Consider the following 72,089-nt stretch of genomic DNA (forward strand, 5'->3'; position numbering starts at 1 on the left):
AAATTTATATTAAATTTCGTATTTTTTTATGGTTTAAATGTAAAAAATAATTTATTAAAAATTCGTTGTCTAATCTAAAATCTAAAACAAATAGAACAGTTGTAGAAACATAAAAAAAAATAACTAACAAAACAAAGCAAAAAATGAAATCAAATAAATTTTAAAGAAAAATTTCTTGCTGGCAATACCTTTGCAAGAAAAAAAGAGTTGCAAAAAATGAGAACAAATATAAGGGAGAAGAAAAAAAAAAGAGTGCAAATTACTCATTCACTCACTCACTTTTAACACATTTTTGACATTTCACTTCTTTCCTTGCATTTGTCGGCAAATAAAATGAAAACGCAAGCAAAATTTTTTCACAAAACATGAAATTTTTCTTTAAAATATATTAGATTTTAATAAAAAGATTTCATTAAGCATTTGTAAAAAGCGGCCAACAATTTATTTAAAAAAAAACTTTATTTTTCTTAAAAAAATGTTAATTAACTATATGCTTTAAGAAATCTAATTGGAATTTTTTATAGTCTTGTTTTTTTTTCTTTATACACTTTTTATTTTTCCTCTAAAAGGCTTTTGTTAGTTATCAATAGAAATTTATAATAATTTACGCACTTTTTTTTATTTTAAATATTGTAAAAAAATTACAAGTTTTTTTGTTTAAATTGTTTTTCTTTTTTTTATAAAACAAAATAATAATAAATATTTATATATAAAATAAAAATCCCGTAAATCCAATTCAACCGACCGAACTGCCACTCTGTACCTTTAAGACTGAGTGAGTCAAGATTAGAGTACGAGTATTTTTGTAAAAAATTGAGCAAGGCCGAACAAATACAAAAAACTAGTGCTGCAAAAAATGTTTTTTGTTGTCTTTTTTGTTTTTTTGTATTTTTTTGTAAATGTCTGTTTTATCTTTTTTATGTCGCGGCACGTAAATCTTCGTTAAGTGCATAAGTGTGTGTGCATGTGAGCTTCAAGTAGCCGCTTTAAAAAAAATGTTAAAATGCCTTGGCAAATTTTAAATTTGTTGTTTTCTTTTCCATAAATTAACAATAAATTTAAAATTTCATTTATTTTTCAAAGAAATCCTTTATCTCTTTTAACATTTCTTCAATCTATCTTTTTTATCTTCTTTTTTTTGCTTCTTGTTCTTCTTTTTTACATTTTGTTGGCCGCTTTTGTTTGATGATGACTCAAACTCTAATTTTCTTAAGTTTGCAAATTATTTCAAGTTAATTAATTTAAAAGTTTATTGTTTATTTTTTGTTAAATTCACTTTTTTATCTGTTTTTATTATTTATAAATTAAGTTGTAATCTTTTTTTTTTGCAAAAATTTATTCACCTTTAAACACTTCAAAAAATGCACAAAAATTCTTTCACTCGTTACACGTAGGTTCTCCCGACCGACTACTTATATTTGCTGGGCGGGTTTCGTTCAACTGTTTGATTTTTTTCGCTGCCTTCGTTAAAATCTCTATGAAGAAAAATGCAAAGCAAGTGTCAGTTGTATTTGCCGGACAGGGTTGTATTTTTAGCTAGTACTGTATAATTCCCATTTAAGTATTCGAGTGTAGAAATAATCGATTTTGTATTAAAAATATTATGTATTTGTTTTCTTTTCAATAAAAAAATAAAATTAAAAAAATAAATAAAAAGTATTTATTTTTTTTTAATAAATTATCAAAAATAAACAATTTATATACATTTTTTTATTATTATAAAAAGAAATTTATTGTAAAATCTAAAATTTTTCTATAAAATTGGCAATTAATCGATTTATTTTTTATATAGATTTTAATAATATATAGATCTTTATTTTCATTTATTGGCAATACAAAGCCCACAAAGACCAAATAAGACCCTATGGACTCGGGCCAAATATTATGGAAAACTTTCTTTATTAAAAAATCCCATAAAATACAGAATACATCGAATTTTTATATAGAAAATAGAAAATTATATAAAATATAGAATCGAATATTTCTATAAAAACACAATTTTGGATAATGCAGAATATATCGAATATTTTCTATAAAATAGAAAATTTAGCAAAAGATTTATCAAAAATGGAGAATTAATTGAAAATATTGAATTTTTTAAAAAAATTGTATATAAAATAGAACATTTATCAAAAATTTTCTTTAAAGTAGAAAGTTTAGCCAAAATATTCTTTAAAAAGAAAATGTATAGAAAATTTTTTATGAAATGAAAAATTTATAGAATTTTTTTATAAATTTTTTATAATTTCAGAATGGAATTTTTTATAAAAATAGAATTTTTTAATAAAAATAGTTTTTTAAAAAAAATTAAATTTTTTAATAAAAATTGTTGTTTATAAAAATAGAATTTATTAAAAAATAGTTTTTTTTTTATAAAAATAGAATATATTAAAAAAATAATAAAATAGAGAATTTATTACAAATTTTACATAAAAAATTAATATTTTTTAAAAAATGAGAATTTATCAAAAAATTTACTAAGCAGAGAATTTATTGATAAAAATATAAATTTTATCAATAATTAGTTATAAATTTTATCTACAAAATTATCAAATTTATCAAAAATGTTCTTAAAATATAAAATTCATTAAAATTTGTCACGATTTTCAGAAAAGTATATACTTTGACAGTTCCTTAAATTATAATACTTATAGCATTAGAAACAATTTTATATATTTTTTCATTTTAATTATATTTTCCTTTAAAATATATAAAAAATATTTCAAAAAACATACAAAACACATAGCTTAGACCCATGAAACCTTTTTCTCGAATTATCATCGAAGTCTGGCATAGCCGCTCATATGATACCCTACACCAGTAGGTTTAAAATGTGGATTGTTAAAAAATAAAGCATTTGATTTCTTTTTTTTAACTTTATTACAGAATATTTTAACTTATTTTTAACAGAAAATAGACTTTCTTTAGGAGGGCTCATAGGGGAGTAGGGGTAATTATGGGTCTATCCTTATAAATGTTGGTAGAGGAAGTTACGCCCACTTCAAAGTTATTTATACGGAAAAAAGTGTTATTAGTGTTTATAAGTGAATTTTGAGGGGTCAAATTTTTGGCTAGGGTCAAATGAGGCCCGATCATTACAAAAATCGGTAGTGTTATTTAAAGTTCTTTAAAATTAAGTTTTGCCGACTTTTGTTGACTTAACTTAATTATAAGCCAAAAGGCCCTATTCGGAGTGTACGGTTGGATGGGGCTAGTCGAAATAATAGAACGATTTTAACCATTTTAAATAGACTTCGTCATTGGAAATTTCATCGACTCAGAAAACGATTCTAAACCGATTAGTATACTTTAAGGTTGTTTACGCTACGTCACTTTAGTTTTTTTTGTTTTCAATATATCTATTTCCTTATTTCGATATTGTGAAACAGACAGCAAATAATCCCGGCAAAAACTTGAAATGCTCAATTTTGCTTACATAACAGTCATAATTTTTAAACGGTATTGACATTGGTGGCATGTACTTACCACTCTGACTTACAAGTAGGGAGTGAGATAAGTACTTACTACGATCCTCTTTGATTACTATTGAGTTTAACGAAAAACTTTTGGTTTTTATAAAAAAAAAAAACGTTTGAAAACAAAGTGTCAAGGCTAAAATGTAGGTTCTTGAGTAAGTAAAAGTCATTACCGTAATCAATTAAAAAAACATAAATTTTAATAATTTTTTTACGTCCTGTTTAATTTTTGCAAAAAAAAAATACATAAAAGCATTTTATTTGCTAAATGCAAAAACGATCAAAAATAATAAATAACTTTGTCTTCTTGTCTTCCTGTTTTTTTTTTTAATTTTATTATTAACAACACACAACATTCTTTATTTTCTTCTTTCTTTAAGGTTTTAATTACAATAATTCAATTATTTAATGGGAAAAAATTGTATTATAGACTTAATTCTTCTTAGAAGGGCATTATTAAAATCAGTTTCCACATCTTGAGACACATCCATAATGGAGCATAATTTCTTCGAAAAGGTTTCGTTGAAAACCGAAATAAGAGTTTTCTTTAAATTCACCATTTCCTCATTTGTAAAATTGAAAGCATTACCAGCGCCAATGCCATGCATATTGTCAGCATAAAGTAGAATAACGTCACGATTGTTGGACGATATGTAACGCATATAATAGTCGAGATGACTCCAGAGTAGATATAAACATTGTTCGATGATAAAAACGCATAGGGATAGTTGTATTTGTTTGTCTTCATGTTGTTTTATAATGTGTAAGTACTTCTCATTGGCCGACGAATCGAAACTCGAATGAATAAGAACAGATCTTTGACGATATAAGCCGTCTAATATGGTTTTCTGCGAATGATAATATTCAACGGATCCCTTTAATTGATTTATTATAATGCCCAGATTATACTGATGATATATAGTACTGTTGCGATTATCTTCCATGTGAACGCCTTCACTTATGGTGGGAGAAAACAAGAGACCATTGGTTCTATGATCGACCGAATTGTTGGCGACAATGTTGCGACAGAACAGATTCAAATTGGCGGCTATTTCCAAGAAATATGTTATATGAACAGATGAGGTATTTTCTGTCGATTCATCGTATAGAGCATGTCCAGATTTCTGTATCTCCTTAAAGTTGGCATCGTTGACAGTGAAACGTAGATATAGTGATAACATTAGTTTTTTTATTCTATAAACGTTGACACCAATATCACCCATCAAATCGGAATTTCTAGCTGCAAAGGCTTCCTGGCTAAAGGTTCTTGCTATGATGCCGATGATAAAGGAGACTTCTTGCAATAAGCCTACATCTGAAAATGGTGAACCTGATCTCAAAACAATTTCAATCATATCGCAATGCGAGAGTAAAAAGTGCATTACTTGTGAGATAACAGAATAGTTTTCTGTTCCCAGAGTGGTTACCAAACAATCACATAGATTTAAAGCTGGGAAGAGTATTTGTCTATAACGAGTGTCTACCCGGGGCACAAATTCCTGCAAGTCATTTTGATGCCATTCTTGTCTGCGTTTAAAATCGGGATGCATATCAAAGACTCGCATGCTGGACAAGACATCTAAAACTTTATTTGATAGTAAAAGTTCAGCACCAGCATGAGTGTTGGCCAAACGCAATAACATGGACATTTTCGATTCATAAACATACAAGTATTTCATATTCTCTGGAATATTGGATAAAGTGTTGCAGAGTTCTTCATCAGATTTAGCTAAGCTCTCAACGATGTGCGATAAATAGCCATGATGTGATATGAAATTCATAATGCCGGACATAGTGTCTATGTCCAATAAAACATCTATACAGGCCAGGGCAGACATTTTGCAGATTTCATGACCGGCCACACAATCATGGCATATTATTTCAATTAGCTTTTCTCCAAACTGCAAAATAACTTCAACAGCCATTCGTATATAGGTGGAATCGGATGACATGTAATCATTACCACTAGATTTATCCAAACGAGTGATGTAGTTTTGATTCGTTTGATTTGGGGTCTTCTTGGTACTTTGATCTCTGATGATGCGCAGACAGTTAAGCAAAGATGCATACAGATTAATACGCAACTTTTGGGAAGCCACACCGCTCACTATTATCCATTCCAAAATATATTTTAAAATACATTTAAGATTTAGCGTATTGGATTTAGACGATTGAGTTTGATTCATTTCCGAGTCATTGGCTTCCACTGATTTCAAATCACTTTCTGGAACGTTATTAAAACAACAGCGTAAATTCACTAGCAGCAATAGTATAGTGCCAGAAATGATGACAGACATTTCCAAAATAATCTGATTGGGTGCAACTTTCATTAGAATGCGCTGTAAGATTTCAATTATCAATTCTTGTTTCTTTTCCACAGGAAAAGCACAACTGGTGACACAGCTAAAAAGTATTTCGGTAACATAGCCCCAGGACTCCACAAATTTAACAGTGGCAAAACGTTTATTTCTCTGCTCATTAACTTTAAGTGCATGCAGTAAAACTGATTCGATTTCCTGTAAGATAAGTCTTCTCTGACCACTGGCTATAGTACTTTGCACCATTTTCAATTCACTGTGTAAGATATGATGCATTTTCTTTAAATCCACCAACATATGACCTTCTTCGGTTTTGTATTCACACTCTTTAAGAATTTGTTCTATCAAACCTCTATCGAAAAATTCCCATTGTGGTGTCGACAAGAGTTGTAGATCCAAATCAATTCTATTGAAAAGTTCACATAATATATTATTTTTCTGGCCGGAAGAAAGATGTTTGCTAGTATCGAAATTTGCATTCGTATAGAAATGTGTTAATTCTATGGTGGATTCTTGTTTATTTTTTGAATTAATACCCAAAAATATTTCCGATATATGCTGGAATCTACTTAGCTGACAATTTGAAGCGGTTATCTTCAATTCAATGGCTATACATTTTAATAAATTACTTATTTGATTGATGACATGGGAATTGTCCACTTTCAGCGAAGGCACCAGCATTAAATAACGGCATAGAAAATCGTTTCTGGTGCGTAAATAACGCAAAACTTGATCAGAAGTTTTTGGGTTGGCGCATACAGTATGCAGCAGCTCAAATGAACGTTCTATCACTCTCTCGACATCCACATCAAAACTTAGATTATTGCTTTTCATCTCTAGGTGATTTTCCAACAACGATACTATAGATTTAGTGCAATTAATGCCCATTTCGAGTATACCATGCCTTTGACCCTTGTGCATTTGCATATCTTTTAAGTGCTCGAATCCCATTAGGAATTGTCCCAGATTGGGAGTATGTTGACACAGGCAACTTTGTATCAAACGTATAATGGCTTCTTTGATTTCTAGTTTAATTTTGGGTATTTCATTGGAATCCTCAAATACCATTTCATTGACCTCCGCTTCAGTTTTGAGTGGTATATATTCGCTTTCCAAACACTCAACAAAACCTTGACGTAATATAGTTTTGGTAGTTTCATTTTGTGTAAAAATGCCCACAATTTGTGAATTAGCGCTCGGCTGATTGGATATCATATGTAGTATTTTAATGGCTTCCAAGGTGTGGAAGGGTAACCAATTGAAAAATGTCAAAAAGTAGGTAGAATTTAGTATATGATCAGGTTTCTTGCTGCGAGGATTAACATCTAAAAGGATTTTATTTAAACCCGAAAGCATAATAGCACTATTGGCATTTGAATGGGCATCAAAGTAAATATCCTGATACTTCAAGCCCAACTTAACTATTTTCAAACAATACAAAGCACATTCCTCTAATTGACTTTTGCCCTTAAACTTTTTGCAATCATCTAATTGTAAACGTGAATCATCTATGATTTGTAAAATCAAACGTAACATATCCGACTTAGTGTGCAACTGCAGCATTATATAAAAACCTGGAGGAGTGGGATTGTCAAAGGTTTCAGCAAAATCTTTGGGATTTATAGCATAAATATCAAGTAAATAGTGAATAATTTTAAGACATTTTGAACCAATATTCCATTTTTCGGCGGCATCCTTATAGGTTCTATTGTAGAATTTTAAAAATATGCCATTAATTAAGAATTTCAAATAAGGTTCAAAGCCCGGTTTACGTGGTCCATTTCCCAAATGTTTGGGTATAACTGTGGTAATTAGAGAATAAAGTAAATCTAATATACCCTCAGATAGAGGATATTTCTCTAGGCGGCATTCATTCTGTTCAATTTCAACTTCTAAATTACAAATTTCATATTGTACATTAGTGGGTATGGTGGCTATAATCTGCGAAGCTTCTAAATTGTCCCACAGTAAGGTGGCAGTTTCCTTAGATTGCGCCAAGGCAGCCAAGGTTTGCAAAATATCCGCTTTTAAGTGCAAGGGCACCGAACAGCCTAATAGACCTATCAAGGTATATAAAGGATTCCAGTTGGGATGTTCACAAATAGCAATGCGTGCCACATCATCATAGGTGGTAACAGCTTTTATTACCTCCAAAACTGCTCTTAAGCCTTCAATTTCATCGGGATTAATATTGCGGCTGGAAATGCGGCTTCGGTAAATCGTATCACTTGCTGTATGATATTCCTGCTTCAAGTTGGTATAATATCTATTCAAACAGGAGAAAAAGTGTTCCCACGACAAAGCAGTACTTCCAGTTAAACCTGAAGCCTGCTTTAAAAGATTAAATGTGCATCTAGCAGATCTATCACAGCTTGCTAAACCAGCTATCATTTTCAAATACGGCACAAACAGTGTTGAGGGCAATAGTTCTCCGGCTAAGCGTATAAACTTGAACAGAGAAACTGAACGTGTAGTAGTAACACAATTGGCAGAAGTTTCGAGGGGTCCCCAATACTCAACACACAAACCAAGACCAGCTTTATTGCCTTTATAAAATTTACCTATACACAGCAATAACATTTCGAAATTATGATCCAAGTTACTGGGAGGCTCCAGGCCTTCTTTCGCAAAACTAATAAGAGTTTTTGCCGTCTCATCTGCTCTACCACGTAATTCGGTTACTTTTGAATGCATAAAATCAATAAAATCGGTGAAAATCATATGGATACGTCTATAAAAGAATTGATTTTTATATATAATATCCTTTTCAATTATGGAATTGTGTATAAATTTAAAAATGTTGCTGCATATAGCATCGTCCACCAGCTGCTCATCATAATCGGTTACAATGGAGGAAGAATTTTGTAAATACTGTGAAGCATGACGTAAACCCGAAATAGCTAAACCAAATGAAAATTTAATGAAATTTTTAATGCCATTATTGTTGTTGTTATCCAAACTTTTATCATTCATTAAAGCCATATACAACTGTTGTATGAATTCATTGTCTTTGATAATATTTAAATTATTAATTAAACGATTATCATCCTGCTTTTGTAAAATATTAGTATCGTATGAATAAATCACCGACATAAGCATAGTTAAAGTAGTGTCATCAATCATCCCAGTGGATTCACTGGATTTATATTTCGAAAGATTTTTCAAGAGTTTGATGACTATGTTCTTAGGCAAACTTCTTTGGGCCGACCAATTGAACAAAGCCATGGCCAGAGACATGCGTATTTCTTCAAAAAGCTCTGATATTTGATTACGATGTTTATTGGAGCCAAGAGCTCGATTTTTAGTCAACAGCACCATTTCACTCGTTATATCCAACTCATCTAAAAGATCTACAATTCTTTCCAATATATTAGAGTCATCCACCAAAGACTGTGAGAATGATGAGGCCATTGATATCAACTCTTTGGGTACTTCGGAAACCCATGATACTCCACTTATAATTTGAAATAAATCACGTACAGAATTTGCCACCGCTTTGCGTCCATCATAATATAAAAGGACTGCAATTAGTCCACGTGGTAGTTCGGGGTATTGATTTATCTGACGCTGAGCAGTGCATAACAGCTCCAAAGCCAAATACTCATCTAAATCAAACATATCGGAAATGATGAAGCACTCATCCACCAGATCCTTAGACAAAATTAGGGTTCTTCTATTGGCCGTAACCGGTATACCCTGGGCAATGTGTTTTTGTAACTCTTTACGATTGCGCTCATTTTTTGGAGGATTTTTTAAAAGATTGGCAAAAACTTGTCTATTCCTCTTCAAACACATTTCCAAGTTTGCCATTAAATCTTCGGTGGGACTGAGAATAGTCTGCTCGATGATTTTATACATTTGTTTAAATGGAGACCACATATCATCGGGAATAACTTCCATCTTGAAGAAATTTTATATTTATTTTCACAAATTTCAAAAACAAAACTCAAAAAATTCGCAGCACAATACAAAAAAATTTACAAAAAATGCCGACAATTTAATTTAATATAAGAAGTTGAACAAGATGCTAGTTGAAGGCCGTCTGATTTAAAATATTCATCAGGTTTATGAAAAACTGTCAAATTTTCTTGTGTTTGTTGTGCCAACAACAATATGAGTTTGTCACTTTACAACAACAAAATACCGGTTGTTTTTGTAGTTGATGTCCTCTTATACCATACTCTTTAAACACGCTGGTGAAACCGCCAACTACTAAAATTAACAACTACGTGAAAAGAGTTGTCAAGTATTTCGTTTTAAAAATCGCTAAGATTGAAATATAATTTAAATTTTGTTGTAAATTAAATAAATTTTAAATTATTTTTTTAACAAGCGCTAATAATACAATTAAACAATTAAAAATTGTAATTTGTTTTCACTGTAAGTAAAAAAAGGAACTTAACTTATAAAAAGTAAATAAATACATTGAAATAGAGTTAATTTAAACTAATTGCATATATATTTAGTTTTTCATAATTATTTTGTATGTCTGCGCAAAAAATTTTTTAAACTTTTTTTAACGCAAATTTTTGAAGTACAAATATAATGTTAATTAAAGACGAAGTGACGTTTTGTCCCTAAATTTATATGTAAATGAATTATATTTTATGTGTTTTTATACCTTTTCTCAATTCCGTAATAATTCTAAAGATATTTGAAATTTCATTAAAATTGAATCAAATATTTGAAAATGAACAAAATTGTAATATATTTAAAAGAATTTGTGTAATTTTTGTGAAAAATAATATATATCAGAGTTTTTAATAATGTTAAATTATTATCAAAGTAAATCAGAATGTAATATAGCTCTAAAGATATAGTATTTGAAATACTAATAAATAAGTCATAATAATAAAAAAATTGTTTTACTATACATATATCACACATCACATAAAAATCGCTTTATTTTGAAATAATTTTTTTCAGTGTAATTGAAATACAATTGTAAATATGCAACACTGTTCGTTAATGACAGCTGCTGTCATCGCTACTGTGTTTTGGTAAGAATGAAAGCAACAAAAGAAAACTAACAACACAAAATGAAGTTGTAAAAATAATTCATCAGATATAAAAAACCAGTCGTGCAAAGTGGATGTTTACGTTCAGATAAAGTAACTTAAAGACACAAGAAAGAGGAATTATAAATACATAGTTATTTTCATTAAAGTTTAAAACACGTACTTTAAATAATAAACAAGAGCTTGTCAATGCAAGAAATATCTTTTCCATGTAAAAAGGATTCTCAGAAAATAAAGTGCATGTTTTTTGTGTCTAAATCTTGGTAAATTAACAAGAAAAAAACCAGGGAACGCCCACTGAAAAATCAAAAAAACGAAGGCGTAAAAATATTTAATTTCTTGAAAACTCTTTGAATGTTAAACATTAAATGCAATAAGTTAAGGTAACTTTCGTATAAAATTAAAATAACTATAGTTGTATATAAAATTTTGCTTAAAAAACACAATTTTTGTTAAATTACAGTTAATTGAAATGGCTACCTTAAGTGACACGCCCACACCAACAATGTTAACGTCAGAGGCTGGTGGCGTTTCAATAAAAATAGAACAGGGTGTGTTACGTACAAATAGTGATGATGATGAATATGAAGAAGGGAGTGGATATAATGCTGAGAGGCGGGGTATTCCGTCTGCACAAAATGAGTCAAACCACCCAAACGACGTGGACATGAATGGTTATGACAAATTTAATATGTACAGTATTTCCCATAGTATTTTCCATTCGGATGTTCATATCAAATCAGAACCACCGGTAGATATTGATGATAGGCATCCCGATGAGGAGGGGGAGGAAAACCACAGTTCTCATATGACATCTCCAAATAATCTTGATAAAACACCAAAAATAAGACTCACACCTACCAGTAAGCTAATAGCTTCACCCAATGGGGTGACCATCGAAAACAAACGACGTTACGCCTGTCCCTATGAGAATTGCACAAAAAGCTATGGCAAAAGTTCACATTTAAGATCTCATTTAACATGGCATACGGGGATCAAGCCATTCGTGTGCAAAGAGCCCGGCTGTGGCAAAGGATTTACACGCTCCGACGAACTTAATCGTCACATTAGAACGCACACGGGTGAAAAGCCTTTTGAATGTGCACAATGTACTAAGAAATTTTCGCGTAGTGATCATTTAACCAAGCATTTGGCAACACATTCTAAACAATTAGCAGCCAATAATAGTGCGAAAAGAATCAAATTGGACAAAACTACTCAAAGATCCCCTGCTAACACAACTGGACCTAAAGATAAAACACCAGAGTCAATTGTAAAACCTGTTACAATTACAGCAAAACCTGTAGAAGTTCCCCAATTAGGTATATTGAAAATTAAACTAGAGAAACCCGAAAATAGTGAGGAATACAAAATAGCCTTGCCGACACAGGAAATAAATAAAAACCCCGCTCGAACACAACCTCCAGCGCAGCCTTTAGAGTTGAAAACGGAAAAGAAAGCTGAAATAGTAGTTAAACAAGAACCATTAGACGAAACACAGACTAGTGCAATAACAACAAGTTTTTCACATGCTAATGATGAACCTGATGATGATGCCATTATGCCAGAAGCCAATTTACCACCATTATCGCAAAATACCTCCACAGTAGAAGTAGCAGCAGCAGAATCACCAGCTGTAAAAGCAACAACATCTCTTGTTAAACCCACAGTAGCCAATCGTTTGTCGGATAGTGTTTATGATCCGACAAGACCATTTCCTTGCTGTCATTGTACAAAAAATTTCAAACGCCAAGATGATCTCAATCGCCATATGCGTACACATACCGGCGAGAAACCATTTGCTTGTAACGAATGTGACAAACGTTTTATGCGTAGTGATCATTTGAAAAAACACATGAACACACATTTTCGCGTAAGATGATTGGCTAAGAAGCATCACTAATCGAGAGACACAAATTGTAAGATTTCACACTTAAATATGAGATTTAGAGATTCCGAAATTTTTCTTAAGACTAAAGGCATGGAAACTTTACTGAATTTCATTCAATTTAAAATTCAAAGCTCTGTTTCAAAAGTTTAAAGTTTAAGTTTATTTGAGTCTGTTTCAAATACGCATTTTTTAACTTGAAAACAGCAGTATCCCAATAAACATTTTGATTTGAATTCAGAATAGAAACCAGCCTTTAAAGCAGTGTCTACTAAACTTGAATCTTATAATTTTATTGAAAATAAAATTAAAAAAACTCAGGTTTACCTATTAACATAATAAATTTAAAAAGTCTTAAGATTTCAAAATTTGTTCTAAACAATTGTATAAATTTGCGGTAACAGAAAAAATAAACATAAATTGGGTTTTTAACTATTTTAGAAGAGTAAAGTTTAAAACAATAATGGTATCTTTTAAAGTTGTAGACCGATTTTACTAAAAAAGGATACAACTTGTTGCCTAAGCGATGTTTCTTAAAAGTTTTAAAGAAAATTTATTATTTTAATAAAATTAAATAATTTATTGGAATGTAATGTATATTTTAAAACATAAATTTTAATGTGTATATATGATATTAATATGTATCAATAAATATCTGTTGTAAATATATAAATATTAAAACGAAAAAATTATAATTAAAGTATTTCACATGGTTTTTGATTAAGGTTGTAAGCTTCAACATACACGGAAAGTATTTAACTTTTAATATAAAAAAAACTTGGGGTTTAATTATAATAAACACATACTTTAAACAAGAAATAAATGTATATTTCTGTTAAGCCAAACAAAAAGAACAAATATGTACATATCTATATATAAACTTTAACAAACTATGACATTCTCAATGTTATCGCGTGTGGGTGGGAGTGGCAAAAGCAGCAAAAAGGTAATAATAGTAGTGAATAAAGCCTACTAGCATAATACATTCCACTGTGATAATCAAGTTTTATTTCTTAACAACAATTTGTTTAAAGTATGAGGCAGTTACCAGTAGGTTTTAACCAAAAAAAAAACAATATTTTACTTTATTGGAATTTTTGGGCCAAATTTATCAAGAACGTAACAATACGTTACGCCTATTTTTTCTTATTTTCCCTTAATATTTAATACTACTCTTTGTTGTTTCTTTTTGCATTCGGTAACTCACTAATAGACATACATACAAACATATATATTTGTTCTTTTTGAACTCCCCATCATTCAAAGCATTCTAAACTGGATTACTAACAGCCGCTACTGCCTATCGACCACAGCAACATTTATGTTATTAAGAAAACATTCAGGGTTTAGTTTTGTGTGTAGAGAAGGGTAGTTTGCTAGTCGGTTTGTTTGGCCAGTTCTGCTAACAGCGCTGCCTGCCACACCTTTTTCCTGTTTATTTTATGTTTGTATGTTATTTCCATATAATTTTTATTTTGTTTTCAGTGCCATAGTGCTGCTTTATGAACTGCTGTTACTGTTGGGCGTTGTTGAAATTTCTTTTAAAGATAGGAGTGGCTGTTTTCGTTTTCTATTTCTTAAATTTATTTGATTTATTACAAATAAGAAATATGTACATAGGAATGTTTCATAAACTGGAAACGACCCTTAATAACATAGATAACTCATACGTTCACCATAGATAGATAGATAGATAGATAGATAGATAGATAGATAGATAGATAGATAGATAGATAGATAGATAGATAGATAGATAGATAGATAGATAGATAGATAGATAGATAGATAGATAGATAGATAGATAGATAGATAGATAGATAGATAGATAGATAGATGGATAGATAGATAGATAAATAGAAAAATATGATGAATAGATAGATAGCTGAAGAGATACATGTTGATATTATTATATTCATTTCAGTAGATAAAGTTTGTTCAAAGATAGAGGCCATCGTATTTTTTTATAGGCGTGGGATATATAATCGGCAATATTAGCTCTTTCCTTCTGACTATTTCCTCTATGTAGTATATATGATAGAATCTTGATTTCTCGATTAAAAAAAATCTCGATGTTAAGAAATTCAAAATATTGCAAAATCTGTTTTATACTTATTAAAGTTGTTGAGGTCAGTTGTTGGTTCCACAACCTAAGTTAAACAGCTTTTGAATTTCTGCGTTAGGTAGTCTACCATGTTAATTGTCTCGTTTATGAAAGTAAACTTTCTCTTTGTTGTCCTTTAAGAAATTTTAGAAGTTGTTAATAACATTCTCAAAATCAGACGTAAGCAAATTATCACCTCTATTCTGCATTTCGATTACGTTTCCGCATTCAGTTACACAACGATCGAAAATTAGTATTTCAACAAAAAACGGAATCGTAAGAAAAATAAGAAACAAATACACTTTATTTCAATGCTTTTCGATTGTGTGTATTCTGCCTGACGATCGTAACTTCGTTTTGGTAAGTTTTTATTTTTGTGACGGAGCTTCGAATCGAAATGCAGAATACCAAAGTTGTCAAACTGAGATCGGGTTGAAATGCAGAATAGGGCTGTATATATTGTGTCGACCCAATCTGCACGCTTTCTATTATTTTAAAAGTTCATTCCTAGTAAATTCCAAATTCAGAATAACAACGTCACAAACTTCACTAATTAATCAAACATTTCTGATAACTAACTGAGAGTTTCTATAATCATCCATAAATTCTTGTAGTAAACTTAATAGACGATTTTTATTTTTTTAGAATAAAAATATACATTTCTTTAAAATAGATAATAAGTAGAGTTTATAGGACGTTTTTTAAACTAAATTGTAAACTGTGAGGACCACAATATCGGCATTTTGTTTCTTAACATTTCATTTTGTATGCGGTTGGTTTTTAATTATTCAATGATTACTATAACGTTTAGATCTTTTATGTTTTTTCTTTGCATCCGTATCTAAAGGTTGTCTGGCGGCATCCAAGTCAAAAGATTCTCGAAACAATTTCATGCTTTGTTCGTGGGCTTCGGCGACATCGGCTAAATTTTTGGCAACACTTTTCTCCTGCTGATACAACACGCTATTAGATTCGAAAGAATTGCAGGTTTCGGGATCCATGCAAGTTTGAGACTGATAATAGTCATAATTGAAAGCAGAAACAATCGTCTCAGCATTGGGAAATGTTGTGGAAATATGTGGAGAATAGTTGTCATCCTCTATGGGTTCATAGATACTTTGATTGAGAAATTGAGATACGGAGGAGGCATAAACATTTTTGTTGTTTAGTGTTAAAGAGTTGTGATTATGACCGCTGCCCGAGTTATTGAAGGCATACGCCGCAAAAGAACTAAAAGCCGATGTGGGATTTATGGTTGAGGGAGAAGTGAGACGTTGTAACACAAAATTATCTACAATGGCTGAATTCGAGCTTTGCCCTGGTCAGAACTTTAAGTCTTTAATGGCTTGTGGCAAATCGGGCAGTTTAATATCTTTAATCTGTTGTGGAATGTTCATGCTTTTCACCGCACTCACAGCTCTAGCTGGTGCAGCCGAAATACCCGCTTCCTGTTTGACAAGTTTATTTTGTTCTTCGATACGTGCCATAATATCAGCCATATTTGTCTGTAGAACCATACCACCCATTACCAGTTCTGAGAGTATGTGATGCACTGCATCAGCATGGAAGATCAAATCTAGTTCACATACATTTTCAAAACACTTATCTAATGTCTCTACAAAAACTTGTATCAAATCCAATATACCCAATTCACTTTCTGAGGAATCCACACAAAACACGAAATACAAAGTGGCATAATGTCGATAGATGAGTTTGTAATCCGAACCACCAATTAAACTACAATAAAGAAATATTAGTACAAATATGTTTCATTAAATTCATTTCATGGTGATTCCACTCACCTTCCGCCCTCTAGAAAATTACAAACATTATCATCACGCTTGGATACCAATTGGAATGTTTCCTTAATTATCTGCTGTTGCATATCTTCATTCTGTGGAGAAAACCAAAAACGGAAATTCAAATCATGATCAAAGAAAATCAATAAAATTAATGAAAAATTTCACTTACAAAATATTGATAGAACTTGGAAAGGCGTGGTTTGCCATGATTATTAAACACTAGAATAGCTTTAATCATTATTATAATATATTTATTTTGGTTTTTTTATTGTTATCTATGCTTTGTTGGCTAAATATTTAAGTAGCATTTAAATTTTCTTCGTGTTTTTCTTTTACAAATCAGAAATAAATAACAAAATTTTAAGCAAGGCTAATCATAAGAGGTGACAGCAAAGACGAATTTATGTTGGGATTTATGTGGAGTTTGACATTAAAGCGTTGAGATGAATCTTTTTTTATATTAACAATTTGACATTTTACCGTTCTAGTTCAATAATCAACTGTGCGGCAGTAAGCACCTTTTGCAAATTCGCTTTGAGTTTTATATTCGTGCAGTGGAGATAATTTTGCGATTTTTATATAGTAATGAGCGATTAAAAAAAACACTTAAAAGCGGAAATATTTTTGAGTTGGAATTAAGACACAAAATTGGAATTAATATTTTTTTAATTTTTCACATATATGTACAAAAATTAATTGTTTAAAATTAAAAATTTTAAACAATAAGTAAACTGTACTATAACATTAAATCATGCTTAAATTTCTCCAAGTGTATTTTGTGCAGCCTATCTGGTAACTTTATCTCCTTCTTGACACAAACAGCTGAACGGACACATGCGTCGATACGATTAAAAGCTGTGTTAGCCGCTTAAAATTTTTCATTTTAAAATGGGCTGAAAGTTTTCTTTAATTCACTTAAGTTTTACTTAGGGCCATATTTATAATAATTTATCAAAGGTTTATAAGACAATTTTTTATACAAAATTTATTTATTTCAAGCTGCCGTTTTAACTTTTGTTTCAGCCGCCAACGACGTTAAGTTTGGTCGGCGCAGATCTCTGCAGCTGAGTGTAATTTATGGGAAAAAGCAAAAATGATGTTTTTGTAAAAAACAAGAAATTTTGCCTTATTTTAGTGGAAAAAGAAATAAATTAACTTAAAGCAAAAAAATAATAAAACTTGAGCACATTAAGGGGAGCATTAAATAATACAGTGATTACAAATATAGAAAATAATACTTAAACAAAATATTAAATATATATTAAGGCGTAACTTTTGAGTGTCAAATTGAATTAAAAAAAATACAATTTAGCTAATTTACAATAAGAATAATAATAAAAATCTAATTGGAAACACAAAAGCAATATCAACACAAATTAAAACGAACACGAATTAAGAAAACAAAATATGTTGCATATAAAATGCCAAACGATAAATAAATTAAGAACAAACTGAGGGTATGTATGCTTCGCTCAATAAAGTCGCAACTTTTTTAAATATTTTTTTCCTTTGTTTCATTTTGCAGATCTTTCCAATAATGCAAATGTCAATTTGTAAGATTCAGATGTTTCAGCGTCTATGGGAACATACTGCCGCTTATCAAAACTACAATAATACTAAAGAACATTTCACAAAAAATAATAGAACGTTGCACTATTACACACACCTTAGCAGAAGACTAGAAATTTGATTTGAAAATCACTGCTAGAGAACAGGAAACTGATTTAGCTGAAAGTAAAACTTAAACATATTGTAAATTGTGATAACCCGTAGAAAACAGGTCAACTCAAAAATAATATAAAAAAGCAACAACAACAACATCCAAGCCAGCATCAACATTCTACGTCAACTTTTAAAAGCTCCCACACTTAGTCTTATAGCTGTTACATCTCTCACCTCGTCCCCGTCCTCCTCGTCATCACCCCTAACCGCCAAACTGTTGTCACTATTTTTCTCTTCTGCCTCCACTTCAGGCCAATCGCATACATTTGCCTCTTTTGTAATGTCGTCCGACGATAGCGAAGAACTGGACACCATTGCCGATGTTATGGGTCTACGTTCACAAAGTAGACTGGACAATTTTAGGGAAATGTGGTATCATATATTTCTGTGGGCCTTGTTTTCCTCGATATTCATACACACCTGTGCCGCACTGGTAGCATTTGTAACGCTACGCAAGCATAAATTTGGACGTTTCTTTTCTATATTGATCTTAGTCATGGGGTTCTTGTCTCCGGCTCTAAGCGGTATTATTAGTAGTGCAGTTATTGCTTTTGTACATCGTGCCTCCAGTTTACCCATGTCTCCAATATATGCCATGGTTTGGGGTGTAGGACAAACCATTGTATCGGCGTGTTTGGGCTTTACACGCATTCTGGCCACATTGTAAAGTTGTCTACACACACCTACTCAATTTTTAAATGACTGTGTAAATGCTAAAGTTATTTTTTTAAATTAATTCTTTTGTTATTTTTTTTATTATTTCAAATGTTATTTCGTAGTATTCATTGTAAATTATAAATTTATTCTTAAATTTTCTTATATATACTGTATGTATAAAAAATATATTTTTTCTATTATTTTTAAGTAGTATGTAAACATTAGCTTAATAATTTGCATCTAATTATCATATACAAAATTATAAAAATAATAACAATAATTATAATAATAAAATAATACATATTTAATCAATTCAAGATATTTGAGGAACTTACCTTGATAACAAGTAACTACGAATCCTTTTTTTGCAATTAGAAACACCAACATAACATATTGCTATAGAGTACAATTTATTGAAAATTCTTAGGAAACCGAAATGATGTTACAATATATAAAATAGTATAAACTTTTGAATAAATTAAATTAACGTATTCGGATCCTTGGAATTATAAAGCATATACAGTTTATAGGACAATACATTACCAATACGTCGATCGGTTTGCAAAGCTACTGGACCGGAACGTTTAATTTTCAAATCGGATATTTCCTTAACAGCATCTGGATTATTTTTGAGATCATCTAAAAGTTTTTTCGGACAAGAATACTTTTCTATAATAGTTTCGGCCACTTCGAGCGTGACCAGAGGTAAACGATTTAAATGTTGCTGCCATAAACGACCAAAACCATTAGTGCCCTCTACGCGAACACACTGTTTCTTGTCATTGGCAAGAAATTTCTTAAAGGTGGACAATATTTCCGACTTTTGTTTTTTATACGGAACCTCAGCTATGGATTTTGTTAAACGTTTTAGCTGTAGCAATAATTCCCTGATAGGCGGTTGAACTTGTAATACTTTTAACTGATGCAATATTTGCAGTTCTATTAAAGCCGTAGAGATGGCTGTGGTCTGTTTTTCAGCCGAACGTAAAAACAAGACAATATGTTGTTTTTTCTCATAATGTTTTTTAAAACTTTCGGCTAATGTGTGCAAAGTAGAGGTGTTTATCATTTGCACCAATTCGCTCTGAGTTAAGATTTTCACAACTTGATCTTCTTTTTGCCATACCTCACTTAAGGCATTAACTTCACTGGGCTTTAGTGCTAATTGACCCATGCTGCGTTCCCATATTATAGACTCCTTAATGGGTAATGTTCTAATGTCATATTTAAGTTCTCCCGCGGCACGATTAAGTTCAGCTATAAACTCACGTCCATATGGTGCCGATAATATGTGGGAATCTACCACAAGGCGTACATATTTTTGACACTCTCCTGGTTTAATACGTTTTTGCTGGTCTCGTATGGTTTTTTTCCATAATTTATCGGTTGGTTTGTCCATTGCAAATCTTTTTCAAAAACAGGGACAAATTTTAAAATTTAAATCATGTAATTTCAAGTTTAGTTGTTCTTCTCTTCTTCTTGTTAAGTTTTTGTTTGTAAACAATGAACAAAATATTGCCATATTGCTCATAGTGGCCATGATGTTTGAATTATTTTTTTAATAATTTAGGAGATTTATGTCAATTGTAAAATATTAAAAACACGATAATTTAGTTATGTTACTATTTTCAAACATTTCAGAAAATTTTTTTCAATTAATTTAAATTATATTTAGTTAGGCGCAATTTTCTACTACTTACGTATACAACTACGTGCTATTTTTCCTTCTAAAGTATTGGTAACTCTATGTTTATAGCATATAGCTGAACATAACGGGACAGCTGTTACTTAAAGGTTATGTTTAAAATATTAATAATATAAAAACAACAGAATGAGCAATTTACTAAGATTACTTGCAAATCCAAGTAAAAATGTTTGCAATAAAACAACACCTGTACGACTTTTAAGCCGCCAACCACTAGCCCAAACTTTAAAGGAGGCCTTGACTTTGAATACTAGAGTGTTTAGATACAAACAACCAGTCACCAAATCTTTTAGCGGTCTACAGCGTTCCAACTTATGCACTAGAGCATATGACATAAACACAAATGTTACCAAAGATGTAATATTATACAAATATGAAAATCCGGGATTTTTTAAAACATTAAATATATTTGGTATATGTCAATTTGTGTTTTGGACTTATTTGTCTCATTTTGCTTTTACCACACTGAGAGATGCGCCGGTCGAGCAAAAAGAAGGCGTTGAGTTGAGATGGTTTGAACGCATAAATTTAGGGGAAAATAAATATCGTAATGGCATTACGGCCATGAGTTTTCTTATAGGTAAATAAAACAACACAATTACAAATCTCCTTACTTATCAAGTCAGTTTTGTTTTAGGCTATGGTATTTTGGCAGCCGTTTGGATGTTCACTTTGCGCTCTGTGCGTTTCTTAATTCTACGTAAAGGTGGTCGAGATGTTACTCTAGTTACTTATGGCCCTTTTGGTCATAATCGCATAATGACAGTACCCCTAAAGAGTATATCCGCCCAGCAGCCCAGAGAAATGGCCGAAGTGCTTTTACCTTTAAAGGTGCGAAATCGTTCACTGTTCTATGTGCTTGATATGAAAGGAGAGTTTAAGAATACCCAACTTTACGATTATACTGCCGGTCTTAATAGACGTTTTTAAGGTTTAAATAAAATAGTCTATTTAATTTGTTAGTTAATTAATAAATCATTGTAATTTATTGTTGAAAAGTACTATAAAAAGCCTTACATGTTAAGAACTACAAACTATAGGAAAATCACACTCATGGTGGGAAAATTTAATAAACGGGTTCGGGTTTTTGTGTTAGAAGTAATCCGAAACGTTTCTTGATGGTAAGGCGTTGTCTGGAATATTTATCTTCTGGCGAAAAGTGGGCAGGATGAGCTGATATTGTGGGACGGCCATCCTCAGTGCGTTTCTGGAAAAGGTAAAACAATTTTGTATGCTTTGGAAGTTTTTACGCTTTATTATAAAAAAATTACCTTCAAAGTGTAGACACGTTCGCCATTTTCATTTAAAGTATACATTAAATACATGTTTATAAAGTTTTTATTGAAATATTCACACAAGAAAATAATATATTACTGCGTCTTAACACGTGCACTTTTTATTTATAATAATAAATGAACAGGGTGTTTTGTATATTAGGAAAAAAGGTATTGCCAGCTTAAAATGTTTATGGCGGAAACAGGGTGTAATGCATATCTATATAAATGTTTACAATAATGCCAGATTTCTTTATGATACTCCTCTAATTTCTAGACTTAAGATTAGAGATTAAAATAGAATAGAATATTTAAAATATTGTCATGAAAGTTTAGTTTTAGAAATTTTCTTTAATGATATATGATCGAATACAAACTGTTATATTTTGCATTTATATATCAGTCAGAATTGTATTTTTACAGTGGCATCACTTTATTTAATTTGACAACCTGACAACAGAGAACTACTTCAATTATCTAAAAGCCGTCTAAGTTAAGCCGCTGATATATTTAAAAAATTCGACGCTTTTAACAAACTGTTAGCTTAAATTAACTAAAATTAACAAAATGGCCTTGTTTTATGTACTTTTCTTAATATTTCCATTATAATCTTACAATTTTCAAGATTTCAAAATATTTTTTTTTTTCAATTTGAGTAATTTATTTTATATTAAAGTAAATTTTTAAACTGCAGTTGTAAACTTTAGTGTTCGACGCCGTTGTTGGGAATTTTGCTTGCCACAGTTTTCTGTTTGACATTTTCAGTTGTTTCAGATGTCATTAAATTGTTTGTGTGTGCGAAACACGGCATTTTCGTTTACGGATGAATTTGTTTCACATTTTTTCTAACAAATCCAATACGATATTTAATTTCAAAATAAATAACTTTAAAGTGTTCTAATTACAATAAGCGTATTTTAATTAAAATATATAATATTTTGTATTTTATGTGTTTTAGAGGTGAGTAAAAGTTTGCTATTTATTTCGGTGTTTTTTATATCGCGTAAACTAAATTTATTTCCCTAAACAAATGTGCTATAACATTTTTTGTTTATGTTCATTATTGGGGTTGCCAAGTTTAATGTTTTGATGAAAAATACAGGTTTGTGCAAAGTGATCAGTTTGAGAAAATTTTCAATAATAAATAAATATTTTATAAATTATATAATAAAATTGATAGCAAAATTAATCAATAAATAAATATGGCCTTATTAAGGCAATATTATGGTAATATAATAAATAAATTAAAAAGTCATACATTTTTGAAAAATAGTTTTAAAGAAAATGTAATATGTGTTTTTATAAAATTTGAATTAAAACTTTATTTCCGTTATTTTTTGCTGGCAATTGTATTATTTTGATCGACATTTTATTACCGATTATTGTAAATTTGTAATTCGACTTTAAAACCAAAATGCTTGAATTTCTCCGCGTCTTGGAATCAAATTACCTAAATAAATATATTAAATTACCTATATAAATATATATTTTCTTGAAAATTAAAAAATACGTTTTTAAGTATTTCTTAATCAAAAAAAATAATGAAATAGAATATGTGAATATTTTCCGAAATAAGAATAGAAGTGATGCCGTCTTGTATTTAAAAATTCCAAAAAATATATTTAAAAATGTCTTAATCAGTTTTGGAACAATATAGCTTAAAACTATATAGGTATTGTTTATAGATTCTATATTATCAATATAAATTATTCCTATAAGGATAAATAATATGCATGTTGAGCTTAAGTATATTTTTTCTGGAATTTGATTTGGTGAAATTTTTTTGGGAAAAATTGCTCTGTAATACAAAAAATTTGTCACTTTTATGTTTTTCGGTGCAAAGAACCGATTATCGTGGGAATGCCTCGGTATTTGTTGTTGTAACAAATACCAGGGCTACACGTGCAATGTCGGTGTGGCTGGGTTGACAATCCTTGGTGGTTGTACGTTGAACTCCGAGTCGTTCCGGTGCGAAGAACCGATTGTCATGGGAACGCCCGGTTTTTGTTGTTGTAACAGCTCGACTGTGGCCGATAGTTCTTTCCTGGGGAAAAAACTTTCGGTTGATACAGCTGTCGCTGGGTTGACAATCTTTGGCCGAGTATGACTCGGTTCGTTCTGGAACGAAGATCCAATTGTCATGGGAACGCCCGGTTTTTGTAAGTACCCTCGGTTGACAAGGGGTAATTCAAAATGTGTATCTTTAATAATGATATCTTATTTAGATTATTTGAAAATTAGTAGTTTCTACGTGATTTTTTTTGTTTGTAAGTTACAAATTCAAACTTTTAGATTAAAGATTTTCGTGTTTGAACACTCGATTGTGGCAAATCTTTAATATTATACTTTTTTAATGAATAAAAACATGTGATTTTACCATAAATTTTGCTAATGCAGTAGTTAAGATTAATATTTTGACTACATTTCTTAAACAAATACAACACTGGGTTGCAAATAAAAATGTGGAAAATGACCCAATATTCATTGTGATCTAACACGGCAAAATGAGCTGACTTATAGTAGGCAATCATGTGAGCGTAGAAGTTATGGGTATTTTTTTGGCGATTTTTTATTTCCCCTTTAGGAGTTGTGGAAAGCGCTCATGTGGATAACTCTGAAAACTATAGTGCCCGTACAAAGTTAACAAATACCTACTAAATTATTAATTCAAAATTTCAATTACTTTTTTTAAAGAATTTTTTTATAAAATTTTTATTTACTTTTGCTTTTAAAAAACATTTTAATTACTTTCCCATTTTTCGTTTAGCATATGATTTTAATTACCTAACCTCAAAAATTTGTTCATATTGATTTTTGTGGACTGTTGGTTTCTTTAGATACAAAATGGCGAATAAGTTTTTGCCAGCTTAATTAAGCGAATTATTTGGGTCTGTAATGGCTTTTATTTTCGTTTAAAATTTAGAAAGTCTTACATAATACAATATGGCTGCCAATAAGTGGAAAATTTTCAAGTCTGTTCATTTATATAGAAAAGATAGATAATTGTCAGATACAGTCAGTATAAGCTTTTTGTCATTATTTTGTGTAACTTTTTTTTGTATTTTTTGTTTTGCTTGCTAAAGACCCCAACAATCTATTGTATGTTTGTATATCAACGATTTGTTACTCTGTCTCTCTTTATATTACGAGTTTAATCTTTGCTCTCTTTCACGCTCGCTCTTTACCACTCTCTGTTGTTGTGAATTTCTGTATAATTTTTGACTTTATAAGGTATTTATTTTTTAAAAAATTACTTTATTTGGGATTTTTTTAAAATATTGATTTTTTCCATTTTCTATATAGACCGATTTTATAGTGTTTTGTCTTAAAATATGTACGTATATCGTAGAGTACATATTTATTATTGGAGTAGGTACCTATAATTTTGTTGTGATTCGTAATGTCATATTTTTAGTAGTAGGTACTTGGGTAATGAAAACAAGTGTCTTTCTTGTTAGTTTGTCTATCAGCCTGCTGCCTGCCGATTTCCCATATGAAATTATACATTTGTACATGTACAAATTGTATGTATGTACGTGTGTGTATGTGTTCCTTTAATATGTATTTCTTTTTATATAGATTTTTATATTATATATTGACTATATGATTGGCTTATTGGATGCGATTTTTGATATGAACTTATATTTTCAATATTTCTACCTCCTCTACGACTGGCCTTTCCTTTTTGCATTTTGTTCCAATGTTAATTTAATTGACATATTTAAGGTCTAGTCCTAGTTAATTTTCAATAATATTTGAAAAACTTACAAGTTTGTCTAATGGCTTTTATTTGCCTGTTATAAGAATCTTGTTCTGATTGGGTTTTGTCTCTCTTTTTTTCCATTCATCAATCTCATTGTTACAGTGACAAAAAATTTGTTGCAATAATCGTATACAAAATTATTAAAGTTTTTTTAAGTAATCTAATATAATATATTTATTGTTTTTAATCAATTTAATTTTACTTCTAATTAAAGTTTCTGTTTTTTTATTTCAATTTGTTGAAAACTAGTTTTTTTATGTTAATTTATGTGTACCTATACATTAAATTGTGTGTATACTTTCTTTAAGTGTATGAGTATAGTAGAGTATAAAAACAACAAATTGGTTTATTTTTGATGCAAGTTAAATACCTATATTTGTAATAAGTTTTTAATTTTTTTAAAGTTTCTTAAATTGTTAATATTAACAAACACTAATAGGTATTTGGTTTTTTTAACTTCTTTTTTTAATTTTTTTTGTTTTAATTAAAAATTACTATAAACTGCTAATAATTATTAGCAATAAAAGCCTATTCTTTTATTATTTTTCTTAGTTTAATAGTTTTTTTGAAGTCCAGTTTTTATTTGCAAAATTTTTATACCAAACCCAGGCAGACATTCAAAGCAAAACAAATCCCAAGTAAAATTGTAAACAAAGAGCATAAACACAAAACAAACGAGAAAGAAAAGAGAGAAAGAGAGAGTAAGTACTTGTTTAAATATTTATACAATTTTAGGTATTTGTACTTAGAATTATATAAATAATATCTATAAAATTAATAAAAAATAGTAAAATTTATATATTTATAAACTTTTATAACATAAAAATAACATTTTAATTATACCTGTAAAACAAAAGAGCCAAAACGATATGGGAATATACATACATTATATCTATGAATATGTATATATTTCTAAATTTAAAAAGATTTCCTTTTAAATTTGTTAAAAAAAACCTTTTTGGACCTGGAAGTATTAAGGGGTCAGTCCAACCATTTTATTTTTAAATGTTATACATACACACACAAACATATACAGATAGTTATACTATACATATGTTTGTATATATAGATACAAAATAAAAAAGCGGCGTCATAAGTGAGACAAACAGACACAACTGAAATATCTGTATCTGTTGGGTTGTATTTGTTTTTTATTTTAACACTTACATTATATTTTGGGTTCTATCTTATTTCCCTTATTATTCTATAACAGAAACATATAAGATACAATATTATGGACTTGCATATAGTTTTACTTAAACTCTTCCTACCTTCACTTCTCTCTTTCCCTCTAGCATCAACTTTCGACTTTGACCCCTTGCGTCCCCTTTAGTAAACAAAAAAAACTAACAACTTTCTTTCCTTATTAAGCCTGTTCAAAGAATTTGCTTTTATTTATCTAATTAGTCCTTAAATTTATTTAATTTATTAAAAATTAATTTTTTTTAGCTCTTTTGTTGTTGTTATTGTTGACTCTGTATAAGCAAAAATTTTCAGTTTAATTTGTGTATGTATCCATTAAAAACACAAATACGCCCATGACTTATATTTTCTGTATCTTCTTGTTCCACATGTGTCTTGTTTTTGTTGTTTAAAAACTAACCATTTATATGAAATTTTAAGGTTTTTTTCTTTTTAAAAAATTTTATAAAAATTTTTTCCATAAATATTTTTTTTTATAAAAATTCTTCTTCTTCTGGTAAGCATTTTCTCTAGCAAAAGCTTTTTTGCAGTTATTTTTTTGTAAACAGCTTTTTTATTTTTGTGGTTATGACAGCAACTAAATCGTTTAGAAAAAAATATATAATAACGTCATAAATAGTATTTATTGCATAAAATCTTTATTAATAAATTTTTCTAAATTCATACTTATTATCTAAACTAAATAGTAAACTATTTGTTTGCTTAAAAAGGGAGTTTTTTAACTCTAACAAGTTCCACTTCCACTTTTTGTTTTCCCTAGTAGATAGCTTTATTTAAAAGAAAATTTATTTATTTATTTATTTATTTATTTATTTATTTATTTATTTATTTATTTATTTATTTATAAATAATATTTCGAATTTTTACTTAAAACCTAGAGGCCATTCTAAAAACCTATATGGTTCCCTTGCTCTTTTTATTTTTCAATAACCCTTCCCCCCCTACAACCAGTTTGTTGAGTAGTTGTTTATTTTTCAGTCATTCATATATTCAGTTTACTTCGCTACTGCTGCTTCATGTCGTGGCGGCATCAATTTGTTGGTGATTGCTGGCTGTGTGCATTATATTAAAGAATACAGTACATAGCTCTGTTGGTTTTTTCCCTAGTACCTACTATCTTTATATTTTCTATAATAAAAAGTAAAATTCTATAGTAATTCTACATACCTAGAAAATTCTTTGTTACTTTCTTTTAAGCCGGTTTAAGTTACCATGCTTGTGCTCTATAGTAGCCTTATAGACCCTTTGCCCCCTGAGACCTATTTCCTGTAGTAATGTCTTCCCTAATTTCCTTCGATTCCCTTAAAAATTGCTTATTTTAACCTTTACCGATTGTACAGTTTTTTTTTTTTAAATAAATCTATAACCCGAACAAATAAAATAATACGAACGTACCAAAGTCGTCTCATGCAAGTAGTAAAAAATATCTTTCATTTTTTTGCTTTGTATGTTGTTGTTCAGTTCTCTGTTTCACGTGTAAATGTACGGTCGCGTTTTATTATATTCACATTTTGCGTTTTCTTTATTTTGCTTGTAAGTCTTTGGCCTAAAAAACACAGATTTTGGTTAAAAAGTAAGAATTTTTATACAAAACTTTAAAACGTTAAAATGTAAGTTATTTTTTTTTTTTTTTTTGAAATTAATAATATATAATTTTTCTTTATTATTTATTGTTTTGTTCTCCCTTTTCTCTTCTCCCTCTCTCACTCATTACTCACCTATTCTCTCTATGCGACTCTGTGTTTAAGATTAACACTACGCCATCTTGTTTTTTTGTTTTTATAAAAATGTACAAAAAATATTATAAAACTTAAGTAATTTACTTAATTTTGTTTTGTTTTCCATTTGATTTCAAAATTATGTTACAATTTGCCATTATGTTCCCCCCATAGAATAAACACACAAACCCCTAAACACTTTGTTGTTGTTGGCGTGTACTTAAGGAACATTAGAGTAAATTGGAACATTTGTTATACTTTACAAAACTTTCCATATTTTCGATATATAATACCTTGCTAATCGAAACTTAGTTTTGTTAAGGGGTTTAGCCAAAAATATCAGAGGAACTGCTTAGATTTCTACATTTCTTTAGAAAGTACTGAAAGTAATCGAAATGCCGACGGCATTGTATTCTCTACATACAATATACAAACAAACATATATATACACATATGCAAAAATATACAAATAATATCTTATTTTTTAATAATTTAACATTAATATATTTGGTAATCAATAATAATTACATAATCATTTGACAAATTTTTTCATATTTATTAAACTTTTTCCTGCAAAAAAATTTAATTTTCCCAAAGATTTGATAATTTTTTATTTAATTCATACAAATATTTTTGTCTCTATGTATTAGTGTTACACACTTAAACGAATAATCGAATATAAAAATAACCGATTACTTTTGTGCAAAAATGGCTAAAATTTTTTATCCTAAAAACCAAATTAAGGCGAATTCATACACTGTTTACTGCAGAATTGAGAAAATTAAGGTGAATTCGCAATATTTTTATCTATGGAGTTTGACAGCTTGAACATAATTTTTAATAAATAACAAAATAATAAACAAAATAATAAACGATAATTCAAAATATTGAAATAATTTCTACTTTTACAATTACGCGAACCTATAAAATGTGAAGTCTCTGGAGAATCAATGTATACCGATAACGAAATATGCCTAAATACCGTTATCTCTAAAGTATCGACAGAGAAATAAGCTAAGCATCGATACCAAAATAATCTAAAATACTATCCATCGTTACGAGATCTTGGAATAAATTTACTATGACAAAAACAATCAAATGTTTTTAATATTATTCAATTTGACGGATTTTATAGGTATAAGGATGAAATACCTTTTAACGAAGTTTCACAGCTACATGAACCAAGAAAACTAAGAGCTTTTCAAATGAAAATGACATCGATTCGGTTTGAAGTTTGTTTTATGTGAAATATATAATTTTTAAAACAATTTGAAGCTTAAAAAGCTTATTGAAACTTTTAAAAAGTGAAATAATATTGTTTATAGAATCAGTGTTTTTAATTTTTTTAAAGATCATTTAATCTAGAACAAAACAAATTATACACGGCTAAAGATTGTCAGCACAAAGATAGTTGTAGCAATTGAATTTTTTTCTAAACAGTAAAAAATTTAAAGAACAGTGATTAGTGAATGAAAATAAATATAATAAAACATTTCAATGTAATGTAAAACTATGTTAACTATTTTAAAAGTAAATTAAATGTGAGTGCTTACGTTTATCGGTTACAGAGAGAAATCGTTTCAATTCAACATCACTAGTAGCGTGTGCACGAACAGATGTTTATTGTTTGATTGAGGAGGTATGTTCAGTCAATGCAAAACAAAATAAAAACTCAAACAAAAACAACACAAATTACTTGGTGATGTTGAAACATATAAAAACGAGTATTCGAATGGCGTTAAAAATTTGAATTGATATATATTTCAAAGCAATTAAATAAAATAGATATTTATTTTCTTATTTGCAGATAAAGAATTTAATGCAGAAATAGAAGTAATATATTTTGTAACAACGGAAAACTAAATAATTAAAATATAACTACAAGATGATGGAGGTTAAGCAAAATACAGCAGTCGATTTGAATGATTTGTTGACATCACCGAAGAATAGCGGTACCGATGAAGTTGACGATGCTGTTATGTCAGATTTAACAGATCGAACACATGATTTAGTAAACTGTGATCTAATAAAAACAAATGGTAAGTTCGTTAATAATTTAATTGTTAGGAAGAAATTTATTAGTTTTTGTAATTATTTTTTAGATAAAACCTCAGATATAACAGAATTAGGAAATGGTGATGTTGCCATGGCTTCCTTAATAAATGATGTAGTTGATGTTGAGGCCGACTTAAATGCCACCGTTAATTCTGAACTAGAAGATGCTCTTTTAGCCGATGATGATGTTTTGCCCAAAATCACAAACTCTAAAGTGGGAGAAACAACACCAACGACAGCTGATGATATTTTAGCAGATAAAGTTGAAACCTCAAATTCAACAACTAGTTCAAATAATCTACGAGATCCTGGTGATGATTTAGACACATTATTATCGAAAATAAATGATATTGTTGAGGATTGTATTGACAATGAGAGCGAGAGTACGGTGAATGGAAGTACACTCAAATCAGAGCAAATAATAAAGAAAATAGCTGAAACGCATGAAGAGAATAATTTAAATGAGAGTGTGATATTTGTAGAAGAATCGAAAGTAACAGATGATTCTGTTATATTAGAAAAAGACAAAACTGAAAATATTGCAGAAACATCTGCAAATAAAGAGAATAATATAGAAGATCCTAGTGTGGTAACCGAAAATATTGGAAATAAAGAAATAATTTCTACAGAAGTAACACCTGTCCCAGAAGAGCTTGAAAACCTAGAAGAGGATGCTATGGTAGAAAGTAATGAACCTGATAAGGAGGAAAATAATGATTCGTCAGCAAAAGCAGAACTAATCGATGATAAGTTAAGCATTCCTGCTGATAGTATTGACAAGATATTAGAAAATAATCAAAATCAAGATAAGACTGAAGATTCAATTGCAGATGTTGTGCAAGATAATGAAATAACCTCAAATAATAATGAGATTACGGAAAGTGTTAAAGAACCAACAATTGCTGTAGAGGATAATAATAGTGATAAAGTCTCTAGTATGGAAGTAGTTAAAACTGCTGAAAAGAATGATGCATCACAAACAATTGATAATACAGTAAAGACTACAGATATTACACCCGCACAAGCAGAGAATCTTAAAAATCCAACTGAAGCTAGTAAAACCAGAGAAAATGCAGAAAACGATGAATCCGATGATGAGATTGTATTTTATGTTGATAAACCACCAGAAATAGAAAAATCAAAAGAAACGGAAACAAGGCTAGAAGAGGCAGAAACGCAAGAGACATCGATCGCAGAAAATGCTGGTGTAGAAAGTAAACCACTAACTCCCACTAAGAAAACGGTGGAAGAAGATGACGATGTTGTTCTATTACTAGATGATGAAGACGAGGAAATTATAGATAATAAAAAAGAACAACAAACTCAAAACACAGAAATTGCGAACAAAAAACAAGATGAGCAAAAAGTTGCCTCAGAAGAAGGTAACAAATCTCTCGAACCGAGTTCGGCAGCAGATGCAAAAGATATTGATATTGACAATTCGGATAATGCTTGTGATGACTTTGTTGGTGGCAATTTAAAAGAGATCGATAAGCCCATAGAAAAAACTCCACAAGCTGAGACTCCCGAAGAAACTAACAGCAATTGCAGTAGCAGCAGTAACCTTTTGCAGGAAGCAAACTCTCTAAAAAATTCCTCAGATGAGCCTACACCGGAGGACCCTGAAAATGAGGAAGAAGAGGATGAAGGCGATGTAGAATTGATTGAAAGCGAACTAAAAGAACCGGAAACTTCCGAAAAGTTAGAAGATTCTGAATCTGCACCACCCGCTAAACGTATACGTTTAAGTGAAGATAGTGAACGTTCTTCAAAGGCTGAAGAATGTAATAGTAGTGAAACAAAAGAAGTTGCTTCCTTACCACCGGTTGAAAAGAAACAAGAATCTCAAGAAATATTACAAGAGGAAACGATTTCTGAGCCAACATCATCTAATCTTAAACGCACCCATGATGTAATTGAAGTAGAAGCTGAGGAAAAATCAAATGATTCAAAGGTTTCCAGTGAAGCCCTCAATAAGAAACCGAGAACAGATGATTTAAAAACCATAGACGTCGAATCTCCAGAAAAATCTGAAACTCTTAAGGATGAAAAATCATCTGTTGATCTAAAACCTTCAGAGGATGATAAGAAGAGTATTAAGGCTGTACCTTCGCACCAACCTATACCCCTATATCCTCCTCCTCAACTGCAAGTTTTAAAATCTGAGCAGACCATAAGTTTAGATTTTTTAAAGAAATTCCGCAAATCATTCGATAACATGTCCAAACAGGATCTTGAAGAGTTAGTACTTCAAAAAGTAGTTGAGGCCATCATACACCGTAGTGAGTTTTCCGAAATGCGCGAATTAATCGAAAAGCAAGAAAAGTTAATTACAGCTCACAGAACTAAAATTAGCGAACTCTCAAAACAATTTCGTGACTTGGAAATGGTACACAATCGTGTTGTCAAAGACATAGAACAGCGTAACTCACAATTCATTATGCCAGTAAAAATTACTCGAGCAGTGGGTCTACAGGTATACATACCCAACAAAAAGTCTCTAACAGAAACTACTTCCAGCAGTACTGGTCCATCCGTACCATCATCACCACAACGCCCAGTCGCATCACAAGCACCCGCAAGCACTTCTTTAACTCCACCACAAAGACAATTTATTGCTTCACAAATAGAGCAACAACCTCAACAGCAGCAACAACAACGGCCGGGACCTTCTACTTCCACCGGACCAACAAACACGGGAAATGTTCGTAGAGGTTGTGTACAAAAAATAACCCCTATACGACCAGTTCCTGGTGCCACACCATCATCATCAGCAGGACCTACTCCGGCTTCTGCTGCTTATCGTGCTACACCGAATCACTCGGCAGTAACGCAACCAAGAATATTAAACAAAAATGCTGTTACCACAACTGTAAATCCTACTTCTATTCAAAGATCACGTTATTTGACTTCAAGTCAAGATGGTCAACGTATACCAACACAACAACAAATTTCAAGAACACCCAATATGCCGGCTAATAGGTGAGTTTGAATACATAGATAGATAGATAGATAGATAGATAGATAGATAGATAGATAGATAGATAGATAGATAGATAGATAGATAGATAGATAGATAGATAGATAGATAGATGTTCTAAAACATATTTTAACTTTTTATCTTTTTTACAGTCAAAGAGTGGCTGTTAGTGCTGCAACACAATCAAAACCACAATCAAATGTCGCTGCAGCAGTGCAACGACGTTCCGAACCCTTGACGTCAGTTGCCGCTGCCAGTTCATCGAGTTCGATTGTAGATAACTACATTAACACATTGACTCATCTTACCGGAGGTAATACGGCAGTTAGTATAACACCAGCAAAACCAAAAGAGAAAGCCGTTATAGATTTAACTGACGAGGATGAAACACCAGGACAAGTGTCAAGCGTTCAATCCGCCACTCAAGTGCCTGGAACACAGGTGCAAAGACGTAGTTTGCCTGGACAAAATACGGTTAGTACTACGCAGCTACAATATGGACGGGCAGCACCAAACATGGCTCGCATACCTCCTGCCAATCAAATGGCCAATAATAAAAATCGACAAATGTCTTCGTTACAAGGTAATTTAAATGGATATACCTTGCTGATGTAATAGATATTTAACTTTTTATTTTTATACATTTCAGCTCAAAAGAGTAATTCTTTCACATCTATTAGCACGCCTCCTGGTACAAGTATAACACGTATCAATGTGCCTGCCAATGCTGCAAATGTCCAGCGTGTGAAATACAGTCATCCAGCACCATTACCCGCAACTCCTCCACAAGCATTTAATCCTGCATGGAAACTGCCCCCTCCGCGACCAACCATACGCATAAGTAATCTTGACAACGGCATTGTTATCTCCTGGACCATGGAAGAATCTATGGATCGTCATGCAGAATGTGTAAGTTATCAAATTTATGCTTATCAGGAGACCTCTGGACCACCAATGGTAGATTCTTGGCGTCATGTTGGTGATGTTAAGGCTATGCTTCTGCCCATGGCTGTCACTCTCACACAGTTCCAAGAGGGCCAACGTTACTACTTTGCTGTGCGTGCTGTCGATTGTCACCAGCGTTTCGGGCCCTTTAGTTTACCCAAAACTTGGAGTTAAATTTGTTGCACACACACGTCCCCTTTCCTTTCCCTATATAATTGTAACAATTTATTTTTTTTTCATCGTTTTTAGTTTGTTTTTAAACTATTCGTTTTTAGTTTCTATATTAGATTTTTAATGTTATTCCGCAAATGGGAAAAACAACAAAAAAAAAGGAAAAAATAATTTAAATTTGTTAATTTATCGTTTTTTATTATCTTTTATTTATATTGAAATCACCAACCAACCAATTCATAATTTTACGCACATTCTACTCCATGAACATAAAATTAAGAATTCTTAATACATAAATCATACGTAAATTCATAAAATAGAAAAAAAGAATGAGAAAATTGTCAAGTACAAACCTCTTCAGATCTTAAAGAGGTTTTGTCGCCTAACCTACAATATTTTAGTTTTTATTTAGTATTTTTACTGTGTAGTCTTAAATTATACTCGTATTATTATATTAAAATAATAAAAAAATAATACAAAATATTATATTTTAAGAAACAATAACACACACATATACTACATACACACAATCAGACATTTAGATTTAAAAATTTAATTGCTGCTAAATCTTTAATTAAATTATAATTAATTTAATGTTAAATATGAAATACATACTATAAACTACAAAATCTAATAAAAACTATTCAATTTATTAAGTCCCGTAAATAGATAAATATAACTGTAAAGGATAAAGACCGTTGCCGGTCTTTCATCTCGAAGGGGAGGTACCTATTTTGTAAAATTTCGAATTTTTGTTGTCAGATCTAAAAAACGGAATTCAAGTTTGACGCCCCTGGCCGAAAAATTTCGGGTCATTCTGGTACGTAAAACCGGCTGTCGGGGAATGCGACCCAAAGTTTTTGGGGGTCACCTTTGACAGCCTGTTTACTTCCTCAGCTCATGCCACTGCAATTACGCACAAATTGCGAAGTAGAAACAAGGTCCTCAAAGCGCTAGCCGGCAGAACTTGGGGAATGGACAAAGAAACCTTGTTGGTCATATATAAAACAATTGGCCCGTCAGTGGTCAATTATGCTGCTCCAGTGTGGTCTCCATCGCTGCGTGATACCCAGTGGAGAAATATTCAAAGATGCCAAAATGATGCCCTAAGGACTGTAACGGGCTGCATGCAAATAACCTCAGAACACCATCTACATGAAAAAACGAAGGTCATCCCAGTCAAGGAACATAATGTCATGCTGACTAGACAGTTCCTCCTGTGATATCACCGGAGGAGTCATCCCAACTTTAACATCACACAGTTGGATGCTCCCCCGAGGCATGTCAGGAAGGACCTTCGTGTATACGAAGTTATGTTCATGATCCCTTAGATTGGACTTCGTATACAGCAGCTTTGAACGACATTCATAGAGACGCCATCAATTCCGCGGTTTCAGGTTACCGCATGAATGTCGTTCTTGGAGGTCACCCACCGCCCATAGCCGAAACAGAGAAGAACCTGCCGCGGAAAACAAGAGTTGCTCTGGCACAACTGAGATCGGGATGGAGCAACAGGCTTGAAGCCTACTGGTCCCGCATAGACCGTGCCGTCCCCAATATATGCCCATCGTGTGGACCCTCATGATTCCCACCACATATTCAACTGTCCAGCCCACCCTACTTCACTTAGCCCAATGGACTAACCCTATTGAAGTAGCCCAATTTCTTGGCTTGGACCTAATAATATAATATTATTGCAGCGTTATTGTCCACTTGCAGTACTGGAACGTCTTTGTATCCAATTAACTCGGAATAGAGTCTTTTTAACCATATAATTTCTTTACGAGCTTCAGTAGCAGCAACGATTTCAGCTTCTGTTGTAGAAGTTGCTACTATCGGTTGTCTTTGACTCATCCATGAAATTACAGCACCAGCGTATTTTATTATTATTCCTGATGTCGATCTACCAGTCTTTAAGCAGCCTCCAAAGTCAGCATCACTGTAGCATTCGAACTTTAAGTTATTGTCAACCGTATAAGTAATACCATATTCTTTTGTACCAGCAATATATCTAAATACTCTTTTTACTCTAACAATATCTTCTTTTGAAGGATTATCTAAAGTTCTAGACAAGTATCCAATACTGTATGCAAGATCTGGTCTTGTACCAAGCATTAAATACATAATTCCTCCCACTGCTTGTCGATAGGGAAATTTAGATAAGTCCTCAGCTTTCCCTGTTTCGGAATCTTCTACTATTTTGGTCATTGGAGTTGATACTGGTCTGCATTCATCAAAATTGAACCTCTCAAGTATTTTCTTAACATAAGCTGTTTGAGATATTCGTATTGCACCATTTTCTTTCTTTATCTCCAAACCCAAAAAATAATTAGCTTCTTTAAATGTAATTTTAAATTCAGCTCGTAACTCTTGTAATAAATTTTGAACTTTAATTTCGTCTGTTCCTGCAACCAAACCGTCATCTACATATAATACTAAAATAAGTTTCTTTCCATTTTTTATTCTTATGAATAGACACGGATCAGCTTCACAAACGTTAAATCCAATTTTTAATAAATATTTCACTAATCTCTTGTTCCAGCAACGAGGAGCTTGTTTTAAACCATATAAACTTCTTTTTAATTTACACACTCGTTTTGTACCATCGCTATAGCCCTCAGGTTGTTTCATAAATATTTCTTCTTCTAATTCTCCATAAAGAAAAGCTGTTGCAACATCAAATTGAAATAGATGCATATTATTACTAGCTGCTATACTCAATACTACACGTATTGTTGCTAATCTTGCTACTGGGCTAAACGTTTCTTTGTAATCTATACCTTCTCTCTGTGTAAATCCTTTTATAACTAATCTGGCTTTAAACTTCTCTATGGTACCATCTGGATTCATCTTTACTCGGAACACCCATCTTGACGGTAAAGCTTTTGCACCTTTTGGAAGATCTGCTAATTCCCATGTGTTGTTTTCTTTTAGGGAATTAATTTCAGAATCCATAGCTTTGATCCATTGATTGCTTTCTTTGGCATTTATAGCTTCTTTATAGTTCATAGGAGTTTCAATTTTATTTACAAAATCTTGGATTTCCATAACAAAATCATCATATTTAGGATTTGATATCAAATTACGATCTCTTAATCGTTTTGATAATATTAAATCAGAATTGTCATCATAGTCAGCATCTCTCGTACGTTTTCCTCTCAATCTTCTATCAGGAATAACTTCTTGAACATCATCATCTGATATAACAATTTCATCTAAATCATCCTCTAAAGCATCATCATAAAGTTCTTCATCACTATGTTGTTCTTCTTCTATTAGTTCTTCATTTTGTTGATCTTCATCTAATTCATGATCTTCATTGTCTTTATTATCTGCATTTTGACTTCTGTATTCTTCAAACTTAAACTTAACTTCATTATTTTCTTCAGTATCTAAATTTTTGTTGTTATCTTCTTTAGTATTTTGATCATCAGATACGCATGTTTTAATTTTCTCAATAAATTTGACATCTCTGGAAAGTATAACCTCTTGTTTCTCTTTGATGTAAACCCGATAACGCTCATCATCGTCATAACCAATGAGAAATCCTTTTGTAGCTTTAGCATACATTTTCTTTCTCTTTTGTTTAGGTATATGAACATAACATTCGCATGATATGATTCTTAAATGATGCACTCTAGGTTTATTTCCCATCCATAACTCATAAGGACTTTTATTTTCTACTGATGACTTGCCAGTTCTGTTTAGTACATATATTGATGTTCTTACTAATTCAGCCCATATAGCATCCGGAAACTTTGCTTTTGCATTGGAATATTTGAATGTACGAGCCATCTCAACAACTGTACGATTTTCTCTTTCACTAGCGCAATTCTGTTGTGGTATATAGGGAGTTGTTAATCTTAACATGACACCATTCTTCTTTAGAATTGACTTTATTTCATGGTTGTCAAACTTACCACCATTGTCGCTTAATAATTCTTTTATATGATGACCACGATTATTTGCTAACATCAGAACTTCTTCTAAGCAGTCTTTAACTTCAGATTTTTGTTTTACAACAAATCCAAAACGATACTTCGTATACGAATCTTTAAAAATCACCAGCTACTTCTTTTTAGAAAACGACTCACTAAATGGTCCACAGACATCAGCTGTCACAAATTCACCGGGACTAATAGCTTTATTTCTATGACCAAATGGCAACCGATGAGCTTTTCCATATATACACGGCTCACAAACAGTTTTATCATCTTTAATACTAATTCCCATTTCTAATTTAAGCATCTTCTGTATGTGTCGTTTGTCTTGGTGACCCCATCTTTCATGATAAAGTTGAAGTAAATCGGAATCTTGAACTTCATTAACTTCTTCCATACCATACTGCTTTATCGCTTTTATATTAGCTTTATAAAGTGTACCATAATCCTTTTAATTTGGCAATATGCATTGTGACATCTTGATTGTCATCCCAAATGAAAGGGAAAAATTCTGCACATACCTTGAACAATTGATCTTTTGCTGTTGCTTCGAAAAGATTTTTAAGAGCATCCCACACATCTGCATCACTTTCTTTATCCATAACTTTTTGGTAAATTTCATCACTTATTGAACTACACAACACTGATTTTGCATAACTGTTGGCTTTTCTGTACAAACCGCTTTGTTCTTGATATAATTTCTTTTCTTCCGCTGTGGCTGTTGATTCTAGAGGAGTTGGTTTATGTAATTTCCTATCAATTACATCCAATGTTCCTTCATGGTAATCTAAAAGATCTCTTATCTTTCTTTTCCACATTGGCCATTTAGTTTCACCTTTAAGTTTCTTGATGTTCTTGCTAAAATCCATATTTGATTTTGTATTTTCTTCTTGTCTTGAAAAAATTTTCTTTTATCTTAAAAAAATTTTCTTTTCTTGACTTAAAAATAAATATTTCACTTCAAAAAAATATTTTATTTTTTTTTTAATTATTATTCAAGAGCTTCCTGGGCTCATAACCTTTTATTGTAAAAGTTTATTTTCGAATGAATATAAATACAAAACATTTCTCAAATACAAAATTCAATACAAGGTTTTACAAAAAGGGTGTTAACTAAATCTTAACACAAATACATTATTAACATCAATATCTTGATGTCAAGGAAGAAAATTGGGGCACATTTTCTTGAACAACATTGCATTTATACTCACTTTGAACTAGTTTCGGTCTAGATGACATTCTTACAATTTTAGACTATGTGATTCTTCTCACCGATGGTCCAGGTATCCAGTTGTCACTTTGATCATTAGTTTCAGAAAAATATTGATTTTTTTCAGAATTACATCTTCGCAAATCTGAATATGTTATTATAACACCTGAACGTACATCAATAGTATCTGTAGGATTTTTATCATCGGAACATAGGTCTACATGATCTGTAGGATTTTTTATCCTCAAAGCTTACATTCCATATAGAACCTGGAATCATTACTAGACATTTTCATTATATAATTCATTTTCCAATCATATCAACTTTATCGAAAGTCAAAAGAAATTTTGACGAAATTTTGAGTTTCTAGGTCTGACCAACTTGTATCACGTCTGATTCCTTCGTTCTATATTGCAATAATTTCAGTTGGATGACGCCTCCAGTTACTTTTATATCTGAACATTATTATTCTTCTGGTAACCCAAAGCTGTGATACACGGTTGTCAGATCTTTTAAATGTGCAGAAAATGTCAAACACCGTTGTCAACTTACCAATTTTGTTTCACAACATTATTACCCAGAAAAAGTGAGGAAAAAGAAGTAGAATTTTCACCACAAATAACATACTTGAAGTACATACTTCCAATTTTGGTGAAAAACCTATGAATTTCACATTAGCGTGTGTTGTTCATTTTTGACAACTATGAACTACATCTAATGTTATTCATATATGCAATAAAAATCCGATATTTGGATGTCAAAAATAAACCGAATTCGTTCAATGACATGCTTGTGTTAATTTAATTGGTTTGTCACCAAAGTTTGATGTACTTCGAATATGTTTTCATTTGTAAGGAAATATTTGGTTTATAGAAGAGAAAAATATATATTCGCATTTTTAGATCTGATTAAGATGTCGTTTGTAAAGTATGACATCAATTATTTTTTGCTGGGTAGTAATGCTTACTGACAACGTTGCAAAAGAAATATTGTAACTTTACACGATCGTTAGACATTTTTTTACACATTTTACTGACAATGTTGTAAGATCTTTGATAGAAGAGAATTTTTGTTCCCTTGAAATTTCTATTCCCCTCGAAAGCGGAAATTGTTATCGCTAATTTAAAGTCAACAATTCATTCACAATAGTAATAATTTTGTTATTAACAGTCACTTCAGTTCTAACATAAGTCGTTTTTATGTAAAAAAAAAACTTAGAATAGTATGGGCTTAAAACTGCTTTAAAACCCAGTTGATACCTTTAGGGTCAACACCCCGTTAAGAACCCTCAGCCATTTTACTGATGTAAATAGCTTAACCTTATTTATAGTGTTTTGGATATTCATATTCCAGAATAGTTTACTGTAAAGGTATTTTGCTTGATCTGTGAGATTGAGTCTTATTTCATTAAAATTTTGAGGTATAAAGTTCTTAATCTTATGTCTCTTTATAAAAAGGACTACTCGGTATTTCGATTCGAAATGTATTTAATAAACAAATTCGAAATGCTTTTCTTTTGAATTGAGTTACAAAGTAAACCCCCACTTTTCAGAGGATTGCACTTAGGTCACAGGAAACACTCCACTGGCTGAACAAGTTTAGAGCAGATTCCATGTAATTGAATAAGGTATCGAGAAATTGATCTGATATCACTTTCACAACGTCGTCAGCACAAGCGACAGTCTTTATTTAGTTCATATATTAAGGAATTCATAGACACATTCCAGAGTAAGTTAGTTGAGACATTTACTTCATCCATCGTTGCACTGATGCTCCTAAGTTAATAAATTTTGTTAATCAACCCCCAATACATCAAATTCTGCTATGATGGCTTTAGGTTCGACATTGTTAAAGGTACCTTTGATTTCTAGCAAGGTAAAGGCATTTTGTGATTTAGAGATTACTTCCATGGGAATGTTTAATCTCAGATGTATATCAATATCCTTTTTAAGAGTCTTGAGAAGAAAAGACGCAAAACTGATTGGTCTATAGTTCTTTGGTTTGTATATGATATCTTCCCCCCTTTAGGAATAAAGACCACATCATACATCATCCACATTTCAGAGACGTACAACGTTCTAAGGCATGCTTTGTAAATCGATAGCATCCTTGGAGTGACCAAACCTTCGATTTTCCTCAGTTAAAAATCTGGATCCTGGACTTTGTATGTGTCTAAACTTTTGAGCTCCAATTGGATTCTATCTCCACCTCATTAAGGGGTTGATATCTGGGAATTGGGAGTCCAACTGAATTTCTCTACAAGATATAGTTCTATTGCCCTACAGCTTGGGACAACGTATAAAGAAGACAGAATTTTGCCAAGTTGATTGGTCTCAGAGAAACCTTCAAAACGATTTTTGAGGTCTTATTTGGGATCCAGTTATTGGACCTCTTTGCCTCATTGAATAGTTTACGATAATCTTTCTAAGCATTCGCTAAATCAGTGTTTGGATTTACCACTCTTAATGGTTGCCGGACTCTCGTTAGGTCCTCAATACTTTCTACAGTAGGAGGGAAGAGGTTTAAATTAGAGACAAGGAAAGCAGGTTCTGTTTAACTTCCTAGTTCGCGTTCGTTCAATTAAGAAAGCTATTCGTATTTTCCTTTATATCATCAATCATAAAATTTATATATCCATGGTCTGACAAAGAATAATCAGTAGATACAGTCCAATGCGCGATTCATTTATGGTGCTTAACACTCACGCGGATATTGACAGGGATATTATGCCTATGCACCTTAACTACCAATTTACGAACATTGATATTGGGAGGACAATACCCGTGATCGTGGGCCATTTAGTTGTACCGCCATGTTCTAATGCGGCAAATGCGACCGTACAATTATTTGCTCCACCCGCCTGCGCTACCCGGAGAATGCTACTTTAGGTTGTTGGAGATTGATTTGGGTCAATCTCACCATCTCTTGTGGTAACAACATCGACGTTGTTGATCTACTGGGATAGGCCCAGAAGGTCGTCATGGTCGACTTCCTCATCCTGCTCATCATCTCAGAAACTGACTGAGCAATTTCTCTCTCGGAGGAATAAGATGCGATGTTGCTAACCGTGCCTCCTACTGACTGCACTGTGACGTCATCATATTCCTTCATCATCGGATATGACCCTTGAAATCGCTACTGTAGAAATGGAAGAAGATCGTTCCAAATCTTAATAGACCTTCCCCTTTGTTTTTCGGTTTCAAGGATTCCTTATTAAGGACGACGATCACATGTTTTGAACGCCTAAAATCCTCTGAAAATTATTACAACTTTACAATCATGTGTTGGAATCTGAGGGTTGCAGCACTTTAGGATCCCCAAAATCTCTTCGGAGTTGGAGGATTCTGACGGTATTTTAACGATGGATATAGGGCTGCACATCAAGTTTAGATCCGTTCCATTCCTCACTCAATAGTGAAATGGCAGACTTTTGCAGTAACGCTGAGCGTTCATCCGCACCCTGAAATCATCCAGTGTATGGGTTATTTTATTCATATCTAGAACATTTAATGTCTGTACACGAACGGCGAGCCGGTTGCAGCCGGTTCCTCGTGTAGGTGGTGATCTATGGCTTTTTTACATACAAAACGTTATCTTACTGAATATCGCTCACCGAAGCAGCATAATTTAACACTGAGTGTAATTTTTAGAATTTAGCACTAGGAATTTCTTTAAAAATTTCCTAAGTTTTAAATTTTTTGTCGGACTGTGTAATTATACGATTTTATATAGAGAATCCTTTTCTAAGAAAACGTTATAAGTAAAATAAATCTTTTGTATATTTTAAATTAATTGCAATGAAAATTGCACTTACATACATATTTATTTCTTTGAGTCTATAATAATAATGACTGCATTGGATGACAGTTGTACCATTATGAATTGACATCCTTGAAAATTATCTTGACATTGAACTCGAAGTTGTCGTATCAATTTACAATTAATAATAAAAAATTGTTGTTTTCATGCTATAGTTGTATGAGTTAAAATAAAAAAAAAACTAAAAGAAATTTCAGTTTGAATTAAGGATTATTTTGTATGGTATCTTTAGGTTATTGATTAGAATTTTGAATTGCATTCAGTCGTATTATTCGGGTGGCCATATAATCTCTATAAATAAATGCAGCAAATTCTTAAAGTTTGTACTAGATCATAATGCTAAAATGTTTTGCTGCATAATGTATATATTCTCACTTACAGCCTATTTTTATAGCAGTTATCTGATTTGGTGTGGATATGGTCACCTTATATAGGCTAGGAAAGAAGTGGTTCTTACAAATAAATACCAATATCCTTAATATTATGTATACAAAAACTACACGTACAAAATAATGCACTTTGAATGCACTCAGTATATATACATACATACATACAAATACTATAGTATTAAACATGTAAAAATAGCGGTAAAAAGTAGAAATAAAAAAGGGTTTGCGAAGGGCCTCTATTTAGCAAATGAAAGTAGTAATTTTTCAAAAACGATCACATACGAGAACAAATTTTTAAACCGGAAGCCAGAGCATCATTGAAAAGGTAAGTTCAAGTCAAAATGTGTTTGATGGGATTCTTATATAAAAAATGTAAGTCCAAATCAATCTATACCAGTGAATGACAATGGGCTTTTAGTCAGTGAACTATTTTTTACTATCCACCTTTCGCTGACCTAAACAATGGAATATTTTTCATAAAAGGAGCAAGCAACGGTTGAAACCAATCTATTAACTTTCAGACACTTTAGAAAGTTTTATTGATCAACTACTGAAGAGAAACAGAAATGATAAATATGCGATTTTAGTCAATTTACAACTACATATTAGGATGAACCTAAGAGATAATTTTTTTAGCTCCAGAGTCGAGTGCTTAACATGTGTTTATTTGCGAGAGACGCAAAAAACGGTCCCTTCATTGCTACGAACAATATTGTAGGTGGTAAAAATACTTAATGGACCAAATAAAATTCCTGGCTATAGAGATCGATGTAGTTAATGAAATTACTATATATGTGCCGCCATAACAACTGAAAGAGTTGTTACTAAATACTAGTATGTCACCCGTGAAGATCCGTGCAGTCTCGGACCGTTGAATTACCTTTGAGTGTCATTTAACTTTAATATGTTAAAAGCACCACTCAAATTCATAGCTTTCTTTACTGAAGCATTTAGGCGACGTTCTGCAGATTCCCGTTTTAGGATTCGTTTACCCTACGGCCCAGTAATATATCTTTATTCCGTAATTCCAATAACTCCAAGGTACGGGAATAACACTAATATAGAATGCCTCATTTACATTGTCCTACAGAATACTCGACTTATGGAATAAATTTTAAGAGAACAGCTATCTCGAAACGACCGAACTGATACTGGATCATTTTGTTATGGGTCTATTTATGTATATGAGTGAACATTCATGAATAGTCGTAATCTAGTCTCAGTGAGCCTATGAGCAGTTGCATATGAATTTACAAATTCATATGTGAATAAATACTCCGTTCCCAGCCTGACTATCGACATAAAGAGACCCAGATTGCTGTTCTCATCTTATAAGATATTGCATATGTAGAGGACTCATTTCTTAATGTTTGAACCAAGATCAAAACATGAGCCACCTATTCATAATTATTATTGAATGATCGCTGATAGATTTCGTGACACTACAGACCCACTCCTGAAATAGTAAAGATAATCGTAATGTCTTTTTTATACTTATTAGACTGGAGAGAAGTAATCTAAGGATTTTAACGGGATATTGTTCTATTAGAGTTATAGATATGATACCGAACTTAACCAGGCTATTTTAAACTTAGCCCTAGTTCCGTGGAACAGTTTTGAAATCATCGTATTAACTTAGTCACATACTTTTTCCTTTATAGCAAGTCTATACCCCTTGAGATGCTAGTGTTATGTATACACTAGTATATTTTGATTTCTTAGGTCTTATTGTAAATCCCCAATCGATTTCTGCAAAGATTTTCTGTAATGTTCCGCAAGACCATGTGAAACATGGTTCCTAACCTAAATTTTTAAAAAAGTTTATAAAAAGGTTTTCAATGAGGCCTACAAAGTCAAGGCCTTTCATTGTTAATCCTTAGGTGTATTGTACGAGTAAGTAAACGAAAGTTTTACCCTAATAGAGACAAATGTGCATACAGAATATTGTATTAGTTGAAAAGCAGCCAAAAAACCTTGACATTATAGAGAAGAAAAAAACACAAGTTGAAAAACCAGCAGCAAAAGAAAATAAAGTCTTAAACGGAAATCATGACATAAGGAGTAAACAAACCTACAGTTACCACATATTTAAAATACTCATACAAATATAACTTCATACGTATATAAATATATCCACAGATATTTGAATTTAATTATATATCGTTATTTTAGATAGCAAATGTGTAGATATTAAATTTTAGTTTTTAATTTGCAACTTTTAAATCTACTTATGACTTTTTCCGTTATATCGTTAAAGTCGGCTTTTCGCGATCACATAAGTAACATGATCTTTCAAAATTTTGTGTAGAAGAGTGCGGATGGAATTGTCTAAACGCAATATGTAATGAAACCATCACACATTAAAAGAGAATACGGATGGAAAATTTGACAGTCGTATGGCTCTCTTTATTTTTTGAAATTATTCAAAAATTCCTTTTGCTTTGATTTTTTCTTAAAAACGTCAAAAAATGTGGTCTGTCGACAGTCGCTTAATTTTAATTCGTCGCTCGCGCTTTTTGTGTGATTTGTCGACAGCGGTTCCAATTGTAATTAAGCTGTAAGAGCGATGTTCCCGATGCAAAACTGAGCAATATCAACACATTTTACAATTTTCTACCCCATCCTTTTAAGTAGACAGTAGACTTTGAATGTACGGAAAGGTTGCAACCCATCTAAAGGAGGAAAAATCTCCAACAGGTGAGAGACAAAAAGCCGATTGAAATTCAGCTGAGATTTAGAGTGATTTTGACAAATCTCAAAAACAGATTCTTTTAGAAAACTACGATCACTTTCCAGGGATTTATTTTGTATCACATACTGATAAATTATAAAAATCCTTTAGTCAGAAGTAATTGTAATATTTGTATATTTATTATTCTTTAATATAAAATTACCTTGAAGTCTTTTATAAATGTGAAAAGAAGGAAAAACAACAAATATTTATGGTGAATTTTTTCATTTTAACAAAGTCACACGAACAAAAAATATATATTCTTTAAAATCAGCACAATCTGTATAAACAAAAAATAATAAAGGAAATCTTCTAACTACTTGTACTATATATAATACCCATTCATTATATCGCTTATTTACTACAAGACTGGTATAATAGCAAATTTTATTAATGAAAATCAAATTTTCTAAAAGATAATTTATATTGAGGCTGGGGGAAAATGTGGGTCGATCCTCATGTAATATGTTGAATGGATCTATTTTTACACAAAATTTTACGAATTGTAAACATTTAAATAATTTTTAAATGTTTATTTATATTAGGGTTAGGACTATGTCACGGCCGATCAAGGATCATCTAGGCACCGTATGTTTAACATTATTATGAGCACAACAAACCTTATCGGGAGGTTCAGATTTCAAATGGATTTGTCCCTGGGATAATACAAGATCATATACAAAATTTCATTGAATTATATATCTTCCAAATGGCGATAAGTAGTTTCATTACAGACGGACGGACAAAGCTAAATCTGAAAATAATCCTAAGCCGATTTTAGGATAGGATCAATATTATTGTGCGTTATAAACCCAATATAGTGAGAAGTGGTGGCTGTAGTGTGTAAATAGTAAAATTGTCATTTAATGCCGTTTTACTTAAAATTACAATTTTTTATTTATGCCATTTTTGTAGTAAATAAACGATATGTTTTTGTGCCAAAAAATTTAAAAACGTCATTTGATGTTTTTTTAGTATAAAATTTGTCAAATCGTCACGTGTTTAAATGTATTGCTAACAATTTTTATCCTTTGGGGAATACGACTAACACTGTGAAAACATGTAGATGACTCATGTTTTGAGCTTTGTTGTAACTTTATTTTGTAAGGAAATAATTTAAATATTTTAAAAATAAGAGTATTCATTATTTTTATATCCTTCACCTTCGTGAGAAGGGTATGAAGTCGAAGTGCTTTGTGTATCTTACATGCAGGTTGCAATTTTTGTCCATGGATGTTCAGGTCCATGTACAAGTACTTTGTTCAAGTACTCGAGCTATCTTATCTCTTGCCATAGTAGTCATGGTGGGTAAAGACAGGTGTCAGAGCAAGCTCAATCTAACCCGACATAATGTCGTCCAACCACACTACTATGGCTCTGTTGTTTCGGCAGCAGCACCTAGAAGGGACTAATTTTCTATAATATATAATTAAAGTATATATATTCTGGAACCTTATTGTTAGCGGAGTCGATTAAGCAATGTCCGTCTGTCTGTCTGTCTGTCTGTCTGTCTGTCTGTCTGTCTGTATGTATGTTTTTTTGAGGACCCCAGAAATAGGCGACATCCGAATCTTCAAAAAATCTGTTAGGCCTGCTTTCGTGAAGATCGCTATTTAAAATTAGCAAAATAGGTCATAAATAACGTAGATATGAGCAAAAATACGAGACAGCATCTGAAAGTTCATCAAAAAATTGGGATATTTTATTCATGGTGAGACAGAAATTGCTAGAAACAAAAACAAAATACATAATCATACGGTACAGTTTGTTATTGTTTGTTTATGAAAACAAGGCAGAGCGAGAGCAGCAGAGCAAGAGCAGCACTAGTGTGTTGTTATTGGCTAGAAACATGAAATTAAGTATGTGGAGCCTGGCTTAAGTTAGAACTCATGAAAGGGAACTTTTTGGTACTTTTTCGTTTTTCAAAAGGCACTCTTTTGAATTGAATGAAATTAAGAACGTAGAGTCGGAATTAGGTGAGAACCGGAAAAAGTCAACTTTTTTTTTAATATTGAACCTAGAAATATAAAATTAACTATGTAGAGTCTGCATTAGATGAGAACCCATGAAAGGGAACTTTTGGGTACTTTTTTGTTTTTCAAAAGGTACTCTTTTGAATTTTCTATAATATTGAATCTAGACACGTGAAATTAAGCATGTTGAGTCCAAAGTAAGTGAAGTAAAAGAGGACTTTTTGGTACTGACTGTTTTTTTACACAACATGGTCAAGCGTATATATGATTTGGCACAGCCGAATATAGAACTCTTTTTTTTGTTACTTATGATAATACTTACTTACACTAGATCAATATCATGTAAATAAGTAGAACAAACATGAACTCCAAATAGTCAAAGTATACTAGAGGAAGAAAAAGCCATCCGGGCTTTAATTAATCAATATCGGTATTCAAACGAAAGTATTGATTTCGATATAAGATATGGGAAAAATCGGTTGACTTACAATACTCTTAATATGAAGTCACCCTGAGAAAACGACTTTAACGCTCATTGCTGACTTAATAATATCAGGTGATAAATTCTGACATTCGAAAGCGATCAAAATTTCTAATTATTTTTTAAGATTTCGATAGCTTTCGAATGTCATATTTGCCTCCAGTTTAGTGATGCAATTCGACACAAACAAGTTTTGTAGGAATCAAAATCATCTGTTTATCAAATTTTATGAGGAAGAACCCCAAATTAGCTTTAAAGGGAAGGGAGCTCGAGGCAGTTAACCTGACAAACCCAAAACCATTTGACGCAACAAAAGCTGAACTAAAAATAAGTGTGAGGGAATACCATAAGGCCTCTTGGAATAATGAAACAGTAGGTAGAACCACGAAGATCCTATGGGGTGACACTGATGAGAGCAAGACGAAAAAATCTCCTCAAAATGACCATGTCGGAAGTTAGTATGATGATATTATCGTGAGTGGACATATAGAATTACAAGCACATATTTGCAAAATTGGACATGAAAAATCAGACGAATGTAGAGCATATGGAGAGGACAGTAAAACTCTGGAGCACTATCTTTGCCACTGCCAGGCATTCGTCGAAGTTAAATTCAAGTATATTGGAAGTGATCTTATTCCGGAAATAGCATTCCTGACTAACACTGATTGGAAGAGATTTAGGAGTTACGATCAGGAAACAGAGTTTTTTTTTTTTAATTCATGCTAAAGCCGATTTTATAGTTTACAATAGGAAAAGAAGTTTTACTTTTACTTTGTAATTTTTAAAACTTAAGTACTATTTATTCCTTAAGGAAGATCTATAAAACCAGGTATTAGTCACACTAATTATGATAATGTTGTATTTTTTTGGAACTTGGGTGCTTAAGTTTTTGTTTTGGTACTTTTTTAATTCTGTAACTGCAATATTTTCATCCCCCTGAGTCATATTACCTTCATAAACTTCCACATGTTGGTGTGCTTGCAATCCGATGATATAAGAACAAATAATCTTACAGGAGTCTAAATAGGTAATGTCAAAAATATCCTTAAAATTATTTAACTAGGGGGGTAAACCAGAGAGCCATATAATCAGGTACCACGGTAATTGCAGGGCAAACTTTCGTACTTTGTCTTGTCCTAGTTATTGGTCCGTTCGAAATGCACGTGGATACTCTAGTTTAAATCCAACCTCAGGGGAAACTATGAGTTAAAATACTGCTACATGGTGAAGTCTATATTTTTTGACAAGTGCGGTACTTTGGCCGAAACAATAGACACCCGGAGGAGAAGTAATTGTGGGATTACGAGTTAGAAATAAGTTGGTGTCAAGTGTATATTATCCGGGATAAATTGGGGGCTTCACCTACCCGTATACATATTGCGAGTGTGTCGGATGATTCATTCAATAAATTGTCCCTTCTCGATAAGGGACAGCAATGGTCAGGGTTTAGATAGTTTGAATACAAATTAAGGGAAATCTATTGTTATTCAATAGGTAAGTGGTTGTAGTCTAGTAAACCGGAGGTGGTGGGTTCGATTCCCACCTGAGGCACTCGTTAAGGAGCGCACAACAGGCCCGATACAGGCCTAGGTGAATTTCTTCAGATTTGATGTATATATGTACATCCTCCTTTCTAACTAACTAATTAACTAACTAACTAACTAACCAATTAACTAACTAACTAACTAACTAACTACGTAAATGAGAATCTATAAAACGGAATTTTTTGGAACTTTTTCGTTATTCACCTTGTACTTCTTGAGTTTTCTAACCCAGTAGATGAATATCCATAAAATGGATAATTCTAAGATATCTTGAATCTGCGGTCAGATTTAGATTCAGCATATTAATAACTATAATATCTACTGGGTATTTGGGCAAAGAATAACAAAAACAAAAAACATATGATTGTCAGAAAGGAATTTAAGGAATGCATTTGGAATTTAACAACTGTAAACAAAACAAGGATTCGGCGCATATTAGTCTATCTCTCTCTTTTCGTATGTATTTTTTCACCACAGACTTTAACTCTCCTTAAAGCAAATAGAATGCAAAATACTAAGAAATTCACCATAACCGTTGTTTGCTGCCATCAATAATTGTAGTATAAACGTTGTGATTCTAACAAAACTACCGTTAGTTATTCGAGAAATAAACATTGCAAAGGGTTGTCGGTTTCAACCTTGACGCTATATTCTCGTGCGTTTTAGAAAACATTTAAAATAATATTGACAATGTTTTGTAAGCAATTCTAGTGCTTCTAACGGTAAATTTCATTTAAAATGTTTCAGTTAAGGGTGGATTGTCGTGTGTAACGGGACATGGTTTTGAACACACGGACGAATGTTTAAGGAATGTGAATTAAAATCATAATAAATATAAAGAAATTAATTTAAAATTATTCGGTGTAATAGTGAATTAAGTGAAATTATATGTGAAAGAAATGTTGCATGAATAATTTCCAAGAAAATATATGTGAAATAAATGTGTGCATAAAGAATATAATGAAAATATACATAATTAGTATTTTTAATTAAATTATAGAAAAAAATAGTTCGAAATTGTAAAATTCAAAAACTGTGAATAAATTTTTGAAAAAAAAAAATATATTTCGTATAAATTATTATAAATGTCCTTCAATAGTTTGGCAAGTGTTTGTGTTTAACTGAAAATCTATTAAATAAAATTCTAGTATAAAACATGTCATTTTTAAAATAAAACTTAAATAAGTTTGAAATTGAAAGAAACAACAAAAGAAATACGAAATTCAATTGTCTTTAATAGTAGTGTTACGCAAATCTAGTTCTTCCTACCGTTTCTAACAATATATACATTGTAATATACTAAATATAAAGAACGTGTGAGTAATAGTAATAATAAAAAAAGAAAGAAATATTTATTATTTTTTATCGATTTTCAATTCAGTTTGTTACGAATAATATTTACATTGACATCACTTCCTTGCCGGTTAAACGTTTATGGCGAAGAATTGTTGTAAAGGAAATAACTTAAATTGATAGTCATTTATTTAAATAAAGTTTTGCTTTTAAAAGGTTTCTGAAAAAGTTTACGATTTCTACTATGACATACGATACGTTAAGCAATTAAAAATTTAAATATCTTGAATAATATAAAAGATATGACAATTGCTTTGACAACTACATACACATAGTATTACGTACATAATAGATATGTACAGACATATGTAATCTAATTATATATTCAAAACTGAATCGATTTCATAGACATATTGATATAATAGGGAGTGTTTTTTTAATTAAGAAATATAACACATATAAAGTTGAATAAAAAATATAATTGGTCAATTCACAATCGATGTCGTATCGTTGTATGTCATAAATATTTTTCAAATAATATTTTTTGAAACAAAAACAAATCAATAATAAAAATAATTACGCAGTACTACGATACAACCGTACAACACCGATTGTGAATTGGACAAATGTTAATACATAAAATATTATTATGTTCCATTAATTCGAAACGTAAAATATCAGAAGTTGAAATTGGTTTATAAGACAAGTATAAGATTTTTTCGTTTTTTTTTTGCATATACCAATCTAAATAAAAAACAAAGTACTTCCAAAAGATTAACATCTATTACCACTTTAAAAGTAGCACTAGGTGAATTTTTTACCTTCTGTGGAAGTGATGTTATCCAAAGAGGCGAAAAGAATCCGTTTTTATGGAAATTTTTTGAATTAAACTAATTTTGTTTTGAAGTTAATTGATAAATGCGTGTTAATAATAAATTTATATTAATATTATTTGAGTCAAATTAGTTGTACTCTATAACACTACAATTTCACTTACTAATAACTTCCAAAAAAAACCTAAAATTAATTCCTAAGAAAGACTTCAGATGTGGTAAATTTGGAATCAAAAAAAGGACATCACTTATATAACAAGCTTGTGTAAAAATCATCATTTCCTTAGGTCTTTTTTAGTACTTCCATGGAGTAAATTCTACTTCTTTTTCGCTTCTTTGGAAGTACTTTTTTTGCTGTGTATTTTTTAATGCACTTTATTTTATTGTATAAGTTTTTTATTATTTTGGTCAATTTTTTCAATATAATTTTGCGGTCCTAGGAAGAATACATATATTCGGAATCTGTATATTTAATGGAGTCGTCTTAGCCACGTCCAGCAGTCGTCCATTCTATTTTAGGGTAGTAATTTTACAAACACAGAGTGAGTTGTTAGAAGACTCACCACAGCCCCTTTGTGTACTCACACGCAGGGATAATTTTCGGTTCCACCACTCCATGAATAAGCACTATGCTCAAGTAATCGAGCTACCTATTTGCTGATCATTGCTGCCCCGTTGCTTAATTTGCGTAACATCGCTTGCATTTACGACCACGTAGATGTGATCGTCTCTGTTGACTCGGCAACATCATTTAGATGCGTAAGGCCCATTTCAAGGTGGTAATTTTCTAAAGACAGAATGAATTGGTAATCGGTTGACCAAAATACAAATCCATCAAATAAGCACCTACCTATTTCACGGTGGTAATTTTACAAACACATAGTGAGTGAGTGCATGTCACACAAACGCAGGGTGCAATTTTCGGACATGGTTCGACAGCTCCACGAATGAATCAAATAAGCCAAAATACAAGTTCTTACTGAGAACACAGTGTGGAAAATCTAATATGAACAGAGCAGTGCCTGAACATAACGGGATCGAGAATAAATGTTTATATTGTCAGCTCAGAGCAATTCTCATTTGTTCGCCATATACAAGAGAAAATTTCTAAACATTCATACGAGTACTTGTATTTGTAGGGCTAAATCCATATATGTATGTAGAAGCATCCTGTATCTTATTCTGAACTCATCTCAATAGACTTCATTGTGTTTCAGTATTTTAACCAACATATTCTTCCCGCGATTTTGAGTTTAAACCACAGCCACAATCTGCATTCTAATTCTATATCTACAAGACAAAGTACGAAACTGTGAACTGCGGGCTAATGGTTCCCCTCTGATTCGATTTCCATTTCAAATCCAGAGAAAGAACGAAGGTATATTTGACACGATCAGACTAAAGAAACTGAAAGCAATGTTTTTTTGCACAGATTACAATCACACCTAAATGGGGAAATTTATCAATTTAATATGTCGTATGTATGTTGAAAAGAGTTTTCAGAAGACCGCAGATGTCGGGGAAAGCCGAATCTTCTATAGAGAGGCTTTTGAAAAGTTTACTATATTACGTTCTAAGTAATAAGTAGTAAATTTTGCCACAAGACTTTTTTTTGGAAATTATTAGAATTAGATCAAAATTTCCTATCACTTCTATAGAAATTTATATCTTGTTTATATACCCACTTGAATATCGGTATTCAAACATTATTTTAGATATGCATATATAAATTTTATATTAATATGAATCGGTCCATAATTGACTTTAGTTTATTTTTAGTTTTTCAGATTAACTTTTGAAAATAAATTAAAGTAACATAATTTATTGGCAAATGCCATATCGGTTTAAAACAAATGTTTGTAAAAAATATTTTCAGAGATTTTTTCAGATTAGTAGTCGATAACTGTAAAAGCTTCAATACAAAACCCTCTTTTAAAAATCATTTATGTTTTTTATTTACGGATCGACCGATAATTGGTCACAGCTCCCATAAAGAGTCTACTTCCGAAAATCACTTCTTGGTAACTATGTCTAAAAAACTAGATAACATTAAGTAACAAGAAAAAAGTTTGACATATCTTTTCCAATTGAACCTGTCATTTCAAGGTTTATGAGTCCATCTTTTCAAAAGGAACAAAAATAGGTTTGATGTAAAAAATCTATGGAGTAAAATAGTTAAAAATCTAAGTTGATAGATGAAAACACAAATAATGATATTATTTATACATTTTGGTGTAAAGGTTATGGACTTTATAATTTTCAACTGATTTCAGTGTTTAATATGGTATATGTCTTATCAAGTTGTTTTTAATTTCTTTCTACTAAAACTAATTATAATATTTAGATTTTAATATAATTTTCCAATTGGGTTTTAGTTTTTTTCTTTCCATTTGATATTTATCATTTTATTTATCTGAGTTTAATTTCATAATTAATTTGCAATTGCTACATGCTCTCGCACACAAAAAAAAAAAAACAAGCACATCAATCATATTACGACTAAATTGAATTTAAGACAATTTATTAATATAAAAGGAAAAAAAGCAAAACCAAAAAATATTAAAAACCAATAATGTTAGTTTAAATACAGTACATATTTGCTTTTATTGTTGCTGTTTACATAACTGTATATATCGCCATATAAAATGACTAATGGTCCAAAATAACAAAATAGCGTTATATTAGTATATCGAAAGTTTGATTTCTTTAAAGACAGATAAGGAATTTAGTTACATCCATTTTACATTATGCCGACGTAACAGCTGCTTATGTTCATATAAAAATATTTACTAAAATTTGTAAAACCAAAAAAGCAACGAAAGGAGTAATGAAGTCCCTATATATGTACATATGTACATTGAGGTGGCAGCAAACAAGTTTATTTTCAGGTCTAATATAATACATTTGATCCAGGTGAAATGTTTTTTTGTCGCAACTAATGTCAAGCACCTTAAAATATTAAGAAATCAAACTATTGTAGATTTTACTATTTCGCTACAGGTAATTTTATCTTGATGAACCATTCCCATCTTGCTGTAATTGCAATTCGGTTAAAAGAGGTGGTACCAGCACCTCTGGTCTGTGGTCTATAAACTGGTGGTGTCAAATGTATCGTTGGCCTTTTCATGGAATGATTTGAACTTCCTTATCTGATATCATGGGATCCGGTTGTTCGCAAGGCAGAATTTAGAGTTTTGTTTGCTTCTGCCGGTTATTGGAGAGGTGCTCTAAGAGAGAACGTTCTGGTACAGCCAGCTTAAACTCAAAGAAGAGAAGGTTAGGTTGATAGGAGGATGTATACTACATCAAATCCGAAAAAATACACCTAGGCTACTATGGGACCTGATGTGCGCTCAGTATAATGAAAAAAAAAATGAACTGAATGAATTATTTTTCAGTGTTCAGAAACTCAGTTTCCTGAACGTAATTCCTAAGTGTTAGTCAGGAATGTTATTTCGGGAATAACATCACTTCCAAGATATTTGGATCTAACTTCGACAAATGCCTGGCAGTGGCAAAGTACTCCAGAATTAACTGTCCTCTCCACATGCTCTACATACGCCCAATGTTGCATAGATGTGCTAGTAATCCTGTGTGTCAACTCAGAATACGTACCATCATACTAACTTCAGACTTGCTCATTTTGAGGAGATTTTTCGATTGGGCTGGTACCCTTATGATGTGAACCTTATCTCTGGGAGAGTATTCAGTTAAAGCTACCAGATATATTCTGTGTCTGGTATACGATGAGGCACGTCCGATGATTGTGTATAACCTTCCAATATATCCAGTGCACATTGATGACGTGTCCTACACATGGAACCACTTACACCCAAGCTGAAGGTACGCTGAACTCCCTGTAGGAGTTTGATATTTCACTTTTTGTCTAAAGCAGTCCACTAGATTATTAAATCATAAGTATGCTAGAATTGGTTTAATTACACTCTTGAAAGAGAACATTGGTTAAAGGACTGATATATGGTGAAATCTATATTTATAGATAAGTTCGGTGCTGTTGCACAAAAGAGAAGAGATTACCTTTAGAAAAGTGATTCTTGTGCTAAGCTTTGGGAATGAATTGATATCTTGTTTACCATAATAAGAGAGCCGGATGTTTATCTTAATGGATATGTCGAATAAGTGAGAAGTGTGATGGGGATCTTATATAAGAGTTAACCCTAAACATTTCTAGACAGAGAATTGTGTCAAGTATGTTTGGGGCTCAAGTTCTCGATTAATGCGCTTGTACATGAACCGGCGGAACCATGTAAAAAAATTGTCCCCTGCCTTCCCTGTGCAATGTACTCAAAGAACAGTGTTGAGTCGCGTTTAGCTCACCCTAGTGTCAGCGTTAAATAGGCCTTTTGGCTAGACATTACGTTATAAAATGCAAATTTTTGATTAACATTATTGTTTATTTAATTTTAAAGGATTTTTAAAGTATCGGAAAGTCTATTGATTAGTAAATAGAATAGTCCACAGACTAGTCAATAGAATAGTAAACAAACAAGTTCATAGACTAGTTAATAGACCAGACCATAAATTAGTTAAATTAAAGAATAATTTATACAAGAACTAATTCTATCACAACTTCTTGATATACGAAACTGACATGTTTTTGATCGGCATTTTTTTGTCTGGCATTTTTTTTCAAATCCTATGTGTAGACATCTGATGTATAATAGGTGTATTCTATTACTATTGCTTTTGTAAAAAGAATGTAAAAAAATAATAATTTTTTTTTGCAATGTGGCAACAAAAGTATAAAACTGAATAAAATGACTGAATGACTGGCATAAACAACACAACATAAAACAACAATATTGTCATCAATGTAAATATTGTCTGACATACTTACAAAAAACAAATAATAAAACTTTATAAAATAGCAACAAATATACAAACATATACTGAAGAAGCAAAAGAGAAAAAAACAATAACAATAAAGGTGTGTTGTTGGTATCATACATACATACATACATACATACATACATACATACATACATACATACATACATACATACATACATACATACATACATACATACATACATACATACATACATACATACATACATTTGTACATATATTACAAACATCTATGACGACAATAATAACAACAATGTATGGATAAAAAGGAATGAATAGAGTAGAGAACAATAATAACATGGCAACAAAGAGTATTTAGTAATGGCGTCTGTACAAATGTAATAAAACAAACAAATAAAAATACATTCATACGTAAAAACAACTAAATACACAAATATACCTACATTCATCTATAACTGTAAAACCATATGTATGTATATTTGTGTGTCTTACACAGTAGTACATCTATACGTATGAGTATTTTTCAAATTGTTTTTTATTTACATACCCATGTACGTACAAATGTAAGGATATGTAATATAACACATTATCAGCTGTTAACAATTATTAGGTTTTTTTATTAAATATTTATTCATGATACAAACACTTAATGTATGTTAATATACATACATGCGTAAATACATAGTCAGGTATCGTTTAAAATATTTAATACGTATTTTTATGAATACATATTGATGGAAATGGAAAAACTGGCCCGTTTTTTTGGAGGGAATTAATTTCATGTCCAAAAACTATTTTTTTAATAGTTACATACTTAATAGCATCATATCATGTATTTTATTATACCTTTAATAAGATGAAGGGTTCCGGTTGTTAAAAATATTATAAGGATCAGTATATACCTCATAATGTCAGTTTACTGGCAACCTGTCCTCACTCGTCAATGATTTCACTATAGGAATGGAAAGGCGAAATGTTGGTAAACTGGATGTTTACCAAAAAACCAAATAATAACAAGTGTAAATGTATAGTCGGGCGTAGCCGGCTATATGATACACTACACCAGCCAGTGTGTTAAAAATGGGGATTATTTAAAAAACAAAGCTTTTAATTTGTTTTTTAACTTTATTTCGGAATATTTTTACTTTTTTTTTGGAAAAAAAGAGATTTTTACAAGAGGGCTCAAATGGGAGTAGGGGAAAATATGGTCCTATCCTTATAAATGTTAGTAGGGGAAGTTAAGTCTACTTCAAAGTTATTTGTATAGAATTGAAAAGTGTTATTAGTGTTTGTAAGTGAATTTTGACCTTTAAGTCATTTTCTGCAGGGGACTTTGTATGAGGGCTAGGATCAATTGAAGCACTAGCATTACAAAAATTAAAGTTCTATAAAACTAAAAACTTTCTCGACTTTTGTTGACATAATAGAACATTTAACTTAATTATGAGCCCAAAGGCCCTATTTGGGGGGGTACGGTTGTCGAAATAATGGACCGATTTTAACCATTTTCAATAGGCTTTGTCCTTGAGACAAAGGAAGCGTGTGTGCCAAATTTCATCCATTTTAATACTGTTGAGGACTTTGACTCCTTTGATAATAATAATAATAATAATACCATCTTCATCACTTATCCCAAGAAGAATTAAGCAGTGGTAGTGGAAAAGCTAAATGACAGGATAGCTTAACTATACTGAATACACCAATCTTATTAAGGAATATAGTACAATCCCAGGATACTTCGAAGATTATATCGGATGCTCTCTTAACCTCTGAGACAAAGAGAACCTGATATCCCAATTAACTGAATACATAGAGAAAACATTCCTCATGTCTTCATATATACTGGCAAAGTCGAAGGAAAGGGTGTTAGATAAGAAGCCCCTACAAACGTGGAAGAAGACGCTAGACGGTTAAAACAAAAGCCGCAACAAAATTCTAATTCACTATTACAGTGAATAAAAAAATAGTAAACCAAACAGTCGCTTATGATGTGATTGCTCCCTGAGAAACTTAGGGAAAAGTATTAGTCCTCTCTGGGACATCTCTAAATTAGGACTGATCAAGAAGAGAAACTTTCTGTGCTCTCAAAATCTACTGCATACATAAAAATAGAGAAATTCAGCGGGGACACTTCTGGTAATAAGTATACATAGAGCAGGATTCCAATGTTGGACTTGCCAAGAACAGAGGTCTAGTTTATTTTGCTTTTAAAGGTGTCTATTGGAAATGGTCGTCGAAACTTTGACTGTGTCCACAGCATCATTATCCACTACAAATAACATTGATGAGGTAAATTCAGGAAGCGGGAATTTGAAACTTAGGAATGTAAAAGAAGGTAGCCAATAAATTTAATTTCCATTTCATCTAGACTACTTCTACAGAAGCCATTATGTTATAAAATACCCAGTAATCACAATATTTAAGTTGTTAGACGGCGAAATAATTTAAGGTGCTTTGTTTGGTTTATTATTCCATTTTGTATTGGAAAGTTTATGGAAGTTGATTGTATGTTTTGAGCTGAATTCTGCAGCTCGTCATCCCCTTTAAGGACATTCTTGAGCTAGTATTAATGTAGAGTATACACCTAAAATCTCCTCCAACCCACTTTTCTTTGTTTGGCTTCGTATACGGAATGGTTCCTTTGGGAGCGATAATCTTCCAGTGTACAATATTCTAAAATAATAAAACTTAAGTTTGTTCAAAAGATGGGTTTGGGAGTTCAATAATTGCGGTTATTAGCATAGCTATTTACTTGGCTTACTAATCCTTTGGAATTCAGCTTTGCAAAATTTAATTTTTTATTATTTTTTAGGTTGTGTTGTGGTTGTAGGATAGAGAGAACAGTGTTTGTGGACATTTGATTTAAAACTTTTTATATCGAAAGTGAATACCTCTGCAGGAAGTTTATTCCACGGCCAATCCACCACAAATGGATGTATTCTTAAAGAATGACGTGTGTTACGCAAGAATATACGGGTATCGGGAAGAAATTCCCTAATTTCAGAGGAATACATTCCATTGTAGTATCAATAGAAATCTGAAATACACCCCACGTTGCGACGGTGTTCCACTGAATCAAAAGAGTTGGATACCCTACTGTCACCGATTAGTACCTTCGCCCTGTATCGTCCTGTACGCGGTCGAGTAGCTCCAAAATAGAGTTCGAAGCTCCCGCCCATATATGAGAGTTGTATTCTATTTTCGGTCGGATATAAGTGGTGTAGATAGTAAGAAGATCAGATGGAGTAAAGTATGTCTTACATCGTTTTAAAAAACCGACACAGTTGAATGCTTCTTTCAACACTTAAAAAATGTGTTTAGTCCAGCGGACATCGCACTTGATTGTGTTCTCAGTGATCCTATAATAAGGATTGGCATACGATCTAAAACATTGTCCAGAAGTAAGCAGTTCAAATTCCTGTTTAGTGATTTCTATCACTCTATAGAATAGGTTAGGAGTCTTAAAAATTCAGGTTACCAGTTTAGCTAAGGCAAATGTAAATTGCCGTAATGACATGTTCAAGCTGGCCATAGGGTTGTGTTTCGCTGATTGTTTGGTATTAACAAATAACATACTTTAAATTCATATTTGAATTGCAAATTGTAGGATTACAATATTATTATCCACAATTTCTTCGGTGTAAACATTAGGTTCTAGTAATAAAATTTTGAAAAAAGAATTAAAGCTTACATTCTGTTGATCTTTTTTTTACTTTGTATCAAATAAATATTTAATAAACTACAAGTATCGTATTAAATGGGTGTGTTTGTCTGTATTTAGATGAATTTTATGCCGGATTAATTTTGTAACTTTTTTTGTAATACTAATACTAATGCAAATAAAAGAAGGGACTACTTAAGTCCTGTCAATATTAAATGTCGATTTAATAAACACAATTACGAAAAAGGTTTAATCAAAACACACATATTGTATAGCATTAAATACGAGTGTGTGTGTGTGCGAGTTTGTGAATTGGCTGGCTATCCTTTGCTGTTTTAAATTATGCTTAAATTTCTAAACACAGGCACTCCAATAAATATACATTCTTACATATACATACCAAATACATATGTATGTATAAGCAAATATGTGCATGTGTAATGTGACACATTTTGTATTTGTATGTTAGTAGAGTATTTAAACATGTCCTTTCTGTACTTTCCTTGATAACAAAATTCAAGGATATTTAATATTGTGTCCATAATGATGACAGTCAGCAATTTATATTTTTAGGCTTGTTGTGAGTGGGCTAGTGTAAGTGAATGAGTATTCGTCTGTATGTCTGTTTATTGGCATTCAGATCCTAGTATTTTTATAGGGAATCAATGTGTCCTTTTTAGGAATTTTTCACATTAGAAGCTTCTTCAGCTGTATAATTGGCTAACATACGCATTGAATCCTAGGGATCTTAAAGGACCTGAATATAAAATGGTTCCAGTTTCGCAGTTTTATAGGAAGCCAATGTGTTCTTTCACATTAATTGCTTCTCCAATATTGATTTTAAACGGTTGTGGGCAGCCTGATTCATAAATAAGCAGGGACCTTAAAAGACGATTCTGAATGTCCGCAATGGATCTATTACGTTAAATTAGCACGCAAGGGATCACATGTGAAACCCGGCTTATCAAGACCACATCAAGTAAACAAGCGTTTATTTAATGAATGGTAATAAGTGGGACTAAAAAGTGCCATCTATTATAAGGTACTGAAAACTGGGCAGACTGTGAATGTGTACCGAATCCAACGAATTTGTTTGAAGCGGTTATTGGCCGAAAAACTCCCAGAACTCTCAGAAATCATTAAAGACGCTTCAGAATATCGTAGATGGATCCATAATTGTAACTCAAAGTGGAAGGAATCTCATGTAAATCCCGTTTGAATTGAGTATTGGCGGAAAAACTTTCAAAAATAAGGAAAGTTATGTCACAACCGCCTAACAGTTCAGATATTGACCTGTCCCACTACAGTTTGTTTCCTGGAGTATTAATCTATATGGAAGTGAAAATCCCGAATTCTGAAAAACCATACCGAACTGCAGGGTACTTTTAATCTTGTATGTAGTGGCAACAGCAAAAATAATATTACTGATTGTCTTTTACTTTTCATAACAACATGTTGCAACATTTACATGTTGTAAGTTGAGGGTAAAACAACAATTTAGAATATTTATTAAACAAAATAGAAAAAGAGAAATTTTACAAAAATATAAACTAATAGAAACGGACACACCCTTGCGGAATGTGATGGTGAGATAGTGGTGTCATTGAATAGTTTACATAGTGTATTTATAGGAGTTATATGTGCAAAAATATCAATCGATGTACATATGGGAAACTTATACATATTGTGTAAACTTTTAGGCCTTAGAAAAGTGAGGATTTTTGTAAAATTACTTTTGTTGTTCAACCTTTTGAGTTTTGTTTTTGAAGAGTAAAATAAACAATAATTATTTTTCTCTCCTACAGAGTCAAAAGTTGAAAAACAAAATTTGCTCTGTGTAAATTTACATTTAATGTCAGCGGCTTGTGTTAGAAATCCTAAGTTTTTGGTCCCATTTAAGACGTTATAATAGCGCAAAGATGCCTTTTCTATATATAAGATCTGTTACGTCATCTGAGAGCATATATATATAAAAAATAATGTTTTTGAAGTCTATACACTTCTAAACGGCTGGATCGTTTTTCTTGAAATTTTCACACTGTCTTCCTGTATGCTTGGAAGGAACTATAGGCTACCTGTTATTTCGAAATGTCAATTGGGCAAGGTGCCACGCACATATACAAAATTAGTATTAAAAGTCGCATCTCAGAAACTGCAACATCCATTTGAACACATGTTGAGAAAATGAACAGCCTAGCTACAGTGGGCGTGGCACTTCCCATATAAAGAAATCTTAATTTAGAATATCTGTAAAATTATAACAGCTAGAGTCCTCAATTTTTTCGGAGCCACTTTAGTATCGACTCGAATATTTAGAACAAAAAACTGGCGGACTAGCAATAGGGGGCGTGGCACACCCATAGGAATTACCTACTAAAATTTATTTACCTGGACAACTCTTGTAGTTAAAATCTTAAAATTTTGTACTAATACCTAAGTTCATAAGAATAGTTGATGAGAAAATGGGTGGAATGGCTATAGTGGGCGTGGTACTCTTTATAAGAATAAAATGTTATATCCGTATATCTGAGAATCTATAACGGGTAGAGTCCTCAAATTTTGTCGGAAGCACTTTATTGTCAATGTGATTATTTAAGGAATAAAGAGACGGACTAGCAGTAGAGGCGTGGCACCTCCCATATAAATTGAATACAAATATTCGCCTACCTGGGAAACTATTTGAGATAGAATTTTAAAATTTTGCACGAAGAACATTAACATCCATGTAAACATTTTAGGTTATAAATTGGCGGACTACCAATGGGGGCGTTGCACGTCCTTTATGAATAAAATATACAAAGATTCGTTTATGTGGGTAACTAATAGAGCTAGCTTCTTTATACCCACCTGAACATTTTGGAGACTTTCATTAGGGGGAATGGAAGCGCCATATTAATAAAATAGAAAAAATCGTATGTCTGGGCAACTAATTTAGCAAACATCCTTAAATTTTGCACAAAAACTTTAAAATCAATATTAACATTTGGTATAGTGTTTCTTAATTTACATTGCTTTTAGGGTAGCAAAGCACACTGGGTGTAGCTAGTTAATTATAAAATAAAGTTTTAACCTCTATTACACTTATATTTTTTTAAAGATATCGGTTCAATCATTTCATTCATGATCTCTTGAGTCGTAAGTTCTTAATATTATAAGCTATCAAAAACATAATTTTCCAAAGAATTGATATGATCTGATGAGGGCTAAAAATGTATAGAAATATGTATTAGAATTTCAGAGAGTAGAGTTTTGAGTAGTATGACACTCCTAACTACAAAAATTTATCAAAATTTGTATTAAAGGCTCAGTTAGTTTCTACGATCCGTTCCGTGACGAATCAGCTAATTCCTGTTTTTCATATAAAAACTCTACGGCAATCACACGTCAAAGTACCGACTTATAAAGGTTTCCGTAAGCTAAGAACTAATCAGCTGATGCAACGTAAGATTTAAGTTCTTCTGAATCATTTCAAAAAATGAAAAGAACCATATGACTGTCAAATTTTTCATCAGTATTTTCTCGCAATGTGTGATGGTTTCATGACATATTGCGTTTAGACCCCAGATCGGCAAAGAGCTTTGTGAATAGCTTTCTTGCACTTTTAATTTCATGAGCTTGCACATTTATAAAAAACAATAAAAACCAATAAGAGAACTTATTTTTTACTCTCTGCCGTTGTATGGTTTACACGATCCCATCCTTACTCTTTTACGATCCCATTCTTACTCTTTTACAAAATATTTTGACAGTTCGTTTTACATGTGTGCTCGTGTAAAGGCGGCTTAAATAGTTTGTTTTGAGGTTACCGCCTTATTATAACATTATTATACAATGTTTGGTTAAAAAAACCATTGATAATATAAAAATTTCATTAAAGACGAGATTATAAAGGAATCATGAACTATATAGGACTACATATCTTAAAAAATATATAAGTAAAATAATAAAAAAAAAAAATAATTCCCACACTAGCTTCATATAAAATCAAATGCTAAAAATATAGTCGTTGGAAATTGAATACATAATTAATTTTAAATGAATGGTTTACAATTTCCAAGAATATTCAAAATTGCCAATGATAATAATGGCTATATAAATAACATTTTTTTAACAAAAAATGCCACAAACCATTAAAATTAGCTGGAAACTGATTCTTAAGGAAAATTAACAAAAAAAAAAATATATTTCATTTTAAAAATTTACAAAGGATTTGTAAAACAAAAAATGCAGTTAAAATTCATCAGAATTAAGACAAATTGAATTCAAAACCTTATTTGGCATCCAAGAATATACGACTTAAATTATTAATACTTAATATTTCATCGAAATGGGGCCAGACTAAATGAAGATAGAAATTGTAAAAATATTTTTTCATTTATTTATGAATAATAATTGAAATGTGTTCATCAGTTTGAGGGTTTTAATATAATGTTCGATAAATTAAGTTAAAATATAAAATAATAACATTATCCTATGGGTCAATCATTGGTTTTGATCTATCTACAATTAGGTTGTTTAACATCTGCTTGAGCATAAAATCATCAAGATTTTATGCTCATCCTTAGGCAGAGATCCTAAGGATGTAAAGTAGGGGCACACATCAAGGTGGTAAGCTGTTTAAATTTTATGAAACGTAGCTATAAATAATCTACTCAGAACATTGGTCTGCAAGCGTATGCCGTTTTGGTAGCAGTATAAAGACTTCAACTGTATACGATATCTTAATAAATCGAGGAATCTTTCAAGACGATGAAGTATTGACAGAAGTAATGACGATTCTATTCTATATAGACAGAAACTTAAATTGCTTACTCCTTGACAAAGTTCTAACGGAAATGTTAATCCTTATAACAGGCCTCTAAGAAGTTTAATTCACAGATTAAATGCAATTGGTGTAAGGTCATACAAACTATACTGATGCCCACACTCAGAGAAAAAACATGGTTGTGGTTACCATGTTCTAAGAGCAACATATTATGGTTAAAATTATGATTGTAGTCTAGATATATTATGGTTATTGTAACAATTTTAAAATATTATATTATGGTTGAAATCAGCTAAAACATTTTATCATAAAATTTGTTATATATCATAATATTGTTTGTTATACTTGACTATTTTATATGTATTCGAAATCAAATTTATTTTAATTACTATCAGTACAATTACAGTTTCTAAAAAAGTAAAAACCTTCATTACTCAAACCGATTTACAAATTTTAATTTAATTCCCAAAAACATAACTACATTATTCTATACAAAGTGAAATACTTATACATATAATGTTATAAACCAAATAAGAATTATTTCAACTCATTTTATTGTCGCTTTAGACAACACACACAAATTAATATGTGTGAGTTGTGTGTGGCTAAAGTTGTTTTGTTGTTGTAGCAACAGATATAGAACAACAAAACATATAATGGTTATTTATAACCACATAACATATAATGGTTATGCAACATATAGCAACATAACATATAATGGTTATCAGTTAGTTGAAATATTTGTTAGTAACATAATATGTTTTAGCCGTTACCGTTATTGAAAAAATAATTATTTTTCAGTGAATCATACTCAAATTTATAATTGCCATGAACATGAAAATGATTACAGTAACAACAATATTGTTTAAATAGAATTAAAATAACAATTATATGTTTTTGATAACAATATATTGTTACAGTGAACATAGTTTAGTTATAGTAACCATGTCGAACTATGTTTTTTCTCTGCGTGCAAGAATTATAGATGCGATAGCCTGTCTCCCAGCTGATGTTGATTATTGTCCTCCTAAACCCTTGTTCTAGAGAAATTTTGGTTTTACTATCTTCGAAAATTCAAGACTGGGGAGAATATGTCGCGCTTACAACCTTTCTTTATATGATTGGTTTCAAAAGAGGAAAGCGATTTGTTGTTGGATGGTCCCGAACTACCTATTTAACCGACCACTTAGGGTAACATGTGCTTATGCTACGAGAAAGTCAATCATCACCCGACAAATAGCTTATGTTTGTTTTTTAAGTGTTTGCTCCCCGTCTTTTTCGGATGCATTAACTCTTCGCCAAACTACGAGTTCGGGATCAGAAAAATATTGATATAACAGTATATCGAACAGAAATATTAGAATTTTTATCGATTGTCAAGCTACAATGCCAATGGGCAGATGTATAAACTAAATCAATACTAGTCCAATAATTGGAGCCAACCAGGTGGTTAGACTTTAGTGGCAATCACTATATTTTCCTGATGCATCGACTCTTTGTCGAACTGCAGGTTTGGAATCAAAAAAACGTTTAGGATTCAAAATTACTATGGTCCTCAACAGGCTTAAATATCGGCTGTAAAAAGATCAACAAATTGTCATTGATATAACAGTATATCGAATAGAATGAAAACTTTTACCGATTGTCACGCTACAATGAAATCCTTGAAATACTAGTCCAAGAATGCCGCAAATTTTTAAACGCCATGGCGGGAAATTTAACATTCGTACTCAAATAGTTATGGGGATTTGATGAACTACTGTGAAGCTAAGGAATAATAATAGACATAGCCATATACTCTTTTGTTTAATTTATAAATTAAATAATATATTTTATGAACTTTGCCAGATAAGGTTTATCAAAAAGTCAACGAGATAAAGCGATACCGAATAGGAACCATATCTTTCAAAATTCCAACCTAGCCACCACATTAAATATTCCCTTAAAAATTACTTTACAAGTGAAAGTAATTATTGACCCTATTCGATATACATATATGGTATCGTCAGATACCATATATGTAGTTTAGCAATGAAATCTGACAATCAAAAGTTTTATGGGAAACATTCACACCTACAAAATTTTATAAGGATCGATTCCTATCCTACTCCTCTTATAACCCCTATTACAGATAATAAATGAATTCAAAAGAGTATGGTTCATAATTGACCCTTTAGTTTGCAAGAGTTATGTATAGAACAATTTATAAATTCATAATTTTATTGCAGTCTACTTAGTAGAAAACACCCATAATCAATGTAAATTATTGCAACATTTAGACAAAAGTTTATTGATTTTAGTTTGCTATTTCTTGGCATGTAATATACAAGTGTATCGGAATATACATGTGTATGTATATGTGATTGTCTGCAATTGAATATGTACATACACAAGTATATGAATGTCTGTTATATATAGTTCTTAGTTCTAAGTTACAAATTTATTCAAATTATCATTTATGATACCTATTGTATTAATAACACAACTACTACAATAATCTCAATTACATACATATGTATGTACGTACTTACATATGTATTTACATTGTATATCGAGTAGAATAGAATAAAAATATAGATTTCTATTCATTACTTATGTGCATTTATTCATTGAAATTTTGAATAAGAGTCTAATTAAATTAACTGCCTTCTATACTTTATATGTATATACTTTAAAGCTGTTTTGTTTAAAATATTATTATAGGAGAATTGAAGAGATGAGAAGAAAGCTTTTAGAAATCATTTCTTAGAGAATTGAATTATTAAAGTTATATGTACTTTATAAAGTTTTATTTGTATATAAATAATAAATTAAGACACCATAAGAAATTAAGAACGCTCACATACATGTGTATACCCAGCAGTTCAACAAAGAGTCAATGCATACGATAAAGACAGTAATTTCCACTAATAGTTAACCACCTGGATGATTGTAATTCGTATGTTTTAAGTCATTCGTCACGAATGTACCCTTTGTAATCGAGAATGAAGACAGTCATCATATAAGTGTCCTCTTTGAAAGCGAGAGCGGAGGCAATTGTCTCTTTACTGTCTACAAGTAATCTAGAGATTATACTGTTAAAAGTTGTTTTTTGTTGTTGTACTTCCGAAAGTAGTTATTTTACCCATCTTTTGGAGAAATGATTATTATTTTCTACTAATATACCAATATCTATTTATTTCCATTAATATTTTACCACCTGTTGATTCCAATTCGCATATTTTGGGCCATTCATCAAGAATAAAAGTAAATCGTCACTATCCCAGAACACTTTTATAGCAAGAAAAGTATCGCCAGTTAAATAGCTAGTAATGGGGCTGACTTCCGAGAACCCATTTAGAGATTACCATTCTTTGACTATTTTTGACCGTCTTTCGACTGTAGGGTGTAGAGTGACGATTGACTTCCACGTAGGACCAGTCCATGTTAAAATCGTTGGTCACCTGGGTAGTCTGGTGGCTAGGGGCCACCACAAGCGGTAGGTTAAGTGGTCAGTTTGGGAATGTCCCGTCGAACTGCTGGATTAAAACTGCTTTTTTATTATTTTTTTATAAAAAGGACACATTCAGCCGTTCATAGAAAATTAAATGAGTTACGTGCCATATGATGACTGATGATGATAAAAGGCATATCCAATGTACCAAAAGCCAAAAATAAGGGTGTGTTTTTAGTTGAGTTTTAAATAAATTATATTTAAAACTATATATATTATATATATTAAATGTACTAGTAATGAATAGTAACCAAATTTTTTAATTATTGCAATCGAATAGTGAGATAGTTCTTAGAACTGACTAAATTCGATTGTAAACAAATTCGGTTATCACAACGAATCTGTTTTCTCTGTGTAATCAATATAAAGCACTTTCAATATGATCAGTTAGGTTAGGTATTCAGGTTACAAAGACGCATAATTGGGTTCTCTTGGTACCTTTGTGATACCTGTAAAGAAAATAGAGATAGAAAAGAAAGAAAAATCTATAGTTTTAGGGTTTAGCCATAAGAGAGGTATAGAGTAAGTATAGAATGAAATACTGAGAGTAATGAAGACTTGAGATGGAAATAGAAGAAGAGATAGAAGTTTCGTTCCTGTGGACTAATAAATGCCTTGGTCAAATATGGCTTGATGGTATTAAAAACCAATTACTGTGCCTCATAAAGTCATTAATAATCCAGTCTTAGCCTAGATAGTTCCGACAAGTCGTCAAATAGTCGCATTCCTAGATATATGAATTGAATGTCTGCTAGCGCAGGGCATTAACAGAAAAGATGTTCGACAGATTCTTCCTTGTCTTGACAACTTCCATAGAAGTCGTTGTGGGGTATACTAAGTCTTCTTGCATGGTTACCGAATGAGGTATGTCCCGTAATGACAGCGGCAAGATTGCTGATATGAGGACTGTTTAGTTACAGAAGATATGACGTGCGATTACAGTCCAAACTTGGCCATATATTCCTGGTGTAGATACAACCCAAAAGATGTCTACGTCCCCATTTTCATCAGCAGTACAGTTGCCAATCACGATTTTTGAATGTCTCGTCATCATGTTTAGTTTGGATGTAGTATTTACACCAATCAGGGATTTAATAGCAGCTGGGCTATCGGTACAAATTTGAATATCTCTGTCTGATACTCTGTAATGCCAAAGCCAATTTGCTTCTCTTTTTATGGCTTATAGTTCAGTAGTGGACTACAGTTATTTTATATCCTAAAATATATCCAAGTCTTAAATTCAGGGATGCCAATGCCATCTCGGTTCCCTTTCTTAGAACCGTCCGTATATAATAAGGGGGTTCTTAGGGAGCTATTTTCCTCTGATGCAGAGTTTTCGTATATAGTGTAGACGAAATATCTGTGGAGGAAAGGTTTGGGTTGCGCAATAGTCAATATTAACTGGAAGAAAGAATTTCTCTTCTATAATACTTGCATGACCGTATGGTGTATATGTCTATGCATCTATAGCATTGAGTCTGAGGGCAGTGATTAATGACAGTTTTCTGGCTTCCAGATCAGTAGAGATCCAATTGGAAAAGTCTATGTTTATTGTCTCCATATAATAGATTCATTGATAAGTTATCAAATTACTATATTGACTGATCTATAGAATATAATGTATATTAGTTCAAAGACTAATTCATAGAGCAGTTTATAAACTAGATATTGGGGTTTTTTATTGAAGACCCAGAAACAGAAATATACCACCTAATCATAACACAACCTTCCAGTCAGAAGTCCGAGCAATAACGTAATGAGTAAATTTGATTAAAATATATATGCGCAAATCTGAGGTAAGAATGATGGTACGTATTCTGAGTTGACTCATATGATTACTAGCACAACTATACAAAATTGGACATGCGGATTTAGACATGATGTAGAGCATGTGGAGAGGACATTGAAACTCTAGAGATTTTTTTTGCTACTCTCAAGCATTCGTTGAATTAGATTCAAGCATCTTGGAAGTAATGTTATTCCGGAAATAACATTCCTCACAAATTGAAAAACTATTACGAATTACGTTCAGGAAACTGAGTTTCTGAACATTGAAAATAATAATTCAGCAAACAATTTTTGAAGTAAGTACGAAACGAATTTGAAAAAATCACACTTTGGAATTAATTTAATCTTATAATCGGTCTTAATTCATCTAAACACATCTTTAAATTAGGTACGAAACGAGATCACTTCACTAGTAACTAGGAAGAGTAACAGTTTATATTTATTTACCCATAGACTAGTCAAGAAACGAAACTGTTCTGATTTGTTGCACTCGAAATGGCAAAACAAACCACCCTAATGTTCATATACATATGTAAAGT

General features: G+C 31.5%; 9 protein-coding genes and 1 long non-coding RNA gene across 17 annotated transcripts in view; 5 read left to right on the forward strand and 5 right to left on the reverse strand.

Annotated features, from left to right (window-relative positions):
- LOC111675361 (myosin heavy chain, non-muscle) overlaps positions 1–35 on the reverse strand; it is a 75,637-nt gene extending 75,602 nt beyond the window's left edge. For all 5 annotated transcript variants that reach the window (XM_046954949.1, XM_023436116.2, XM_046954948.1 and 2 more), the window contains exon 1: positions 1–35. This exon is cut by the window's left edge and continues 306 nt beyond it. The gene's annotated coding sequence lies outside the window, so the exon portion shown is untranslated.
- Positions 36–3,808: 3,773 nt separating this feature from the next.
- LOC111675355 (nuclear pore complex protein Nup205) lies at positions 3,809–9,920 on the reverse strand. Its single transcript, XM_023436106.2, has one exon. It carries the CDS (start codon positions 9,692–9,694, stop codon positions 3,878–3,880), a length of 5,817 nt encoding a protein of 1,938 aa, XP_023291874.2. The 5' UTR covers positions 9,695–9,920; the 3' UTR covers positions 3,809–3,877.
- A 933-nt stretch (positions 9,921–10,853) lies between these two features.
- Positions 10,854–12,795, forward strand: LOC111675360 (zinc finger protein 236). The gene is made up of 2 exons (XM_023436113.2): positions 10,854–11,195; positions 11,276–12,795. The coding sequence occupies exon 2, from the start codon at positions 11,285–11,287 to the stop codon at positions 12,692–12,694; it is 1,410 nt and encodes a 469-aa protein (XP_023291881.2). The 5' UTR covers positions 10,854–11,195; positions 11,276–11,284; the 3' UTR covers positions 12,695–12,795.
- Positions 12,796–15,415: 2,620 nt separating this feature from the next.
- LOC111675365 (AP-3 complex subunit sigma-2) lies at positions 15,416–17,102 on the reverse strand. Its single transcript, XM_023436118.2, has 3 exons — positions 16,773–17,102; positions 16,604–16,695; positions 15,416–16,538 (listed from the first exon to the last, which is right to left on the reverse strand). The coding sequence occupies exons 1-3, from the start codon at positions 16,839–16,841 to the stop codon at positions 16,124–16,126; spliced, it is 576 nt and encodes a 191-aa protein (XP_023291886.1). The 5' UTR covers positions 16,842–17,102; the 3' UTR covers positions 15,416–16,123.
- Positions 17,103–17,601: 499 nt separating this feature from the next.
- LOC111675358 (transmembrane protein 170B) lies at positions 17,602–19,294 on the forward strand. Its single transcript, XM_023436111.2, has 2 exons — positions 17,602–18,060; positions 18,129–19,294. The coding sequence occupies exon 2, from the start codon at positions 18,606–18,608 to the stop codon at positions 18,990–18,992; it is 387 nt and encodes a 128-aa protein (XP_023291879.1). The 5' UTR covers positions 17,602–18,060; positions 18,129–18,605; the 3' UTR covers positions 18,993–19,294.
- A 60-nt stretch (positions 19,295–19,354) lies between these two features.
- LOC111675357 (crossover junction endonuclease EME1) lies at positions 19,355–20,483 on the reverse strand. Its single transcript, XM_023436110.2, has one exon. The coding sequence runs from the start codon at positions 20,379–20,381 to the stop codon at positions 19,461–19,463; it is 921 nt and encodes a 306-aa protein (XP_023291878.1). The 5' UTR covers positions 20,382–20,483; the 3' UTR covers positions 19,355–19,460.
- Positions 20,484–20,750: 267 nt separating this feature from the next.
- LOC111675367 (transmembrane protein 223) lies at positions 20,751–21,688 on the forward strand. The gene is made up of 2 exons (XM_023436121.2): positions 20,751–21,267; positions 21,325–21,688. Exons 1-2 carry the CDS (start codon positions 20,814–20,816, stop codon positions 21,615–21,617), a joined length of 747 nt encoding a protein of 248 aa, XP_023291889.1. The 5' UTR covers positions 20,751–20,813; the 3' UTR covers positions 21,618–21,688.
- Positions 21,643–22,113, reverse strand: LOC111675368 (H/ACA ribonucleoprotein complex subunit 3). The gene is made up of 2 exons (XM_023436122.2): positions 21,959–22,113; positions 21,643–21,894 (listed from the first exon to the last, which is right to left on the reverse strand). The coding sequence occupies exons 1-2, from the start codon at positions 22,010–22,012 to the stop codon at positions 21,754–21,756; spliced, it is 195 nt and encodes a 64-aa protein (XP_023291890.1). The 5' UTR covers positions 22,013–22,113; the 3' UTR covers positions 21,643–21,753.
- Positions 22,114–22,741: 628 nt separating this feature from the next.
- Positions 22,742–35,462, forward strand: LOC111675373 (activating transcription factor 7-interacting protein 1). 3 transcript variants are annotated; one of them, XM_023436127.2, is made up of 5 exons: positions 22,742–22,921; positions 30,453–30,684; positions 30,748–33,682; positions 33,833–34,263; positions 34,330–35,462. In XM_023436127.2, exons 2-5 carry the CDS (start codon positions 30,531–30,533, stop codon positions 34,797–34,799), a joined length of 3,990 nt encoding a protein of 1,329 aa, XP_023291895.2. In that variant the 5' UTR covers positions 22,742–22,921; positions 30,453–30,530; the 3' UTR covers positions 34,800–35,462. The 3 variants fall into 3 exon arrangements, with proteins under 3 accessions (XP_023291895.2, XP_046809951.1, XP_046809952.1); XM_046953995.1 differs by lacking the exon at positions 22,742–22,921 and adding an exon at positions 28,390–28,537; XM_046953996.1 differs by lacking the exon at positions 22,742–22,921 and adding an exon at positions 28,398–28,500.
- Positions 35,463–51,497: 16,035 nt separating this feature from the next.
- LOC111675370 overlaps positions 51,498–72,089 on the forward strand; it is a 52,722-nt gene continuing 32,130 nt past the window's right edge. For both annotated transcript variants that reach the window (XR_006941365.1, XR_006941366.1), the window contains exon 1: positions 51,498–52,203. This is a non-coding gene — a long non-coding RNA (uncharacterized LOC111675370). The remainder of the gene's footprint in view (positions 52,204–72,089) is intronic.

Source organism: Lucilia cuprina, chromosome 6, assembly GCF_022045245.1.
Source record: "Lucilia cuprina isolate Lc7/37 chromosome 6, ASM2204524v1, whole genome shotgun sequence".
Classification (NCBI taxonomy): Eukaryota; Metazoa; Arthropoda; class Insecta; order Diptera; family Calliphoridae; genus Lucilia; species Lucilia cuprina.

Excerpts from the sequence above, each read along its gene's own strand:
- LOC111675355 (XM_023436106.2), bottom strand. The coding sequence starts at position 9,694 with ATGGAAGTTATTCCCGATGATATGTGGTCTCCATTTAAACAAATGTAT.
- LOC111675360 (XM_023436113.2), top strand. The coding sequence starts at position 11,285 with ATGGCTACCTTAAGTGACACGCCCACACCAACAATGTTAACGTCAGAG.
- LOC111675365 (XM_023436118.2), bottom strand. The coding sequence starts at position 16,841 with ATGATTAAAGCTATTCTAGTGTTTAATAATCATGGCAAACCACGCCTT. Across the intron at positions 16,696-16,772 it reads CCAAGTTCTATCAATATTTT|AATGAAGATATGCAACAGCA; the intron begins GTAAGTGAAATT and ends TTTTCTCCACAG. Across the intron at positions 16,539-16,603 it reads AATTTTCTAGAGGGCGGAAG|TTTAATTGGTGGTTCGGATT; the intron begins GTGAGTGGAATC and ends TCTTTATTGTAG.
- LOC111675358 (XM_023436111.2), top strand. The coding sequence starts at position 18,606 with ATGTCGTCCGACGATAGCGAAGAACTGGACACCATTGCCGATGTTATG.
- LOC111675357 (XM_023436110.2), bottom strand. The coding sequence starts at position 20,381 with ATGGACAAACCAACCGATAAATTATGGAAAAAAACCATACGAGACCAG.
- LOC111675367 (XM_023436121.2), top strand. The coding sequence starts at position 20,814 with ATGAGCAATTTACTAAGATTACTTGCAAATCCAAGTAAAAATGTTTGC. Across the intron at positions 21,268-21,324 it reads GGCCATGAGTTTTCTTATAG|GCTATGGTATTTTGGCAGCC; the intron begins GTAAATAAAACA and ends GTTTTGTTTTAG.
- LOC111675368 (XM_023436122.2), bottom strand. The coding sequence starts at position 22,012 with ATGTATTTAATGTATACTTTAAATGAAAATGGCGAACGTGTCTACACT. Across the intron at positions 21,895-21,958 it reads AACGTGTCTACACTTTGAAG|AAACGCACTGAGGATGGCCG; the intron begins GTAATTTTTTTA and ends TACCTTTTCCAG.
- LOC111675373 (XM_023436127.2), top strand. The coding sequence starts at position 30,531 with ATGATGGAGGTTAAGCAAAATACAGCAGTCGATTTGAATGATTTGTTG. Across the intron at positions 30,685-30,747 it reads TGATCTAATAAAAACAAATG|ATAAAACCTCAGATATAACA; the intron begins GTAAGTTCGTTA and ends ATTATTTTTTAG. Across the intron at positions 33,683-33,832 it reads CCCAATATGCCGGCTAATAG|TCAAAGAGTGGCTGTTAGTG; the intron begins GTGAGTTTGAAT and ends TCTTTTTTACAG.